We start from the raw sequence: 72,089 nt of genomic DNA on the forward strand, positions 1-72,089 counted from the left end.
TTCTTTGCCTGATTGCAACGAGATTCGCCTAGCCATGCCATGCCGATCTCAGCATTACATCTTAAAACCCTAATTTTTCTCCACAAAGCATGCTTGTATACTGAGAAGCAGATTTTTCCAAGGCATTGCAGTTTCATGCATTCTATTTTTATTTCACTTTTATTTTGAGGCTACCAAGGAGCTTGTTTTAAGTATGGGTGCTTGCAACATGATTTTATGAGTTTTATGATTTTGAAGCACTGGTCTGTATTATATATTCTGAACATATATATTTTGTTTAAATATATTAATATATTTAAATAATATAATATATAATATATTCTGAATTCTCCTGCCCATCCATCAATTACTTCTTTGAATTGAATCTGTTATAATTGGAAATAGGTCCAGTATTACATAGTCACCCTCTAGAGAAAGAAAAAGATAGCATTTGTTTGGTGGGCGTTTTACTGTAAAAGAGAAAGAAGGATAGGGTACATTTACCGTATTAGATTCAACATAGGACTCCAGTCCTAAGCCAATATTACTACAACAATATGAATATATTACCGTGTTTCCCCGAAACGAAGACCTCGCTGGATAATAAGCCAAATCGGGCTTTTCAGCACATGCGTTAAAATAAGCCCCCCAACAAAAAAATAAGCCCCCCCCCATCAATTATTTACATGACTGCACAGCCGGTCCTGCCATTTCCTCTGATTGCTTGCCGCACAACCAAAACAAGTTGAGGAGGCGAGGCCAGAGGGGGGGAAGGGGGGAACATGCCCTCCCCTCCCTGTTCTTCATGCCGGCCAAGCAGCTAGCCGCCGCTGCCCTGACGTATCCCACCACCACTGCTGCCTCGTGGAGCAGGACTCTGCAATGGTTGTTGTGCCATTGTACGCACAAACTGCAGCACCACACGAGCTTTATTATACCGACACAGCTGGCGTCCTGCAGCTCGCAGCTGCACCGGTATGTCAAACCTCACGGCAGCGTTGTCGTTCATGCATGCAAGGATACAAGCCTTGCAGAGTTCTGCTCCACAAGGTGGCGGCGGCGCGATGAGTCTTACAAAGACTCATTTCTGACAGGTGGGGCAGGGGAGAAGCGAGATGCGTGGAGCAAGACGTGGCTCCCCTTGCCGTCTCTTCTCCTCCCCCCCCCCCCACCAGGCATGGCAGGGCTCCTGCCCCTTGCTTAGCCCCCTATAGGGATGCAATTTGGGGGTGGCAAGTGGGGCCTTCCTGTTCCTCCCTAAAGGGGGCAGGTGGCTAAGCAAGGAGCAGGAGCCCTGCCATGGCCAGCGAGGGAGGGGAGAAGAGACGGCAAGGGGAGTCACGTCTCGCACCACACGTCTCACTTCTCAGAGTGAGACCTCTGTCAGAAATGAGTCTTTGTGAAATTGTTTAATTTGGAATACTTATCCTGCCAAGACCACCAGATAAAAGGAAGAGCACAAGTAATTAGAAAAAGTTCTATTATGGCTAATGGTGGTATATTAAGTTAGTGCACCAAAGCCCAGTAAAGATAAATATTCCTCCCTCCCCAGTTTATTATAACATGTATGAAAATTGCTAGACATGTATTGATAATTTAATAATTGCATCGTGCATTCATTTCAGTAAATCCTATTGATCTAGCAGAGTTTACACCTCTAAATACCTAGGATTGTACCGCAAGTTAATTTGGCGTGATTAATAAGAAAACAATTTTTGGAAGCCTTTGGTGTCCTTCGGGGAAACCACTTATTAGGAAGGAAAAAGTAAATCTCTTTAGTGCAGAGAAGAAAAGGCATGCATTTTAGACAATATTTTACAGGTAGTAAAGTTATTACTAAGGAAACAGAATTCAGCCACAAGTCTCTGATGGCTTTGTGTCAAGCATTCATTATACCATTAAGAAGCACTTTGTGCATAGAATTTGACATTTTGTCATAAAACTTGGTCCATTTGGAAAATTATATTCACCAGAAGCCAAAGATTAGTTCCCCTTAAAGCAGTGTTTCTCAACCTTGGAAGCTTGAAGATGGGTGGACTTCAACTCCCAGAATCCCCCAGTCAGCGCTGCTGGCTGGGGGATTCTGGGAGTTGAAGTCCACCAATCTTCAAGTTACCAAGGTTGAGAAACACTGCCTTAAAGCTACATTCCGAGTAATTTCTCAGATCATTGATCTCCTGTGACAAAAACTTAATTTGCACATTCAGCCTGTTTCAATGTGGATCTGGAGAAAAAGATTCACACTCTTTAAAAGGCACTATCAATAAAACCATAGCATCATCATGCCTGTATGGAAACTACTATGGCTTCAACTATGGGGAGATTGTAACAAGTTGTTGTTGTTGTTGCTGTTATGGTTGGAAAGAAACATTATTTTTTTTCTTTAAACTGCAACATTAAAAATGACTCAAGCATTATAGAATATAAACCAAATCCTAATACAGTGAAGTTTACCTTATTTTTTTTAAACCAGCAAAGATGGTTTAAGATAAAGACCAAAATGTACTTTGTTTGTTTGGAAATATATACCAGTAACATATAGAAATATATAATAAAAATGACCACACACTGGGATATTTAGAGGTTTTCAGCCACAATCCTGAGAGTTGAGATCGGAAGATTGGGGGGAGGAGGGGGACGAGGAGAAGGAGGAGAAGATTTCTCCCAGTGGGAAAGCATCCAAAGGTGCTCCCAATGCCCAAAGCCCAAACAAAAGAGGAATTCAATATTCAAGTGGCAGAAGACCAACCTTTATCCATAGCAACTTTAGAAAAGTTCATTTTCCAAAATATTTGTCATTGTTCAAGGACACTAGCTTTCAAATTCTTTAGCATCTTTTCCAAATAGATTTATTGTACCAATGCAATATTGTACCAATTTACTCTCAAAACTATCCACCTCTCCATTTCTCCCTCCTTTAGAAACTTTAGAAACTATAAGTTTGGCTACAATCCCTCCATTTATTTGATTCACTTCTTTTATTTACCATAGGTACTTGCAAGCTGAGGGCCCAGGAAAATTATAATTACGCAGATTTGAATAAGGAAATTGGTGTGACCAATATCTTGATTTTCTTTCTGAGCAACTCCTTTCCCATCCCACCTTGCCTTTTCTTGGCATTCTTCATATTGGAACACAAAACATTTGGTAGGTGTGAGTAACCCTCTGTAAAATGAAATTTTAAAAAGGGGAGCTTCAACTGATGCCCCAAAGAAGGGCTTCCCTAGAAAATTGGAAAAAGGGGGAGAATTAATATAGAGAGACAGGGAACAATTACAAAAATATGTACAATTAACTTCACTGTTTTTTAAAAGTCATTATACACAGGCAATTCTTATGCAACCCTAGTAAGCAACAACATGGCACATGGAAATACAAGAAAACCCATGTTAGTTAGCTAGTGCAACAGTACTACAAAAACCATATCACAAGTATGAGGACCCAAATTGTTGGGGGCAATATACTGACTCTGTAAACTGCTTAGAGAGGGTTGTAAAGCACTGTAAAGTGGTATATAAGTCCAAATGCTATTGCTATTACAAAGTCCATACTCTGTGACCCTTTAAACTCTTCCTGAAAATCAGACAAGGGAATTTCAGATGGAAGATAGTTTTCTCCAAGCCTAAAGATAAGCAAGCCAGAATTATAACCCCTTCTGCCTTCTTCATAAAAGTTCTATTGCTATGATTGGAAGACAAATCTGCACAAGGCGAAAATGAAGGTAAAGGGTGGCTGGTTCTTCCGTCTGACACAATGTTTGCACTGCTTACTCCCTTGCATTTTGTTTTCAATGCAATTTCCTAGAGTTTTTTGTTTTTGTTTTCAAAAAAACCCCAGAGTATCAAATGATGAGAAATGTTTTAAAATCGTTATCCTGCCTTTAGTGTCATTCACAAATAAGTGCATACAGCTTTACCTTGTATGAACACAGCATTCCAAAAACAACCAAACTTCAGACCTACCATGTTTCCCCGAAAATAAGACCCTGTCTTATATTTTTTTGAACCCTGAAATAAGCGCTTGGCCTTATTGCCATGAGCTCAAAAACTCATTTATTATCAGGGGATGTCTTATTTGGGGGGAAACAGGGTACTCATAAACAGTATGTAATTGCACCACATTTTATGTGTCTGAAGACTTTGCTTCCATGCTTAAGATTCTGTTTTTAGTAATAAATTAACTGTCAGATGTAAATGCCTTATTCTCTATTGTGTAAATAATGTATATATGGGACATCAGGGGTTAACTTATTCTTTGGATTTTAATGTATTCATAATTTACCACTCCCATTCCTGGCTCCACCCCTTGTATATATAAGGAGCCACCCTCACCATTTTCCTGGCTTCTATCTTGAATATTCAGCGAATATAGAATGCCTATTATTATTAAAGAGAAATATATTTAAATCTCTAATTCTTATTATCTTTATTGAGTCTGATCCTGAAAATATTGCAACAAGCTGGTAGCAGAGGATGGTTAATTGACTCAATAAATAATTAAAAATGTCTAAGAAAGATAGGCCCAACACCAGGGCCTACAGCAAGGAAATAGAAACTGAACAAGAGATGATCAACGAATCCACTAACGCGATTTCGAGAGAATCCGAAGAATACACCACTGAAGAAGAAGAACTGATAAATGAAAATAATGACCAGGAAGAAATCGAAATAGAAAATAACGAACTCAGGTCAGAGATATTGAAGATACTAAAAAGCCAGAAGAACGATGAAAGCCTCATCGCGAACCTCCAAGAAATACTGAAGAACAACGGAGCAGCGAGAGAGAAAAACGTCGTTAAAGAAAAACCCAAAGATCAAAAAACTGTGAGTGAAATGAATACTGAGAAAGTCGTTGTAAAAAAGAAAAGATGTGATCCCGCGCGAAATTTTGAATGGCAGCCATCTTGGTTTCAACGAACTTCAAAAGAGAATGGAGCAGAGCCAATCAAAACGCTCAGTTCAAAATTTCTGGCGCGAAAAACGCTATCAGACGACGAAAGTGAAAAAGAAGACTCAAACTCTTCAGAAGAACCAGAATCAGAAAGTGAAGACGATTTAACAAAGTCTCAAGTAAAGTCAGCAATGAAAACGCTTTTTGCTGCTTTTGGGCCAAGATTGAAAATTTCCAAGGCACCAACGAAGAAGCAAGAGATCAAACCGACAACTCGAGACCTGCACGATCCCATCCTGACTTCGAAGGCGACGACACCTGAGCCCAGAGAGCCATGCCGATTCCGTCCTACACCGCAGACCGGATCAAGTGCCAACGCACACGAAAGAAAGAGAAGAGCTGTCGCCACCACCAGAACCCCTAAAACCGAACCAGAGACCGACTCATCTGAAGAGGAGCGGAACGAGAGAGCTGAAATGGAGAGAACCTTCCACGACGACGCCAAGGAAGAAATGAGCAACGCGCATGTGCAAAGCTACGTAGACGGCCCCGAAAGACTTGAACTGGCCAGAGAACCGCGCAGACTCGTTGCGAGCATCCCCATGCCGTTCTGTAATTTCCTGCACTTGCGAGACCACGGACTGCCTCAGGTTGTAAGTAATGGACAAAATAATGTGGGGAACTTACCCAGTGACTTCCCAAAACTTAGAATTGATGGCATTAATTTACAAGAGTGGTATCAACAGCTTCAGGTTGTCTTTATGAAAGAAAATTTACTATTCTTTATAACTAGTCCTCCAAGAAGACCTTGGACTTTAAAAATAGATTGTTTACATCATAGAGCATTTTTCATAATAATATCTAGCGTATCTCCTGCAATGTATCATAGCATCAAATCAAACCTAACTGTGTCAGAAATAATTCAATGCATGTTTAATCTATTTCACAGCGATAGCGTAGCTACAACTACAAGAATGTCTAAGGATTTCTTTTCTTCTAGAGTGAAACCAGGGGTTTCTATAAGTGAGCATTTGATATCTCTAAACAAAATAAGAGCTGAGCTGCAATTGAGGGGGGAAGTGATTTCAGATCAAACAATGAAAAGTGTTATTATCAATTCACTTGATCCATCATGGGATAGCTTTATGTCACACTTAGATACTATTAATTTAGGATATTTAACCATAGAAAGTCTATCTAACAAATTGATAGCAGAAGACAATTCAAGAAAAAATCGTTCCAGTAATCAAACAGAACACAAATCTTTTAGGAAAGTAGCTTTCCAAGAAAAATATAATGAAGCCTTTAGATGTCACAATTGTGGGTCCAGGGAACACAGTAGAAGAGACTGTCCCAAAGTCTCAAGGGAGAGACATAGGCCAGAATATAGGAGCAAATACAATTATAGACAGTCTTCCACAGATAGACACAAATATAGAAGCCCACCAAATTACAGAGAAAGTAGAGGGGGTAGAGAAAATTCAAAAGAGAGAAAATCTGGGTCACTAAATGGACTAAACAAACAAGAAAACACCAAAACACAACAAAATGAGAACAATAATTGGCTTATTGATTCTGGTGCAACCAATCACACCACTAACAACAAAAGTATATTATCTTCATTTACAGAAGATAAGTTTGTGATAAAGGTAGCTAATCAAGAAAAGGTTCAAGTATTAGGCAGAGGAAATGTGACCTTGCCTGGTTTAGGTAAAATAGAGGGGGTATTATTAATCCCAGAAATACCTCATAACATACTAAGTGCTATAAAACTAAGCAGAGATTCTGACATCAATATAGTTTTCTCAAAGGGGAAAGCAACTTTAGAGAAGGACAAAACAAATATAGGCACTGTGATGATAAAAGGAGGTCTACCCTATCTGATAACGAAAGAAAGATGGTTACATAACATTGATTCAAATATGGAAGATTGTATTGAAGCAGATGATGAAAATGTTAGTAACAGTGACAATGATGAATGTAAAATATCTCATGATCACAAAAATACACACAATGAGAAGAAACCAAAAATAGGTAAACCAATTCATGATGAGTGTGCTCACATCTTACATAGGAAGTTAGGACATGCAAGCTTTCCTGTAGTTCAAAAAATGACTGAACACGCAGAAGGTGTCAAAATAAAAAATTGTGAAAATTATTTGGAATGCTCAGTATGTAAATCCACCAAACTAAAAACCAGTCCCAGACCAAAAAAATCTAACAGATCAACTAACAATATTTTTGACTTAGTACATATGGATTTAGTTGGTCCATTAACTCCATCAATTACCTATAGAAAACGTTACTTTCTAACAATAGTGGATGATTATAGTCGCTATGGTTTTGTTTACACATTAAAGCACAAGGATGAAACCTTTCAGAAATTTAAGGAATTCTACAAACGCATAGAAACACAACATAATATCAGAATAAAACAAATTATGACAGATAGGGGATGTGAATTCATGTCTAAAGAATTCTCCCAATGGTTAAAGGATAGGGGAATGCTACATTTCACGTCCAATCCATTTTCTGCGTTTCAAAACGGGATTGCAGAGAGAAAGAATTCCACACTACAAACCATGATTAGATGCACATTAGAGGATGCTGGTTTAGGCAAACAATTCTGGTCAGAAGCCCTACATTATTCAAATTACACTCAAAATAGAACCTGGTCCAGTATTGTGAATAAGACACCGTATGAGGTGATGTACAATAGGAAACCTAAATTAGCACACATGCACATATTTGGAGTCACTGCAGATGTGCACATACCTAAGCAGTTGAGGAGAAAGGGAGAAAACGTATCCAGAAGATTAAGATTTATGGGATATGAAACTGGAACCAAAGGGTACAGATTCATTGATAATAATAACAAATTTATAGTCTCCAGAACAGCTGTGTTTCATGAGCAGGCCAATTGGTCTAAACTGCACCTTAATGAAATATTTCCAAATAAATGCAAAGATGCGATATCTTGCGAGGAAGGGACAATAGAAAATCAAAACATTAACAAAAATAAGAACAAAACCAAAACTTGGACAAATAGTCAGCATAAAATAAAGACAGACACATTAACAAAAAAGGAAGCTAGATATTTGCACGACAACCATAGCAAACCTGAAAGAGCTATTAGAAACAATAGAAATCAAATACCAAGTAAATACAAAGATTACATAATGCATATGAATGGAGAACAAATAACACCTAATACATATGAGGAAGTATTAAAACTCCCTCGTGAAGAAAGAGAAAAATGGGAACTAGCTATGAAAAAAGAGATGGAAAGTTTGCAAGGATTAAATGTATTCACTCCTGCGATCGCACCTAAGGATAAAACAATTATAGGTACCAGGTGGATTTATAAAATTAAGAACCTAGAAGGTGGCAATACTTTATACAAGGCTAGACTAGTTGCACAAGGTTATGCACAAAAATATCCAGAAGATTATACTGACACATACTCCCCCACGGTGAGGACAGAGAGTGTTAAAACTGCTCTAGTAGTAGCATCTGCACTCAATCTGGACGTATTTCAATATGACATACAGACTGCGTATTTACACGCAAAACTAGATAAGGAAATATATGTAAGAGCACCACATAGTCAATACACTAATAAGAATGAAATTTGGTTATTAAACAAGAGTCTATACGGATTAAAGCAATCTGGCAAGAGATGGTACGATTGCTTGGTAAAAGTACTAAAGACCATGGATTTCAACGCTACCACTGCTGATAACTGTTTCTTTGTAAAAAAGAGTGATGATCACATTGAATTTGTATTAATTTATGTGGATGATATTTTATATATAGGAAAACACAAAGAGAGCAGGGAAATCTTTGTAAATAAGTTAAACGAACATTTCTCGTTGAAATCTCTAGGTAAACCTTGGTGTACAAATTAACAAAACTAGAAGGGGATTCAAACTTACTCAGAAAGATAAGATCATTGAACTTCTAAACAAATGTAATTTAAACAATGCCAAAACCTGTGACACTCCTATGCAAACTGATTTCCTTAGAAACACTGATGAGTCTTCCCCTGAATTTAAAGATAATACATTTTACAGATCAGTTATAGGCTCACTCCTTTATATATCTAATTGGACCAGACCAGATATTGCATTACCTCTCAATTTATTGTCAAGATATGTTAGCAAACCAACCATGTATCATTGGGAAGCTGTCAAAAGAATTTTAAGATATTTGAAAAGTACATTAGATTTTTGTTTAGTATTAGAACCTAATAATGACAAAGAACCAAAAATTACCTGTTATGCGGATGCAGATTGGGCTGGTGATACATCATGCAGAAAGAGTACTTCTGGTTATATTTTTCTATTGAATGATTGTCCAGTTTACTGGTACACTGGTAAACAAGAACTGGTAGCCACTTCAACCACAGAAGCGGAATATGTTTGTTTATCCAAAGCTGCAAATAACCTTGTATGGTTCAATGACTTGATCTCAGATGTTTGGAAAAAACCTGCATTACCTTTTGTTGTGCATGAAGATAATAAAGCAGCCATTGAAATATCCAGATCCGATGCCATTGGACAAAGGTCCAGGCATATTGATATAAAATTTAAGCACGTGAGACAATTATCTCAAGATGGATTCATCAAAGCAATACATTGTGATACTTCTGAACAATTAGCTGACATATTAACGAAGCCTTTACCTTCTAAACAGCACAAATATTTAACTTCTAAATTGTATGTATTATATTGTCCTGAATCTGAATGTAATTGGTGTTGTATAGCGAACCGGCATTTAGAGGGGGATTTGTCAGATGTAAATGCCTTATTCTCTATTGTGTAAATAATGTATATATGGGACATCAGGGGTTAACTTATTCTTTGGATTTTAATGTATTCATAATTTACCACTCCCATTCCTGGCTCCACCCCTTGTATATATAAGGAGCCACCCTCACCATTTTCCTGGCTTCTATCTTGAATATTCAGCGAATATAGAATGCCTATTATTATTAAAGAGAAATATATTTAAATCTCTAATTCTTATTATCTTTATTGAGTCTGATCCTGAAAATATTGCAACATTAACGTTAAAGGTTCCAGAAGCAAAGTAAATTAAATATTCATCGCACATATTTCTATTTAACAGAGACATCACTATCTGCATTTCTGAATACAATTTCTAACACTATATACAACACATGGGATTTTTATGATTAATATTGTTTCAATAAATTACACAACTAAAATGTTATGTTCTGCTGATGTTATATTAGGAAGTAAATAATAATAACTCAAATACAAAGTTTGAATGAAACTTAATGCATTCACCTCCATTGTTTGTTTAAACAGGGATATTTAAATAAATGAAACAGGAAAATAATCCTTGAAATTAGCTCTTCTGTTCCTTGTATTTACTTCTCTACATTATCAACATCATTCACTATTCACTTCTCTCAGTGATAGACAAGCTTCTAAGAGCGGTCAAGAAAGAACCCCAGACTTGGCTTCTTCACCAGTTCCTTAGTCTTTTTCACCTTTTCATGAGTCAAGCAGATGCCCACAAAGGTGCACCTTAAGTTGTGGAGAAAGATAGAAGTTCCCTGGCATGTTTGGTTTCTATGGTACATGGGATAGCACAGGCATCTCTTGGGGGAATCATGAGGTATGAGGCACAATGTTATTAACACAGCTGCCTGCAATTACTGCTGGTTCGAATCTCTCCAAGGCTCAAGATTGACTCAGCCTTCCATCCTTTCTAAGGTAGATGAAATGAGGACCCAGTTTGTGGGGGCAATAAGCTGACTTTGTATAAATATACAAAAGTATGAAGGCTATTGCTTAATGCATTGTAAGCCACCCTGAGTCTCCGGAGAAGGGCGGCATATAAATCAAATTTAAAAAAAAAAAAATGTCATGTTGCAGCAAAATGTCTTTCTTGCACTTCCAAATTCTGCTTAACTGCGTTTCAAATGTTTGAGTGTTGTAATGATAGGGCTGCTACACTTAATCCATGTCAATAATCCTGCATCGGTATCACCTCCAAGCTGTAACCATGATGTTGAAAAAAATTCCTCTGCTTTATCCTTGTGGCAGGGCGGCAATTGATAGCAAATTTCAACTCTTGACACTTTGATACCTACTATCAGTATGCAATGAACCCATCTTGTACAAACCTTCCAATACTGAAAAACATCAATAATGCGAACCATGTGTTCTTGTGAAATGCCAAGCTTGATGGCAATTTCCCTTTGAGTGAGCTACCAATTGTCCTTAAATGTGAAACTCATCAGTTGCTGTCATAGGTCATCCACTTCATTCTTGATCACACAAATCAGTTCTGCTCATTCACCATCATTATCCATTTGGGCCCATTACGGTACAATATTCACATCAGCAGACTCATCACTATAAACAATCTGTTTGGCAATTAATTTCACTTGGAAGGACTTTTTCAGCAGTCAAAAATTTAATGCATTGCTTGAAGTGCATTAATGAGAAGTCTTTGCAGAGTTCCATTTTCACAAACAACAACAGTACAACTGTTTCTCATAGCAACTTTCTACCAACTAAATAGAAAAACAGATTCTTAAAACTATGCCAACTTCTTGCACAGTTTAGAACATTGAAGACATTACTTTTCATTCAGCCCTCCTATTTAAAATTAACAATTATGTTATGGCAACCTAACATGGCAACTATGACAACACAGGTAGAGAACAGTTGAATAAGTTCTGAAAAACAGATTGCATCTTCCAATCTTCATCCTTATAGTGTCAGAAAAAGACCCTATTTGTAATTGGAGACAATACACAAGAAAGGTAAGTGTAGTTGATGTAAAGGCTGAACCCCAAAAGTAGCAAACTCACTGCAAAAACAGAAAATAAAATAACAGGATTTTTTCTAGGACAATTAGGAATTAGGTTTCCCTCTAAGTTAACAGCAAATACTTTGCTAACCTAGTAGTGCCTCAAATAATAATTCTTATAGTAATTATTGACCAGGACTCTGCAATCATGACTTGCAATGATTGTAACAAGTTTATGATCCTTCCCAGTGTATATTTGCAGCAAATTTGAATTTATAGCAAACTTACAATAAAAGTCAATAGTACTTTTATAAGAGTATAGCAGTCATAGTTCATCTGCTGTGTTAAGCTAATTTTATTGGGTTGATTTGTAATTATTTTGGTGGATTGTTGTTTTGTAATACAACAAAATGCATAATAAAAAAATGGAAGACTTATCAGATAAAAGGTGCTGATAGAAGAGAATTTTGTTGCTCTGGACTGAACTGTGTGATCCTGGGTCATTTGCTTACAGACGTTTCAAAACCAAACTAGGTAACAATATCGATGCTAGAAGGGAGCAGGATTTGCTCTTTTTATATACTAGTGGCTTGACCTGTCAGTCTTGGTGGAAGTGTTCTTGGGAGTTCTTTGATTAGGCTGTTTACTGTTAGCTTGTTTTTCTGAGTTGGTAGTTGCTTGATTGAGGTATTATTGACTTCTTGATTGTTGGTCTAGTGTTAATCATGGTGTTAAATATTAAAGGTGGTACTACAAGAATAGCTTAACAGAGGAAGCAACTTTCCATAATGAAAACAAAGCAGCAAATCCTATGGACAATAACAACCAGAAAACAGACACATGAGCAATATTATTCTATAATGCCAGAACTCAGAAACATCTTTCAGTTACCCTCAAAAGAAACATTCCAAGGCTTCAGGGGAATACAGAACTACAGAAAATGAGACAAGGCAGTACACAGAAGGAATGTTGTGTCCAGTAAAAAGACAGTCATTAGATTTGGTGATTTACAGATTGAAAAAAGATCTCCTGAATGAGCCCATCAGCTTGTGAATATCAGCAGTGAGTGTGAGAGAATGTCCAATGCTTACCATGTTCTTTTATAATTACAACCTTCTGCTAAATCAGAACAAGCAATACTGCAAAGAACAGTTACACCATCCATGATGAACTCTGAAGCTTCAAGAAGAAAGCTGAAGAACCTGATGGTTCAAATGGTCTTTTTCAGCCATGGAAGAAGACCAAAAAGGAAAAGAGAGAAGTTGTAAGCCAGGAGTGGGGAACCATGGCTCTTTTATGACTTGTGCACTTCAACTCCCAGAATTCCTGGCTCAGTCCACAAATCATAAAAGGCTATCCAAATGATGTTAACAAGATTTGATTTCTGGGACCATAACATGAATTTAGTGATTGATGCAGGGGTGAAATCTAAAATTTTTCCCTACCGGTTCTGTGGACGTGGCTTTGTGGGGAGGGGGGGTCCTGTGACTGAGTGGGTGTGGCCAACTTGATGTCACTCACAGCCACGCCCACTCAGTCACAAGACCCCCTTCCACCAAGCCATGCCCACAGAACTCGGTAGGAAAACTTTTTAAATTTCTTTCTCCCGCGGCTCCGCCCACCTGCCCCATTCCCCGGATTCCTACTGCTCACCTTTCTCCCGCAGCGGGCTGTCAGAGAAGGCAAGCGTCCGAAAGGTACCAGAGTTGCTCGCTCTCCTTCTTGAATGAGCCGCTCTGGTCCACGTGCCGGCTGCGCAAGCACAGTTTATTTAATTCAGCAGCAGGTTGGATGTGCGCTTGCACAGCCGGCGTGTGGACCAGAGCGGCTAATTCAAGAAGAAGAGTGAGTGACTCCGGTACCTTTCGGGCTCTTGCTTTCCCTGAGCCAGCCAGGGGAGAAAGGTGAGCAGTAGGAGTCGGAGAATGCACCATTCCTCAACTCCGGCCTTGCCGCAGAGCCGCTGCCTGCTCGCCCTTCGCCACGCAGCTCCGCCCACCCACCCCATTCCCCGAACTCGGGGAATGTACCATTCCCAGACTCCTACTGCTCACCTTTCTCCCGCGGCTGGCTGTCAGGGAAGGCAAGCGCCCGAAAGGTACCGGAATCGCTCACTCTCCTTGAATGAGCCGTTCTGGTCCACGCGCCGGCTGCGCAAGCGCACACCCAATCTGCCGCTGAATTAAATAAACGATGTGCGCTTGTGCAGCCAGCGCATGGACCAGAGCGGCTCATTCAAGAAGGAGAGTGAGCAACTCCAGTACCTTTCAGGTGCTTGCCTTCCCTGACAGCCAGCCACGGGAGAAAGGTGAGCAGTAGGAGTCCAGGGAATGGGGCGGGTGGGTGGGTGGGCGGAGCCTCCAGCTGCCATTGCTACTGGTTCTCCGAACCACCGGCCATCATCGCTACCTACTCGCCCGACCCGGTCTGAACCGGGAGCATTTCACCCCTGGATTGATGGATTGCAAACATAGGATGGGTTGCACCCAGGGGTGAAATGCTCCCGGTTCGGACCGGCTCGGGTGAGTAGGTAGCGATGGCGACGGGCAGTTCAGAGAACCGGTAGCAAAAATCCCTGCCCCTGCCCCCAATGCCCAGCTGAGTCGCGCGATCATCAGAGCCTTTTTTTTCTTTTAAATGGCTCTGACCAGCCAAGCTCTGACGATCCCAGCTGAGTTGCCTGCTAATCAGACAACTCAGCTTGGATCGCTAGAGCCATGTAAAAGAAAAAAACTTTTTTTCCTTTTAAATGGCTCTGACGATCCCTCCCCCGCCCCCCCCCCCCCCCCCGCCCCACCTCAGCTTGCTTACCTTAGCTGCTGGTCGCAACGCCTTGCTGTAATCCGTGCAATTGATTGCATAAGCAAGCAACTGAATCTCCCTGCCTGCAATCAACTTCTGGGAGTTGTGGACTTCAACTCCCAGAATTGATCAGCCGGCAAAGCAAAGCTGGCTGAGGAATTCTGGGAGTTGAAGTGTACAAGTCTTAACGTTGCCAAGGTTGGAGACCCCTGTTCTATTGGGTAAGTTTTTTTCCTCTTTGGGAGCTTTAAAAAAAATAGTTAATTGGGGTTTTTTTAGATGTTCTTTTTTTAGACCTAGCCATTTAAAGTTTAGGAAGTTTTAAATTTAGCTGCTTTTATATAAAAATAAAAATAAATTAAAATAAAATAATATTTGTGCAGCTTTCTGAGATTTAGTGTGTTTCTGTAGTGTTTCACTCTAACTACACAAAGACACAAAATCTCACAAAGCTGTATGTGGAATTTTGTGTGTGTAAAGTGTGAAAGTTGGTTTTTTGGACTTTTTGTGGCTGTGTGAGGTTCCTGCTTGTTGCAGGGGCCATTTTGGGTCTAGCACAGCTGCTTTTACATTGTGGGTGAGCCAGTTGTGTTGTGTTGTGTTGAGTGTGTGTAAAGTGTGAAAGTTTTTTGGGGGGGCTTTTTGTGGCTGTGTGAGGTTCCTGCTTGTTGCAGGGGCCATTTTGGGTCTAGCACAGCTGCTTTTATATTGTGGGTGAGCCAGTTGTGTTGTGTTTTGTAGGTTAAAAAAGGGCAAAGAAGTGACATTGACTTGGCCACGCCCATCTGACTAACAAACCACGCACTCCCAGTCACCTTACCACCAAGCCACGTCCACTAATTAAGCCACGCCCACAGAACCTGCAGCAAAAAAAATTAGATTTCACCCCTGGTTGCACCTCAAAGACAAACAAGCATACATACATACATACACACACATACACATACATACATACATACATAAACTCCTAAAGAAACATTACAGATAATTCAGTAATGCAACTTGTTACCACTGGATATTATTTCAGAAATAACAGTGGCTAATTAACAACACCCAAATTTTTGGAAACAAATTACCTTCAACTCTTAGAACAAGAAAATAAATATGATTTAAGAGGTAAAGCAGATATTGGCAAGATGATTCAGGTTATTGGAATGTAACAATCAAAGATGAACTGTGACAGAAAGGCAAGTTGAAGATTTGCATTTAAAATATCCACACTGGCTCAGAAATCCAAATGAATAAACTTTGCAATACCTCAGAGAGCATCTAGCTTAAAGTTAATTAATTAAAGTAAAGCCTGCCCAACCCATAATAAAATACTGGGATGAGGGGGGAGGGGGGGAGTTGGATGATTGAAAACTAAGCTATAGATTTTTTTCAAAGAAGCATTGAGTAGCTGTGATGGAAGACTTTACCTTAATTACCAATTTAGGGTAGACAAACTCTGTCAAACGGCCCTTCCTGAAAATGCTTAGCTTGTGTTGTTTCACAACTTGCCCCTTCAGGGTGACAGAAGCTGTCCTTCATATTAACCAATAACAAAAGCTTACTTGAAAAGGGGAAGTAACCTTGGGAGAAGTGATCATCTAATTCTGTAGGCCTTGATTGTAAGGAAAACTTAAACCAAAGGTAGCCTAATAACATTTTTCGGATTCAAGAAAAATTATAAAAGTATCACAATAATGGTGACTAGGATTCCACAGTAGAAGCAGCAGTGGGAAAAAAGAATTCACAGTGAAGGCAAATTCCTAAAAAAAAAGTAGATCCTGAAAGTATAACAAGCAATTCCAGCAAATGGGGGGAAATGGACAAAATCAGACAATTGCCTACAGATAGTCCCTGACTTACAGCCACAATTGGAACCAGAATTTCCATTGCTAAGCAAGATTGTTAAGTGAGGATTCCCAATTTAATGAACCTTTTTGCCAGAGTTGTTAACTGCAGTTTTTAAATGAATCAGATTACAGTAACACGTTTCCATCATGAAAAAAATTATTTTATATCTGTGCCTGTTTGGCACATAGATTGGTCAGCTCCGAATGTCACTTGGTGACCTGTCATTTAGAATAGGATCATATAATCATTCTCAACTAAACAAGCCATTTCTATATCCCAGAACAGGATTGTTAGATTTGGGAGATTGAAATTAGAATTTCAATTATGTAATGCAATTTCTTTGCCAGAATAGCAACGGCAATAAAAGGAATGTTGTGGTGTTGAGTTCAGCTCGACAACAATTAAACCTAGTTTCATTGCCCAGATGTTTAAATTAGCAAACTTCAGAATTATATATAAATTAAAACTGCACTGTGTTCATACAACATACTAACTCCTGCTTCACTGAATGAATTTATCTGCCTAGGCTCACACTAAGCATTTGTAACAAAGGGGCGGGAGGGGGAATTTGCATACAACTCTCAACAACAAACTACTGTAGTCGATCACATTTTAGCCTAGTATGTTGTACAAATCCAGTCTAGAAGTTTGGGTTGACACAAAACGTTGCAGCCACTCTTTCCGCTAATCATGTCTGTAATATTAAATATGTTCAAGTGCATACATTTGCATATTTTATCAGGCCAGCAGGCAAGATAAAAAGCACATACATATTATTCTTACCCAATAGGAAAAGTGTTTTGTTCCCAAATTATTACCTGTAAATATGATAGGAGAAATCCTCTTATGTTTGCTGAAGGCAGAAGATATTAAAGTAAAAGGGGAAATGGACAATTGGCTGCAAACACTGCTGCTGAAAAACAGATTTGTTTGGTGTTTGCTTTTTATGTTCTCCTTTGTGGGGTTCATCTTAAACTCAGAATTGTCTTTCTTTGGGGTAAAAATGGTAAATAAATAATTTCATTATATGAAATTCTTTTCCCCAAATCTACCAGTAGTTCAAACAAGATAAGAGTTACAACTACAAATACTTACAACTACAAGTTCTTTATTATAACATTGAAACATATAAATCAAATTTAAAAAAAAAAACAAGTTACAACATTGTTCAAAATACAACTTTAAAATATAGCTTGTTTACTTGTTACAAGGGAGGGGGAAGATCAATTACTATTTCATCCAGAGTGGCCAGAAAATCCTTAGTTGACTGCAGACAATCTAAAAATAAATAAAAATAAAAGATTATAATATCTCGAGTCAGTTATATTCTCTGATTTAGCTCTAACTAAGTATTTTTCTAAAGTGACTAAAAAGTGTGTTTACTTAATCATTCTTAAAGTAGGTGTTATTGAATAATTCCTAAACAGTTGTTACCCTTTTTCTTTCTACTACCTCTAGCCCTAGCCAATTACCTTAGGACTTCAGTTTGCAAAACTATTAACCCACATGACTAAGAAATACCGGTAGCTAGTAAAACTAGAAATTATGGTTTCAGTACATCTTGAAGACCCCAGATTGAACAAGGCAGTTAAAGAAAAAACATCACAGCTGCTAGGTTTTCAGAATACAGTCTAACTACTTACCATAGTCCCATGAAATTAAAGGTTGTTTTGCAGGCAGAGGGATGCTGCTTGCAAATCTATCAGGCCCACTATCAAATGTCATAAGAGGAACTCCAGTCAAAGACATATGGCTCAGCCGGTGCTCTTCAGGAACATCAAAACTCTCAAAATCTATTAATGGAAAACAGTAGAACAAAATACAATGAAATGCAACTTGGTTAAAACCATGCTTAAATTTAGTCAATATAACACTTCTAACTTTTCATTAACTTTATTAACCTGGACCAAGAAGATTATATACTTCACTATATACAGGATGACATGCCAGTGATATCACATCTTATTGTCCAGATGTTTATTTATGAAACCTGATTCTTCAATAATGAGTCTCCTGTTGCCAAAAAAGCTGAAGCTCTTTCCTTTTGGGGCATTACCTAGAGCCGTGATGGCGAACCTGTGGCACGCGTGCCACAGGTGGCACACGGAGCCATGTCGCCATGTCGCCTGGCATGCCAGCTCAGCTAGGGCGCGCATGCATGCGCCGGCCAGCTAATTTTTGGGCCTTCTGGGCCCATCAGAAGTAAGAAAACAAGCTGTTTCCTGGCTCCGGAGGGCCTGTGGGTGGGGTGGGGTGGGGAAGGCTGTTTTTTGCCCTCCCCAGATGCATAGAGAGGATCTGGAACCAGGTGAGACAGAAAAACGGGCCTACTGGGACATCACGTGCCAGGAGCGTGGGTAAGGGGGATCACGAGCGCGGGGTGGGGCGTATAGAATTATGGGTGTGGGCACGCTCGCTCGCGAACCTCCCCCACCCACCCCTTCTTGGCACGTGATGGCAAAAAGGTTAGCCATAACTGACCTAGAGGATTATAAGAAAAAAGATTCTCTTTCTCTGGACATTCTTCAGGAACCATGCTGTTGTCTTCAATTCTGCTTGTATTTTCATTTACCTAAGTAAGAATAATAATAAAAAAGTTACAACACCCTCTCAAGACATTAGAGATTGTAGCACATGAATATCTGGGGTATATAAGAGGCTGTTTTATTCCAGAGTTACTAGCCTAGGTTATTAGCCCACAATGCCCCATTATAGTCAAGATTCATACTGTAAGCAGCAGCTCCAATCTTCCAAGTAGAAGTTTTATTCCTCTACATCAGGGGTTCCCAACCTTTTCTATAACCTACACCCAGTGGTTGGTTGCTACTGGTTCTCCTCAGTTCAGACGAGCCGGTAGTGGTGGAGGTGAGGTAAGAGCGAACCGGTTCCCTCCGATCGTCAGCTGGGCCCTCCAGCCTGCCCCTGCGCTATACCTACCTATATTCATTCATTTTTAGCCCAGCTGATAGGCGCAGCAGAGCGGATTGCCGTGCCTCAGGTGTTGTGAAATGCAATGCGCTTGCACGAAGCAAATCGCACGCAAAGCACATGTGTGAAGTGAACCAGTGGTAACACCGGTTGAAACCTACCACTGCCTGCACCCCAAGAACACTTGATATATTCTCGCACCACTTAAAAAATTATTATTATATGCATATAATTATAATTATACATATACACTATAATTTTGAAGCTTCTAAACCCAAGTTTTCACACTCCCTGTGAGCACCCCCAGTTCAGAACCAAGTCTACATGAAGATGCCAGAGATTAAATTCAGGACTCAAGTGCTTTTTTATCGAGTCACTTCACCTCCGTGATCAAAGGCTAATAAAATGTATACAGAATTACTGTCCTTATCAAGAATTCCCTCACATTGCCTATGGGTGTAAACTACCCATTTCAAGTCTTAAATCACTGCTTAATGATGTGAAATAGTAGCAATTGCATTTAATATTGTTAGCAATAATTTATATGTTTTCATTAAATATGAAATCTGACAGAGACCTGGTGCAGAACATGTTTGTTAGGATGAGTTAATCCCCAAATGATGATATGCAAAAGAAAGCATTCTGGCCCTCATTTCCTGGACCTAAAATGTATAAAACTGACACCTAGATAACTTTGTTATCAAAAAGTTAAGAGGGGGAAGAGCTGGTTAGGACATGGATAAGCAACTACCAAGAGTAGGCTATCAAAACATCAATAACAAAATAGCAAACTATTCCTATTTTGTTAAGAATAAACTATATGGATGTTCCTGAATAGTCATCAGGCATCTAGCCTGACCTGGAGACTTTGCATCAAAACAAAACCTTGCTTTTAATTAATTAATTTTAATTAGAAAAATTAGTTCTTTCTGCATTAGAAGAATGCACCAAGAAGAACTGATAAGGATGAAGTAATCTGAACATTGCAGAAATCTTTATTACTTGGAATATTTCCTTGGAAATCCCATAATACTATCCTGATTTGTTGAGTCTCTAAATTATAATTAGTTTAGAACCTACCTACATAGGGATCTCTGTTCTCCTATGCCTACTATAACTTTTGTTAGGCTTAATCCAGCTTCTTGAATTGTAGGGCAAGCAATTTCTCTGACCAGATCATTCCTCTAAAATTGGTTTGTGCTTCCCTTCACACAATTCAGATTACTAAAGCCCTTCCCCTCTTTTTAGTTTCAAATATCACCTTTGTCCTGGTCTATTTGTTTTATCTTTCCTTTCACCACCACCCCCCCAAATTAATCATGTAGATATCAATTTCATTTCCCTTCCAATGGAATGGCATGGAAGCACTGTTGTATTGCTTTTCTGGCTGTCCATCAGCTTCCAAGATATTATTTCTTTCTTTTTCCAAGATATTATTTCTCTATAGCTTGAATGCTATACATGGCAGATTAGGAGACACCTCTAAAGCTTTATGTTCAACTTCTATAAATTGGGATTCATGCTTTCTATTCATTCTTTGGTTTAAAATTATTCTAAGTTATTTAACACAAACACTGTTAGTTTCTTCTGTCTGAGCATCACAATGGCATCCAACAGAAAATTAGCTTTACTAACCTTTTTCAACAAGAACTTTTTTCCTTTAGGGAACTGACTCTTTGCTAGAGGTCTGTTCAAACTTCCCAGAGCCTTCTTGACTGATTGAGATTCTGTTAGATTCACATTAGCTGTCCTTCCAACAAGAGGGGTTTTAGGATGAGACCTTTCTACAAACACTTTTGCTGTAGAGGGGAAAAGTCCTGTTATACAATGCAATTTAGGTCCTATATTCCAACATTTCTTTATTAAAGTAGGTTTTCTCTAATACAGGTTTAGCATCCCCAAAGGCACTAAAAGCATACAACTGGACAATTCAGAATAGGGCTATGGAGGAATCAGTACAACCACATTGGCCTTTATATCCATTAGATAATAATTTTAATAAAAATTGCTTGTCTAGTAAACTAAGACAATATCCTGCAGTTTAGTTCAGCTTTTTCCATTCACGACAGAATTCACACAGTGGTCCTTTCTACAAAGCAAAAAGATGGCCACTTTTCATTTCTCTTTCTTCCCAACCAACAAGAGTTACATCACCAAATTACACCTATAGTCTCAAGACTGGCTGTTTTGTCAGGTTTTCAATTATACAAAAGCCACATTGATATCATATTTAGGTAGCTATTCATCTTCCATCCTCTTAAAATAAGAAATCATTCTGATTAGACGGCATCTAAATCAATTAATATGTTGAGTGAGCCTTTTTAGAGACAGATTTTTTTTGCTCATTTAGACTACAGCTTTTTATATAAATGCAAACTCACAAGGTGCCAATAGCTGTTTTAGTCGATCCTTAGTAGCAGTAGTGGTGACAGTTTCTCCATTCTCTTTGTCTATGAAGATATGTGTTGCCATTTCTATGGCATCAAATGATTCCTAAAACAGATACTTACAATATTATAGCACATCTAAGTTTATTCTCTAAACCTCTCACATCAATACAAGACTGCAATTGTACTCTTCTCCTAGAACAGGGCGGTCAAATTCCCAGATGAGTCACATGCTGGCCATGCCCACGCCCCGTTTAGCGAAGGGGGAAAAAGTCCTGATACGTCACATGACGCCACCATGACACCGTGAGTTTGACATCCCGGTCCTAGAATATTACATAGCTAGGGCAGCAACTTCTAGCTCAGAATCTTTCAGAACCAAGGCAGTTATCCTACTTCAAACTGTCTTAAATTGACCCAGGTGAGAAGACTGTGAATTCCATACAAGATTCACCTGTTCTTTTTACAGAAAACATATTTTTGGCTTAAACAATTTGAAAATGTGACTTTATAATCATGTCTTCCCAATTTGGAAAAACAGAGTTTCCCATCTACTACTTGCAATATTATTATTATTATTATTAGTCATATTTCTATGCCGCCCACTCTCCAAGCACCTCTCTCTCTCTCTCTCTCTCTATCTATCTATCTATCTATATATATATATAATTCCTTGATTTGACAATGGAAACAAGTAAATAAAATTGTATTGTCTTAATTTCAACAGAGCTATAGAATTTGATTGGTCTGTAAAAATGCCATCTGTGGATAATTATGCCTCAGCAAATGGACTTAGCTGACTTTGGGCTCAAAACTGAGAAAAATCAGATCAAGTTTACACTAATATAAAAACTATCAGTATTGTTAGATAGGCTGAGATCTCAAAAGTAGACAGTTACAATCCACTTCCATTTTGGTTTCATAAACATTTTGATGAAGTAACTGGGCTTCAAGCTCATTAACAGGAGACTTATTTACACCAAATCAGGAGTTACAGTTGAATAAGTAAGATTCAAAATTTATAGGTCAGACTAAATATAGTACAGTATATAGCCATTAATTTGATCTCCAAATGCTACTTGTCTCAATTCATAGTTTTCCCAACATCTAGTATTCAAGGATCTAAAGTTTCTTACCATACTTCGAATTAAACACTTTGTAGGTTAAACAACTAGCCTTTTAATAAAAAACAGTTCTCCCTCATCCCCTAGTTTGGAATATCATGCCTCATGAAGTTCTAAACCGACATTTTTCTTAGTTCTACAACAAGGATATTATTCCATATGAATTTGTGATGTGCAGGTACTATAGAAGTCAGCATATCTTGCTTTCTGCTGCTACCTGTAAACAGAACTGAACCCTTTATTTTTCAATTATTTCAATTTAATAATCATAGAGCCGGCATTTGTATGTTCATTAATAGAGCTTCTTCCAGAATTAGTTTTATAAGGCTATCAAACAGAAAAATAGCATTGCGGTACAAGTCCAGTATACACGACTTTAAAACAAAAACAAGTTTCAGCAATTATGACAAAAGATAGACCATCCCGCTTCTCCCTAAACTACGGCTTGCAGTTTTAATATTTCAACAGAGCTAGCTTTTAAAACCTAATACGTAGGAACAAACAGAAACGAAAATTAAACTAACTGTCATGGGAAAAAAAGTTCTGCATCCATCATCCCCTTATCGATTCATTACCTCGGCAAATACTTTGGGTAAAACCTACAACTCGGCTTTCTCTACCGGATTCTTTTAAATCATTAGCTTGCTTCCTGATTGGCTGTTGCGCTTCAGTTAAAACCACTGATTGGCTCCCTTTCTAAAACCAATGTTGGCGGGAGGGGGAGAAGTGGAGGCTACACTGCTTTGCCTTGAATCTCATTTGCAGGCAACGCGGGATATTTAAGAGCCGAGGATCGTGATGTCGATTTGTGAACTACGAAAGCGATACTGACTTGATCCCATAATCTTCAAGTTCGGGGGGGAAGCGGGGGGAGGGAACTTCAAGCTCCAGGATAAATTTAATTTTTAAAAAATATATACATCAGAGGGATGGCTGTGTTAATCTATAGCAACATAATCAGCATGGGATCGTGGTATTTTACTGTGATGCTATGAACATCTAAATCAGATCAAAGTCCCATGAAACTCACTGGGAATTGCCAAGTAAGTTTAGCTAGTAGTGCCCGATTAATTTTATCTGGGTTGGGAAGGCAAGGAGGGTTGGCGGTGGCTAAGACTTTGATAGGAGACTGCCGTCCTGGGGATACCACGACCGTCGGCTACACTGGTCGAGAAAGTCCCGGAAGAAGATAATACAACCCACTTCTAAATCGTTGCCAAGATAACGGTATTTATTTATTTATTTATTTATTTATTTATTTATTTATTTATTTATTTATTTATTTAATAAAATGTATATGCCGCCCTATCTCCGAGGACTCAGGGCGGCTCACAACAATAAAACAGGAGTATGCTGTCCCTATCAATCATATTAATGATTGATTGCATTAGTCCTATGTTATGATTGCATGCCAACAACATTAAGTGTTGTACCTTATGATTCTTGACGAATGTATCTTTTATGTACACTGAGAGCATATGCCCCAAGACAAATTCCTTGTGTGTCCAATCACACTTGGCCAATAAAGAATTCTATTCTATTTAAGTCATCCTGTCTAGCAACTACATCGCTAAGAGTTTCTTCGTGAAGAAATAAAAACCTTTGTAAATTACACGTTTCACCTTGTCAGATTTTTCTTTTTTCTTTTAAACAAGGCAAAGATCCATGGATACTTAGACCATAATAAATAATAGATCCTCTCGCAGCAACATTAAGATTCTAGTAGCGGCTGGTATGAAAGAAAATGCATTTCCACCAAGTCTTGGGTTTCACATCCTCGGAGCTTTATAAATGTAACAAAATTTATTTGGGAATAAACTCCCACCGACATTTGAAAGACCGACTCTGAAGAGCTTTAAGCTTAGGTCCGCAAAAAAGGGTTACTGAAAGCCAAAGCCCGGGAATGAGGATGTCATTGGGAGAAAGCGGAGCGTTTTTTAAACTAAGAGTGCGGTTCCTTTAAGGGGTAGCAGGAAGGCGACCGCGCTGCATTGTGGGAAGCGGAAAGACACCGGAAGTGAGAGAGCGTCGTAGGCCCTGTGGCGTAGGAAGGCTGCTCTGCGGCTTGGGTGAATGGCGGGTGTTCTCCTTTGGGTCGGTGAGACTTATCGGGGCTGATTAGCTTTTTCCCGGGTGAAACCTACAACAGGTGTGTATTGTACACGTGGAACTTAATCCGGGTTAAGTTACTTCGTAGGTAGTTAAATTCCGGGTCTCTTCGTTTAATGAGACACGGGAAGTTCAGAAGTCTCCTTTTTTAAGTTTCATAAAACGGGAGTGAATTCCAGTTATGCCTCTACTTCTGCTGCTGCCGCTGCTAAACTCAAGGCAACTAAAGCTGACCGGGAGCTTGGATTATCGGTTTCATAGTCCTGGTGTTATTGGGCAGGTCGACTGGGGCTGATGGGAGTTAGAGTCCAAAACGCTTGGAGCCGACTAGGGCAGGGGTCTCCAACCTTGGCAACTTTAAGGTTGGCGGACTTCAACTCCCAATTCTGGGAGTTGAAGTCCGCCAGGCTTAAAGTTCCCAAGGTGGAGACCTCTGGACTAGGGTCTCTGCCCCAATTTAGCAAAGCAGCATATTAACTAATTGAACTTTCTGGAAGGTATGTATCAAAGGGAATGCTTTCAATGATACTTTACACAGTATGTGCAAATGTACTTTAGAATTTATATGGCTACCTGTCTCACATACTGATCCTAGACTATTCACAACCACCAACAAAAACCAGAGTAATAACAGAACAACCCTTCCCCATCAGATGCCATGGTAACGGCACCATTAATTTCCTGACTCAACCCGCATCCAAGCCCATTGTTTGGTGTAAGAGCCAAATGGTCTTCATAGCCTTCTGGAAGGCTAAAAGCCTTCCAATGGTCAGGACCAGCTGTAGAGAAGGAGTGTCTCCAAAGCCCCAACAGATGACAGCCTTTAAAGGAAGGGAACTGGAACTCACCCAGGTCAGATTATGGGATGGCATATGCCCTCGGAGAGAGGCAGTCCCATAAGTAACTCATCCTGTGCCATGTATTTCTTTAAAGGTAATAAGCAGCACCTATAAAGCAACTGGGAGCCAGTCCAGTTCACACTGTCACAGTCACACTTTAACCTGGGGGAAGCACAGGGCACCCATTCTGGACTAGTTGCAGTGAAGGATCCCCAAATTGCACAACAGTTCTGTCTGGAGGGGGAGGTTACCTTGTCCAAACAACAGAGGACAATGACCCACAAACATTGTGTCTTGGTAGAGTTGTCTTAGCCAATTTCTACCCAGCCATGCCCATAGAGCATCCCAGGGCTGACCAAACTCCTGAACAGTATAACCTACCCAGCATAGGTAGAGATGTATGATTGGATATAATCAGCACCCACAATGGGTATAACAAGCCCACAATTGGGACGTAAATTGTGATGGTCATAAAGCAGGTCACAACATGCCCATACCCAGTTTTATGACCTGTTTTGTGGCAGTTGTAAAACAAACGTCATGGTCATTAAGTGAACCCATTGATCACTATAGAGTGGTTTTTGCCAGAATCTGGAATAAACACTAGTTTCAGTCATGTCATTGCAGGGTGCTGCATAAATACAAACTGGTTGCTAATGTCCCAAATGTGGTCATGTGACTGGACATGGGGGTTGTCACAAGACATCAGAACTTTGAATTCGGGTTGTAAGTTCCATTTTTGTGATAAGTTGAAAATGCCTGTACAAATGATGGCAAAATCCATACCATTAAAGTTCATATTCCCATATTCCCATTATATATAGGTTTGTAAAAAAAAAGTTTGTAATATGTCCAGAAGGCAAAGAAAAATGGAAGATATTTTTAAATAATAAAAATGGCAATAAAATATCATAAATTAAAAGTCTTGACTGAACTCATAAAATTGGTATAAAATTATAATAAGAAAACACTTAAGTATTTGAATGAAGCACTAGTTCTCACAACTAAAAATAGCATGAAAGCTCAGTTCTTGATCCATGGATTGCTGTCAAAGAAAAAAATTGGTCTTCTACACACATCCACATCTTGGTACCCATGGGAGAGAATTTGCTTTTCAGGCTAGATTAATTAATCAAAAATGGTAAGGACTTTTTTAGCATTTATTAAAATAATTTGAAAAACTAAAAACAATTAAAATAGTTTGAAAACCTATTAACAAATACAAACATGTATTTGTTAATAGGCCAAAGAACAGAATCTGGGAGCATGGAAACTATAGCTGCTAATCCTCCTGGAGGATCAAATGGCTTGGAAGAACCGAAGAAGATGACGAGAGAAGATTGGAGAAAGAAGAAGGAATTGGAAGAACAACGAAAACTGGGAAATGCACCAGCTGAAGTCGATGAAGAAGGAAAGTAAGTATTGTTTAATACAACTGAACCAATATAACTCTTTAGTTTTTTTAGCATATTATAACAAAACTAAGTGTGGGACTTCTTCTGAAAGATTAGTAGATATTGATCCCAATTATGAAGTTAATTGATTTCCATCTTTGATCTATGCTGCATTCTCCTAACCTTTTCTAGACTAGGGCAGGCAATTGGGAGTACTTAAATTTGGAATGTCAAATCTAATGTGGCTAGAATCAAAAGAGATTACAATACATTCTCTAGTTCAGAATTTTAAAAATCTTGGAACTCCAAGAGTATTGTAGACACTTCTGATTCTATTAGGTTAGGACCAAGACCCCATTGATTTAAGTGGGAGGAGTCTTAGTCCTAACCTAATAATAAGACAGCATTTTGGTGTTGGCATTGAGGATCTTAGTCTTGGCCAGAATGCTCTCTTGGTTTCTTTGCCAGTCACTGGGAGACAAAGAACAAGAAAGCCAATCAGAGACAGAATCCATGTACAGAAAGCTTGTGATAATGTAAGTGAAGATATTTTATTATTATAAGGTGTATTGTTGAGCCACATGAGCATCTGTGAAAATCTTGCTCCATCCCCCATATCATACAAATAAAGTTCCAGTTAAGATCTTAAAAGTATGGTATAATAGAAGTGGTTCCTGAATTTTTAAAAAATATTGGAAAATAAGTGCCGTGTTCAGTGATTCCTACATAATGACTGGAGCCTAAATTCTCATCTAATTGTAACACTACTTATTACAGAGACATCAATCCTCATATTCCCCAGTATATTTCCTCAGTACCATGGTACATAGATCCTTCAAAAAGGCCTACACTGAAACATCAGAGACCTCAACCAGAGAAACAAGAAGAATTTACAACACTAGGAGAATGGTATAAGCGAGGAGTTAAAGAGGTAGGTATCTATATGTAAAAGTGATACTGTTGTGCAAGACTATTAATAAACGTTAGCGAATTTGTTGGACTTTTTTATTATGACTGGTCTTCAAAAAGTCAAATTCAGTGATGGTGAATTTATATTCAAATGTGAAGGGGCATAGTTTGTTAGCTATTTTTGGCTAAAAATTCCCTGCAATAAGCATTTCAGAGTAATTTATATAGTTAGATAATTTCTTTGTAAAGTTAGAATGGGGCTGCCATATTCTATATTCTCATACAGGAGAAAATAAACTAAATACTCTATTGCTACAAATGACTTGGTATTTCTTTTTGTCTTTAGAATGCCTTTGCAACCAAATATCGTAAAGGTGCTTGTGAGAACTGTGGTGCATTGACCCATAAGAAGAAAGATTGCCTAGAGGTAAATAACATTCCATAAAAGCAATATAACCCTATGTCTCAGGTAAAATGTTGTAGTCTGTGTGGATTTAAAAAATTAATATCTAATAGAGTTGTATGGAACTCAAGAGTTACATGGAACATAAGTACAAAAGTGAAACACTCCATAATAAGTTTCTTCTTGTTTTGCTGTCTTGGATTTTTTTCAAAATATGTTTTTAGAGTACATTTAATTAGAGAGAGGGGGGGGATATATAGATAGATAGATAGATAGATAGATAGATAGATAGATAGATAGATAGATAGATAGATAGATATATGTACAGGTAATCCTCAAGGTACAGTTCATTTAATGACCATTACAACAGACAACAGACCCCCCTCCCCCCAAATATTTACCACCTTATTTCAAAGTTACAAATTCTACAAAACTCACACGGTCATTCGCCCTTCTGGCCAACCACAAAGATGCAACATGTCCTCCTATCTATTCCCCCCCCCCCAACGCGCCCTGCCAGGTCCCCAATTGTGGAATTCCACATGGCCCTCCTCCAGCTGTCACAATGCTTGCTTACCTTATGAAGATCTACAGAGCTCAGGAGATGGGGGAAAGGAAACAGAGAAAGCCTCTTGCTGGGCCACATGGAAGAATTCCAGTGGCATTTTTTTCCTTTTTCCATCCTCAGCACATGCATTTTGAAACAGTTGCTGTAATTCTCAGCAAACAAGGCCTGCCCCCTCCCTCTGCATCACTTTTTCTTAATTCTTCATTGTATGTTCTCCATACAGGCAGAGGCAGTTCAAGCTTGCTTTTTGAAATCTGAACTGCCTCTGCCTGAGGCGTGCCTCATCAACAGCAGAAGGAAAAAGGTGGTGAAGGTCAGCTGGGAGTGGCAGGGACTTTGCAAAAGAAGCAGCAGCACCAGGCCTGAAGTAGAGGCTTGGGGACAGCAGTCAGCTGATGCTGCTAAAGGCTCCAGGCCTCTACTTCAGCCCAAGAACTGCTGCCGAGGAATGCCGCTGCGCAGGGTAGCAGAAAGGGCAAAGATATTGGGGAGATAGGCAGGTGGGTGGAGTTGTAGTATCCCTGTAGTTGTAAGTGGACTGCCAAATGCCTAAATTCTGATCACGTAACCACGGAGGTACTTATCACAGATATAACTTTATGGGCCGGGCATAAATCCCATTTGTTCAATGCTGCTGTAATTTTGAATGGTCACTGAACAAATGGTCCTTAAGAAAGGACTGCCTGTATGAGGAAGAGGTTGATCAGATGACAAACAGGAACCACTTTTCCAAAAGGTAACAATTCAGTAAAATAGCAAGAGAATCGTGTATGTTGTTAAATATAGGTAAATCAAGGCTATTTGCAATTGTTAAGCTGGCTTTCCCATATTTTTCAATCACAAAGAACTGGGAAACTTTGGATGTCAGAAAATTCAAGTTTCCAGTCCACCCCATGACAGAGAATAAGGCATATTCTTATGCAGCTATTGCAGTGAGGTTACCATGGGATATGGTGATCCAGGCCACAATGGATGGGCCAATAGGATTTTAGTTTATCATTCCAAATTTTAGGTCTTTGAAGCTCCTGTTTATTTATTTATAACATTTTAGTAGTGTTTTCATTTAAAAGAAATCAAAGCAGTTACTTTTTTTGTAAGGAGTTATATTAATTTGTCCCTCGTGGTCCTTGGTTTCAGTGTTAACAGTAGAGCTGTAGTTCAGTCACATAAATATAGTAGCTCATTACATCTGGAAAAACCTAATGCCACTAGGGAACAGTCTGCAGGAAGGAAAAGGTAGGAAAAAGCATCAGTGCTATGTGAAGATGGAGGGGCTCTGATTCCCTAATGTCTGCTAAGAAACAGGAATAATTGTGGCAGTTTTCTTGCTGAGAAGCAAAGATTTCATTGCATATTGTTCCCTGCAGAGACCTAGAAAAGTTGGAGCAAAATTTACAGGAACTAACATTGCAGCAGATGAGCACATGCAGCCTCAATTGATGTTTGACTATGATGGGAAAAGAGACCGTTGGAATGGTTATAACCCAGAAGAGCATATGAAGATTGTAGAAGAATATTCCAAGGTTGATCTAGTAAGTAGAATGTTTTTTTTTCCCCTCTTTGGATATAACATCCACAGTACCTTTGTGTAATTGTGTCATGTTGGTATAAAAAATAAATAACATATTATTCAGAATTGACCCTTGTGCTAATATAAACATATAGACGTGTTTCTAAAATAGTGTCAGAAGCTGTTATTGATTCATTTACTTTCATTTTCCAAGTGTTCAGATTTTTCCTCTTCCATGCTTGGAGACCCTGGGGATATACTGTACCTGTTCATGTTTGCATGTAAACTAAGTACTCTTTCATCAAGCAGCACCTTTCTCTAATAATCTCCAAACTTAGTCAACAATTAACCACAAAGTAATTACATTACTAAAAAAGGGGACAAGAGGAAGGTGCATCTCCCTACACACCATTCATAGTTTGAAGGGAACCATGGTGAATCTTTGGCTGCCTTTACTTTTTATTCCATTGCTATTTTCTCGTTGGCTGCCTCTGAATTAAGACACCAAAGAGGCTAAATATTCTTAAGTATTGAGAAAGTCATTAAAGAAAGGAGGAACAGATTTCAGACAGAGTTTAGCAAACGAGTAAAGATGGGGGGGGGGAAACTGAGTTAGACATAAGTCCATTTTCTGTCTAAATTGCTTACACTTCTGTATTGTTGACTCTAAATTATGCCTTGCTCATCAAAACCAAAAAGAACATTTATTATTTCATGATAAGTATGGAATGGTTAGGAAATCTTTTAAGAGATATACTAACCCTGTTTTTCCTTTAATGTACAGGCTAAACGCACACTCAAAGCTCAGAAACTGCAGGAAGAACTGGCTTCAGGAAAACTGACGGAGCAAGTGGTAAGTCGGGGAAAAGGACATCTAAATCAGAAGAATAAGGCAGTGTTATCCTGTTTTTTAAACATATTTTTCTAGCTAGTATGTTGACACAAAAGCACTGAATATGGCTAAAATCTGTAAGGTAAAGCTTTATCCGGTACCTGAGTTAAAGGAATGCATGGGCTGCTTTCACTTTGCTGTAAATTCTTAATTGCTTCACTAGATGGCAGTGCAAACTTTATATAATTCTTCTGAATGTGAGGAATCAAAGCTTTTCAGGATGAAAAGATATTTTCATTGTTTGGAATTTATTTTCCTTTGCCTGGAAACCTAATTATTTATTCAGATAGCTAAACATTTCTTATTCTGGTTTGCAGCAACTCCCCAAGTTTGGCAAGAGTTTTTTTTTTTTTTTGCATCACTGGCTACCTGATCTTTTGAACTGGAAATTTCAGAGATTAACATTGCACACAGAATGGACTCATTTCTCTCTATATATGAGCATGTGTTCTTTTTAGTAATGATGAAGTCCTATTTCATACTGTGTCTTTACATAACCAACACAAGGATGCCATCATAAGCGCTATGATCCATTTTGATTTCTTATCTCCTTTTAACAACTACTTTTAAAATCTAAATTGGAAGCCAATTTAATTTAAATTGTTGCATTGAAATTAGTTTAACACTTATTCTATATTATAAAAATATTAAGGTCTCAGTTCTTGATTTTAAGAGTGGGTATGAAATTTAAGAAATATTTTAGAGATTTGTTTTGTGACTAAGAAAGCATGAAAGAACGATCTGTCAAAAGCTATTTTGAGGAAAGTGTTAGATAAATAAAATGGCTTCAAGCTAATAATCAGCCTGGGGTCTAGCTTGAGACAAGTGGAGGCCTTTCTTTTCAGAATGCCTTTTCTCAAACAATTTATCATTTCTTCTGATAACTTCACTGTATAGTTACTGTGATTGTGCTGATTTTGAGAGATTGTTTTTGTTTATTTTCTCCAGAACTCCCCACGTCATCGATGGGGAGAAGAGGAACTAAATTCACAAACGGTGAGTGTTGTTTGTTAAAAAAATACATAACAAAATGCAAAGGTTTTTTTATATATAAATATGTCTTTCACATAAAGAATTTGATATTCTGTGTGGCATTCCTTGATTTTTAAGTAGCCTTTATCATTTTGCTTTCTTATACGGAAATATATAGATTCATCTCTCATTACAGTGCAGTTTTTCAGGCAAGTGATATAATGAAACTTTGGCCCAAAGCAGAATTTAAATACCTAGCAACCTCAGGCTTTATATAATTGCAAACTACTTAGCCAACTAATTCAGTCCTTCACTAATAGAATCATATTAGTATTAGTATTTTTTTAAAAAAAAATCTCCTAAAATTCGGTATATGTATTTTGTTACTGATGCAAATTTAATCACACCAGTTAGTTAATGCCACACTCTCTCTTTTTAGGAAAGAGATCATAACAGTGAAGATGAAGACGAAGACAAATATGCAGATGACATTGATATGCCTGGACAGAATTTTGACTCCAAAAGACGCATTACAGTCCGAAACTTGCGAATTCGAGAGGACATTGCTAAAGTAAGCTGGACAACATCAAGAACTGTCATTGTGACACTAATATTCTCCATATTATTCTCAAAGGCACAACTTTCTTCTGCTTATCTTCCTGTCACATCAGTAGTATCATCAGGTAGTAACTAAGTATGCCTCTCTATGGCTTAGGATACTGTGTGAATTCAGCGTATGCAACATAATAATGTAAATACAGGGTAAATCATTCAGTACTGTGTAAAATGATCAAAATAATCCAAGATACAGAATTTCAGCTATCCTCTCTTTCTGCAGAATGGCATTCCTTCCTTATAGGGATAAAGGAGAACTGGTTATGGAAATAGTGATGGGTGATAGCTGTAATGCATCCTAACTTTGGGTTGGCCTAATTCATATTATTGATTATCTGATTTTATTGGTAGCTTTACATGATAATCTCGGAATAGCTACATTAAATTGATAATGTTATTGTATCAGAATTTCAAGTTGATATTTTTATGTTCTTGCTCTTTAGTACCTGCGGAATCTAGACCCCAATTCTGCCTACTATGATCCTAAAACCAGAGCAATGAGGGAGAATCCTTATGCCAATGCAGGAAAGAATCCAGACGAGTAAGTTAGTTTCAAATTGCTTCAGCAAATACATGGTCTTAAATACTGCCGTAGAACTGATATATGGGAAGGTCTCTCCTGATTGATCTTCAGTTTCAAGAAAGTTAAAATAGAACCACGAGCTAAACACTTACAGAATAAACTATTTTTGCTTACAGAGTCAGTTATGCAGGAGATAACTTTGTTCGTTACACGGGGGCCACCATTTCCATGGCCCAAACTCAGTGTAAGTACTAAATCTGAGATGTATCTTTTAATGCTGCTCACTTGTTTTTAAGTTACATTTGTTTAGATAAGATTATTCTTTAAGGAAGAATATTTATATATCATACTTCTTAACTGCCCATCTCCCTCATAGATGCCCAGTTTATATCATATTTGGTACTATATTTCCCAAATAAAGGTGGAGGGGCACTTACTAGAGGCAAAGTCCTCTAGCAGTGCCTCTCCCAAAGTATATTAAAACCAGTGCTTTTTTGAAAGGTATGCATATACCTTTGAAAGGTATGTATATACCCTTCCAGACACTTGAAGGACTGTACGTGCATGCTTCCTTGTAGTGTCAAAGGGCCACTGACTACAGAAAAAAAATACGCACTTTTATGAATTCTTAGGGGGCGTGCTGGCTCAGTGATTAAAGACACTGAGCTTGTCAGATAGAAAGCTAACAGACTGAGTTCGAGACCCAAGTGCGGTGCGACGGGGTGAGCTCCCATTACTTGCCCCAGTTTCTGCCCACCTAGCAGTTTGAAAGCATGCAAATGCAAGTAGATAAATAGGTACCACTTTAGTGGGAAGAGAACAGTGTTCTGTGAGTCTTTGGTGTGTAGCCATGCTGATCACATGACCACCAAAAGTGTCTTCAGACAACTCTGGCTCCCTCAGCTAAGAAATGGACATGAGCACTGCCCCTTAGAATCAGGCATGACTAGACAGGGAATAACTTTACCTTTTATCTTTACCTTTATGAATTCTTAGCAGATTGGAGCTGGAAATAGATTAACTTATGATATCAAGGGAGGGAGGGAGGGAGGGATGGGATGATACCAAGTAAAATGTCCTCCAGTCCCCATTACCTCTCTCAGGTCCTTGGTCTAAAAATGGACCTGGCAGGTATAAGTGTTTATCCTCCACACTGATTCTCCTCCCTTTGTCTCTTGAAGTATCCCAGAGGATGGGAAAGAGTAAGAATCCTCTTTTCCAGGGTTTCCTTCACAGAGAATTTTTTCACAATATTTTCTAAGTGCCTATTAAATAAAAGCTAGTTAATAGTTCAACGTTCATGTATTTCAAAAAACCTGAAAATATTTTCCTTTCTTTAATTTTCAAAGTATTCGCCTGGGAGGCCTATGAAAAAGGCTCTGAAGTTCATCTTCAAGCAGATCCTACAAAACTTGAACTCTTGTACAAATCTTTCAAAGTGAAAAAAGAAGACTTTAAACATGAGCAGAAAGAAAGCATCTTAGAGAAGGTAAATTAACAGGCATTCAGTCTCTTTCAGAATGCCCTTTTAAAAGTTTTTTACCATTTTACTCGAAAAAAAAAAATGTTTGCAGCACTATGGCATCATTTCGCATTTCTAAATTAATTAAAACTTTATAAAGTAAAGTAATTAGATGTCAAATTATCAGAAACTTTACCAGATCAGTATTACTAAAGAATAAATCAATTAAAAATGGAAATAATCTCACATATCACCAGAAAAAGCTAAAATCTTTACAATTATAAACATAGCTAACTTCAAAGTCAGAGTAAACTTATGCAACTCTTGGCTTTTGATATTTTTTGTATGGTACCTTAAATTCAAATGATTTTGAGACAGTTTTTTTAAACATGTTGACCGAAGGGGGGGGTCTGAACTTCAGAAACAGGTTGTAAGGATGTTTGGGGGGAGTCCATTGTAACTCTGAACAGTCATTAAGTGACTTATCATAACTTTGTCAGTACTCTCTCCATTATGGGAATCTCATGGCATAAATGCAAACACTGTGTATAAAATGCTACAAAAAAAATTTTTTATTTGAAAAATATATATGGTCACTCATACCACAACTCTGGATGGCTTACAATAACAATAAAGACAAAAGTGATCAAAACAATAAAACCAAAACCTGGCAGCTGAACTATCTTTCATGCTGCATCCAAAAAAGTCATCCTCAGGCCACAACCTCATCCTGTTCGAACCTTTGGGGGGAAGAGTCAGCACTTTACCATTGTCCAGAAGGCTGAAAGGGTGAGGGCCTACCAGGTCCTAGCGGTAGGCTGTTCCACAAGGCAGGGCCTACTATGGAAGAGGCACATTTCCTTTTTTTTTTTTTTTTTTTTTTTTTTTTTTTTATTAGATTTTATTATAACATATAGTAATACAATCGGTACATTTTCGGTTCATTGGTGCAGTTATATACATATATACATCTGCATACATTATTGCTTGTCTTTTGTTGATATTGTTTCTTGGAGCTAGATTTAATTTCAAACACTTAAAAATAATAGTGCTCAGCTCCCTCAGACTAAATCTAATACTATTCATATAGATTTTGTTAATTAGTTAAAATTTAATCTCTATTACCTTCTTTATTTCTTTCCCCCATCCATTCGTACCACATGTCCCACACGCTATAAAATTCTGAATCTTCTCTGTCATTAATTTCTGAAGTCAATTTGTTCATTTCGGCGCACTCCAATATTTTTCCAATAACATGTTCTTGAGGTGGTATTTGTTTTTCTTTCCAATACTGGGCAAAGGAAATTCTAGCGGCTGTCAGAATATGTATAATTAAATACTTTTTCTTTTTTGCATATTCAGTTTTCAAAATTCCCAGGAGAAAAGCTTTTGGGTCAAAATCAAAATTTTCTTTTATTATTTCTCTAATCCACACCCATATCATCCTCCAGAATTTTTGTGCCTGATTACATGTCCACCAGCAATGATAAAAAGTACCCTGCTGATGGTCACATTTCCAACATTTAGGGCTCGAATTGGGGTAGATCTTCGCTATCCTGGCTGGGGCCATATGCCATCTATAAAACAGCTTGTATTGGTTTTCCTTATAAGCCGTCGCCTTTGTCATTTTAAGGTTATTATTCCATATTGAATCCCATTCATTCAAATTTATATTCTGTCCTATATTTTTGGCCCATGCTAACATCGGTTCTTTAACTACTTCCTCTGCCATATCATACTCCAATAAATAATTATATAATTTAGCTAAAATTTTGTCGTCCGTACCCATCCATATCTTATCAAATCCATTTATGCTCATTTCAATGCCGAATTCCTCCTTATCTTTTTTATATCTGGATTTAATTTGGTTATATGGCCACCAGTCTATAGAAATACCTTGTTCCATCAATTCTTCCCTTGTTTTAAGGTTCCCTCCCCCATCTAATAATTCATTGTATCTGAACGTTTTACCCATTTCTAATACATTTGGATATATTATAGCCTCCATGGTGGAAAGCCATCTCGGAATTTTCCTATAGTGCTTCTGTCTCATCTCTCCCCATATTTGTATCAAGATCTCCCTTATTTTATGTCTATGGAAGTAAGTTTTTATCTTCTTCCCAGTATCCCAGAGATATGCATGCCAACCCTTCTGGAGATCATACCCTTCTAGAGTTAACAGTCTTTTATTTCTTAGGGTTGCCCATTCTTTCAGCCATACTAGGTTTGCAGCTTTTTGATATAACTCCCATTTAGGTAATCCGAAACCCCCTCTTTCCTTCTTGTCCTGTAAATTCCTAATTGCTATCCTTGGTTTCTTTCCCTCCCAAATAAATTTCCTGATGATGCTATTGAGCTCCAGAAAGAATTTTTTATCTAATTTAACAGGGACCGTTCGGAATAGATACAATAACTTGGGTAATATGCTCATTTTTATTGCCGCGATTCTGCCTAATAATGATATCTGTAGTCTTCCCCACTTTTCCAGATCCTGTTTAATATTTCTAATCAATGGTAAATAATTATCCTCTCTAAGGGCCGAGCACCTTGATGAAATCCAGACCCCCAGGTATTTTACCTTCTTGGCGATTTGGATCTCCATTGATTCTTCCAGTACTTTTTTCCTTGCCTCCGTCATATTTTTTGTTAATAATTTAGTTTTGGATTTATTTAATTTAAGGCCTGCTACCTCCCCGTAATTGCCCAATTCTTCCAGAATTTTAGTGCCTGATTCTAATGGTTCTTCCATGATTAATACCACATCATCTGCAAATGCCTGTGTCTTATATATCTCTTTTCTAATTGTCAGACCCTTTATTTCATTATTGTTCCTAATCTTTCTCAAGAATACTTCTAGTGCTAAGATAAATAGAAGTGGGGATAGAGGGCACCCTTGTCGGACCCCTTTTCTAATTTGAAAAGCCTTAGTTAGTTCTCCATTCAGTAATATATTAGCCTTTTGTTTTTGATAGATTGTGGATATCGTATTGACAAAATTTGATCCGAATTCCATTTGGATAATTTGTTGTTTCATAAATTGCCAATTAAGATTGTCAAATGCCTTTTGGGCGTCGACAAAGACCAATGCCATTTCTTTGTTCGGGTGTTCCTCATAGTATTCCAATATGTCTATTATCATCCTTGTATTATTCCTGATTTGCCTCCCAGGGAGGAATCCATTTTGGTCGCTGTGTATAATTAAATAGAATTTAATTATAATTTTAGGCACTGCCAATAACAAAATGAAAGGATATTTATCCTGGACTGCCTTACATGTTGGATGGAATGGATAGTAAATCCTGCCTCATGTTTAATTTATTCAGACTTAAGGTCTTCAGGATACATATCTACATGAAAACTATAAACAAACTTTTAGAATCCACTAATTTGACTTGTTTAACTCTCAATAACATTGGAATTTAAAGCGCCTTAAAGTGTACATTTTTCCTTTGGGGAAGCATTATTGTTATTATTATTAATTCTTTAATTCATTTCCTATATTGTCCCCCTCTTTTGTGTTCTCAAGATTGAGACTGTTCTCAGTTCTAGAAACGTTTGCTAGCTGAATACAAAAATCCTCCTCTGTATCCTTGCTATAATTCCTATAAATAGACATTTTAATTATGAGCTAATTTTTTATTGTCTGAGTTTGAATAGAAAGGTACTGTTTATAAGATGGGAGGATGGGAAGGCAAGTTCCTAAAGATGTAAACATTTTCATTTAAGAAATTATTTTAGTAATCATTTTTGCCAAGCAAGCAAAAGTACTGTAACATAAAATGAAAATGTGAACACAATTAAATAAAGATCTAAAACAACTAAAAAAAAAAAAAAAAAAAAAAAAAAGGAAGAGGCACATTTCCTAGGACTTGCTAGATAACAACATTTAAGGGAAGGGATCTGGAGCCTCTCCACCCTATCCAATCTGGTGAATGGACAGATATCTTCAGGGAACGGGAGTCCTTGCAAATGAATTTTTCAAAATTCTTTTTTTTTCTTGTAGTATGGAGGTCAAGAACATCTGGATGCCCCACCATCTGAATTGTTACTTGCTCAGACAGAAGACTATGTGGAGTATTCTAGACATGGAACAGTTATTAAAGGTCAAGAGAAGGCTGTCGCTCGCTCTAAATATGAGGAGGATGTAATGATCAACAACCACACAGTAAGCACCTCAAACAGGACTTGGCAATTTGTGGTTCTTGAACTAATTTCAAATACTTTCTGCATAGAGTAAGTGTAACTAGCCTTTGCATTGCTTAGCGATGGCAATCCCTGCAATCCCAATTGCCACTATTAACCAAATCCCACAGTCATGAGGAAAGGTAACTTCTTACTGGTTTCCCACAAACAAAATCGTTGGGGAAACCACAGCAAGTTCCAGGTTGCAGGGAAGTAAGTGGCTGCTACTGGATGGGAGCAAAGGGGACTCTAGGGGGTACACAAAGAAGCATGGACGGGTGCGTAAGAGTTGTGTGAGTCTGGGAGTGGGTGCAAGAGTGCAGGTTGAGAAGGGGTTGCAGGAGGAGGGCACACGGTGCATGGGGCTAGCATAAGCACAGAGGAGCCGTGAGAGGCTGTACAGGTTGGGGAGACTTATCCTAATGACTTCCAACCTTCTCTGCCAGCTTCCCCATTGACTATGGGGAAACCAGCAGGGAAGGTCACAAATGGGAATCGTGATCATGGCTGCTGCAACTGATTGTAAATGTGAACCAGTTGCCAAGCACTCAGATCACAATCACATGACTGTAGGGTGCTGGGATGGCTGGAACTCTGAGGATCGATTATAACCATTCTTTCAACACCATCATAACATCAGTCACTGAAAGAATGCTCATACGTCAAGGACTTGCTATGCTGATAACTTAATCCCTGTCCTGTTGTGTGCTCTCCTCAATAGGCCATTCTCAGTGAATTGCTGTCATTGATTTAAAAATTGCCTGGTCTGACCTAAAATAAAAAAAAAACCTCTGTTTCTATTAGAAATAAGTCTTTTCAAGTAATGAACAGTTAGTAAGGATTCTATGCTTAGAATTATTCTGAGATTTACCATTGTAAAAATTCAGCAAAAATCTGGAAGACAATATAATTTTTGGCTTCTGTGATTTTTTTAAAATTACTTTTTAGAATTGCTTTATTTAGGAAAATATATACTGTACAGTATTTTTCCTTTTCCTCCACATTCTTGTCTTAATAGTCTTGTTCTGTTAAAGTTAGTTAACTGGCATGTGATCCATTAGGGAGTTTTCATGGCAGAATTAAGATGAAGCCAACAGATTGAATTGGGGCTGGTTACTAACTTTACTCAGAATCAGATTTAAAACATGAAAAATCAGTTTGTAATGTTCAGTCAGTTTATAATCTAAACATTAAGACTCTAATTTTTGTTAGTCATTCCTAACACTGTGGTGTTAGTCATCACAAAGTGTTTGATGTTAGTCATGAATAGGTTCATAAGAGAGTATTGTGAAACATTTGTCGAGGAGATTTTAGCAGAATTGAAACTGAAGATACTCTAGATGCAACTTGTTTCTTTTGACAGAGCATTGATCTTTTCACTGAGCCACCAGTTTGTTTTCCTTATTTATTTCAAAATATTCTATGAGGAAAGTATTTAATATTTACCGTATTTTTCTGAGTATAAGACACACCAGAGTATAAGACTCACCTTAATTTTTGGGGAGGAAAATAGGAAAAAAAATTTTTGCCTACCAGGTATTCATCTGGCTAGCGACCTCAATCTGGTCAACTTCAGCACATTAATTTTGAGCGTGCACGCACGTTTTTTATCCCCTGGTTGGAGATAAAAAAAACAGCTTCTAAAGCACAGCTGATTGTCGGAGAGAGAAGCAATGAGAAAAGCAGGCAAAGGGAGGAAATTAAGGCTGAAAAAAAGCTTCAAAAAAGCTACATTCTGAGTGTAAGATGCATTCAAAATTTCAGCCTCTTTTTGGGGGGAAAAAATGTGTCTTACACTCCAAAAAATACGGCACTGGGTAAGGTTAAATGCAAAGAGAAAATTCATTGATAAAATGTGAAAAATATTGCAAGTGAAATCTATCCCATACTTTTTAGATTCCATTAATTTCATTAGTAGAATTAAGCAAATGCTAAATCTTTCAAATAAAGCAGTATAATAGAATAGGGATTTGGTTCTTGATACAAAGGAATTATCACATTACACGCAACTCAACTGATTAGTGCATGTTTCATTGTGTCTGCTCATTTTTCTGCTGTAGAATGTTGTACCAAACCTGTATAGAAATTTAAATAATACATTCTTCAGGAATAGAGTATTTCTTAAATTTTATCACAATCTCTTTGGGAATCAAAAAACCTTTAAGAAATGTATTACATGAAATTTCAAGCCATTATTATAAGCAGTTAATACCTTTGTTTTCCTTGCAGTGTATTTGGGGTTCTTACTGGAAAGAAGGAAGATGGGGATATAAATGCTGCTACTCATTTGTCAAGTTTTCATATTGTACAGGAGAAGCTGGAAAGGAAATTGCTGTAAGATACAGTTTATTTATTGGAACTATAAATTAACATTTTTGAAACAAACCTAATACTTAACTTTCTTTGTGAAATTGGATTTTTCTCATTCTTTTTCCTACACACAGAATGCCAGTGAAGAATTGCCAAGTGAGGTGCATGAGGAAGAGCAGTTAACCAAACCCAAAACTCTAATGGAGGTGGGCCTCTTTTGTTCTCTTTCTAATGGATAGCTTTCTAACAAACCTATTGCCAGTCAAGGACAAGAGAAGCTATTTTGGTATACAGAGTGTGTTTATAATTTTTTTTTCCAGTAGCCAGAAAGGCCCCAGAAGGGATACCAGTGGTATAATTATGTCACATGATGTGGCAGCTCCAATATTTTTTTCCTGTTTTAGAGGGCAGAAGATTAAGTGAAATATATAAGACTTGAGAGGGTGCCACACATTTTACTGCTTAATTTATCATCTGCCATTATTCAGTGGCATGATCTTAAGGCAAAAGAAAAGTAGGTTGCAAAGTGTGGATGGCCTTCTGTTTACTTGTTTCTGCCTTATATGAAATCCTGAAAACATGACAACTATTACAGCACTTTCTAGGCAGTTTTAATACAACTATTGTACAACGGCAATTATGCATCTTTTGCAGTTGTTTGAAACTTTCAGGTAGGACAGGACTCTGCCAGGTAAGTGATATAGATACATGCATCTGCCGCTAAGAGGAAATTTCTAGGTCGTCGTGTGTCACTCCCTTAAGTACCTATTGCCTATAACTTAGAATACCCACATTCATGTCAATCTGCATTTATGTTTATCCTCTTTCCCATTGCCACAGATACACCAACAAAAACAAAAAGAAAAGAAGAAGAAAAAGAAAAAGCATAAGAAGAGTACAAGTTCTGATAGTGAGGGAGAAGACAGAAAGAAACAAGAAAAATTGAAAAAGGTATGCATAAAACCACTGTCAACTGTATTATCTGCAAATTCTCTTGAGGTGCACTGACTATCTGGCATACCAAGTTCCAACATGACAATCTTTCCCATCAGCTATCTTTCCAGCAACAGATCTTCAGACATCCGTATTTATTTTCAGAAACCCATATTGAATTTAAGGGAGAGAGATTGCCTTTTCCAATCAGAACACATTGGCCTAATGAACCAAGTTCTGGTTTTCTTGGATTTAAAAGAGAATCAGAGATTCCTGTTCTGTCTTCTGATACCACTGTGAAATTACATTCTCAGTCTATGGAATAGCAAACTGTATTCTCACAACTATGTGAGAGCAAGTTCCTGTTGATTATTGAAAGAGTCAGTGGATGATGAAGCTTTTATATTTAGCATTAATTATTAGTAGTCTGTGAAATTTGAATAGTTTTGCAGCGTAATACCATTTATACACTATTAGCTTAAGACAAATATATAATGTTTCACTTCTGTGTTCATAATGAGATGATTTTTTATTCTGTTCTGATATATAACTCTTGAAGATTTTATATTGGCCATTCGCTGGAATCCTTTGGATCAAATCTGACTTTCACGTGACCTATGTGACCTATTACGGATTGCAGCTTTTTCCAGCTTTCTCATTACTTTTCCCGAGTATCTTTTAGCACAGCTTCACTCTTTGTACCCTATTGAATGTTACCATCTGCTTACTAGATAGTTGTAATTCCAGGGACAACTGTAATACAGCGGTGAATTTGTATTTTCAGGCACTGAATGCAGAAGAAGCCCGTCTCCTTCATGTGAAAGAAATCCTGCAATTAGATGAGAGAAAGAGACCATATAATAGCATGTATGAAAACCGAGAACCAACAGAGGAGGAAATGGAAGCTTACCAAATGAAGCGCCAGCGACCAGATGACCCCATGGCCTCTTTTCTGGGGCAGTAGTTTTGGGCAAAAGAATTGCAAGCACATAGGACTTGTATATAGGCATCTAAACAGATCAATGTTGTATGTGGGTCACTTTCCCTAAGCAAGTTGTCAGCTGATGTCCTGTTCTTTTGCATTACATTTACGCATGGCCCACCCAGCCTAGAACTCTGATTTAAAAAAAAAAAAAGTGAGCCAGTGTTTTTTGTTGAGCAGCTTTGCTCAAATCCTTAGAAATTATACTGCTGAATGAATTTCTGAATTTTTTTTTAAAAAAACTATTGATTAGAAGAGTCAGTAGATACTGCAAATATCAAAACAGCACACAATTGGTAGGGTATGTTTCAAAAATACATAATTGTTTACTTCCCTGAATAGATTAAATATGACTTTGAGGGAAACTATCTGAATCTAATAGAATTCCACATTTCTGAAATGGTTTTCAGTTTCTCAGCAGAATTTATTTTAGCATTCCAGTTATTAAAAGTGGCTCTAATATTTCACTTCTAATAGGGTACATTATTCTGTCACAGTTAAAGATTCTGTTTTCCTATAGATTGTGAATCATATTGGCCTGGGATTTTGGGAGTGGTTGTGTCGCAACATCAGAATGGCATAACGTTGAAGGAATCTCTTCTGCATTCTTTTAAAAGCATTGTGATTTTGAATAATTTTCAATTTAGTAATTATTTTTTTGGAATTCAAGAATGAGGAATTCAAATTCTTATCAATTTGGAAATGCTCTAATTCTAACTAATGTTTTAACAACATTGAATCTTGTGGTACCAAAGGCTAGTTCATTAATTGTAACATACGCCTAGATTGACTATGCCTAGTCAAACTGAGGAGCTCAAATTGGAGGGAGGTTTTGCCACGTCGACATGGCAAGCCAGAAGTTAATGAAATGCAGAGTACCGTCCAACATTAATATGTAATGCTCAATGAGAAGTAAAATGGATATTTATATTAGTTGATGTGTAATTGCTAAACTTCCTGGCTTTAGTATTTAATTGTAAAAGAAAAAAGTCATTTTGAAGTCATTCTAAATGAATAGAAACAACTTGGCAGTATACATTAGATTAATAATTTTTCCCTGCATAGTGGGAAATTCCTAATGGTGCTTATTGCTGTTTTTTATATGGCTGTCCTTTGGCCAAAGTTATCCCTCTGGTTATAATAGAAAAGCATTGCTGACAAGTGATGGGATATCTTTTATATACAGATAAAAATGCAATTGGACCCTCAAAAAGAAGATGCAAAAAATAGTAGAGAATATTTTGACATTTGTAATTGTAGCATGGACAAAAAGATATCCCATTTTGAAATGTATTATTCCAAAAATGTGTATATATATATATATTTACATAAGCTTTTTATTGCCTCAGTTTTAATAAATTAATAATCTGTTTAGGTCCAAGTATTGCTTTCTAGTATTGTGCAAGATCTTACTAAAATCTGCAAGATCCATACTATCTTGTTTGAGGATTTTATCTGCAAAAGGAAAATGTTTGCATTTCACACATTTCAAGTGCTTTGTTTTTGTCATCTATTCTGAACTGACACATTGAAAACCTCAGCAAAATACTTTTTAAGTGTTTTAGTTGCCACTAAGACTTGCAATACTGAACCAGGTTTTATACAAGAGAAAAAATGGGAAGAATAATAATTTTGCATGGTAACCTTTACGGTAAAGTGGGTTTTCACTTTAAACTGAGTTGGATTCTAGAAAAGCTATTGTTTTCTAGATCTGTCCAATTTTTGCATATCCAATGCAACCCAAGAAAGGTTTTTCATTTCCTGTCATATTTGGTTTTTTTCCTAGTTCAGCTCTCATCCCATGTGTTTCCACATAATCTTTTTTATATCTTTATTTTATACTGAAAGCATTATAATTGCTAACAGCAGGAGAACCTACCCAGAGTCTACATCTACTTTTCCTTCTCTTTATCGAGTGGTAGGAGGCTGATATCCAAAACAGAATATCACCATCTGTAATTTTCCTAATACAAATCACACTGGGGTTTCTTTATTTACCATATAAATATTGGACTATGTTCTGACATATTATGTTAATTGTAAAAGAGGTAGTGCTAATTTTAAATATGAGCCCTGCTTTAGCCTAAACTAAATCGTAATGCTGTTCTGCTTTGCATCTGTGAACATTTCATTTTAACAGCTTTTAGTTATACAAACAGAGCAGTTAAAACCTGGCTTGCCTCATAAAAGCCTAATATAGACTAAGCTAAGCATTTTGTTTTGCTGTTAGAACAGTTTATAAGATCTCTCTTGGGACAAACTCTCCCAGATTTCATAAGAAGCAAGAGCATACCATGTTCCAGCAAAGAATATAGCTGTAATATTGCAGTTTGCCAATGCTGGAACAAAGCCGGCTAAAGCTGGGAAACAGCAACTAAAAAGAAGTACAATAAGGCACAGTCAAAGCGTCCTGGTGATGAGTAATGACTGATTTACATCAAGGATCAACAAGCAAACAGATCACCAACGTATGCTTTTGTCAGTTTTATTGTGGCATTTAATATCACACTTGGAAAAGGTAGCAAGAACTGGGATTATAGGAAGTCTTCAAATCACAACCATTCATTTAGTGACTGTTGAAGTTACAATGGTACTTTAAAAAATGATATGACTTTTTCACAACGGTTGCAGCATCCTGTGGTCACATGATCAAAATTTGGACACTTCACAACTGACATGTATTTATGAAGGTAGCAGTATTCCTTGCATTTCTTTAAACGAAGCATTCAAGATGGCTAAAGTCTTTTGCTAAATGTATTTTATAAATGAAAACTTTGTTTAAAGAAAACTCCAAGATTTATGCATTAGGTTTCAAATCTTGCCACAGAAACATACTGGGAAGATTTCCTTAGTATATGTACAATATTTGTTTCCCTGAGCATATGCACACTTTTTTGTTTCACTACAGTATATCACTGATCTTAAAATAAATACATGATGCCTGCACCTGTTGAAATTTGGCAAAAATTGTAAGGAACAGAGTTAGAAATACTTGTGAGCTAGATTAAAGGCTACCTGCTGACCAGCAATGAGTAATGGTCCTCCACCTTAGAGACTTTAAGACATGTGGACTGTCCAAGGAATTCTGGGAGTTGAAGTCCACATATCTTAGTTGCTAAGTTTGAGAAACATTGTTTAGCATCACTAGGTGGCATGTTGAAGACTAGTAGTAGCTCCTGATCCTTAGAACTCTTTGCCTAAAACACAGGGGGATAAGGGATTTCTCCAAGTATTTAGCCACATGTGTGGAGGGTTTTCTTCCCTGTCTCACGTGACTCAAGGCAGCCGCTCAAACACATTACACAATAATCAAAAAATGCCTCTGGCAAAGCTGAGCCAAAAAAACAAGCTGCTGGAAGAAACGGATGCAAATGCAAGGCAGCCACTTCAGCAAACTATATCTGAGAAGGCACGCTTCATTTAAAGGAAGTGCTTTGTGCCAGTAATTCCCAACAAAAGTGGACAACAAGGTCCGGCTGAAGAACATTTGTTTTAAGATTCAGCAGATTTCCGACTGGATGTCAGGCGCTGCTTGAAGAAAGTGGTGCTGGTAAGTAGTATTTTATTTTTGACTTCGTTAGAGCGTTTTTTTAAGTAGGGCTTTCAGCCAGAGGCTATGCAAGCAAAAAGTATGGGCAATTTACTGCTAAAGTAAGCGTGCCACCTTAAAACGGTTGATTTCTTGAGGTTTGTATGGCACTGACGGGACATGGGGAGATAAAAGTGCAGTGCAAAAATGCTGAGTTTTAAAGTTGCAGTTGTCTGTTGTGCAAAAAAATAAATAGTGTGCCAAAGAATCGCTGGAATTGTGGCAAGGTCACACATGATCAATGACAAAGGGTGAAATTCTGATGAGCTGAGTTTTGAAATTGGAAAAAAAAAAAAAAGTCAGGCGGCCACAATAGTCCTTAATTTGCACATTTCTCTCATTGAACTCCACCGATTATTTGTCTTGGATTCTGCGCTCTCATAAACCACCCATTAGATGTCAACCGAGAAGCTGTTTTTAAAATAAAAGATATTAACACCAAAAAATAAAGAAAACCACCAAATCTTTGCTTTTCTAGGGAAGAGGTAAAATTAATCCGGAACTAAAATATTCATTTTAAGTAACTAAATAGTAAAACTAAGAGAACAATTGTCACACACACAAAAATAGCCAGAGGGATGTTTGACGTGGCTTTTTTGATACAAATGAAGGGGAGCTTCCTTTCCAATAAGATCCATCTGTTCCCCTTTAGCTGCTAAAAGAAATTTTAAGAGAAGGTTAAAAAATAACAGATAGGTTCGCCTTTCACAACTAATCAAACTATACTCCATTTTAAAACTGTGAGTTTATCTTTTCCCATGCCTTCGGCCAACAAATTTGATACGCTTTTCCCTCCATATACTCACCATTCAACTGGTCAATCTCTTAGACTTTCTAACTGCTCTTGGGCATATCCTGTCTCTTTCTCCTTCCCTCCCCATCTCAAGGAAGAGGGAGGGGTTAAACTGGAGACTAGTAAAATACAGTCCAGCCCATTTCCCCCCTCCTTCCCCTGCAAAAAAAGAATTGGCAGGGTTGAAGTTTCCCCCAAAACTGGTGCCAATCTTATTACCGTAGTAATTTCTAAGATTTATGTAGCAATGTATGCTTACCTGTTCAAATGTGCCTTGCATTTTTTCCCCTACTGCTTTCTACATTTAAATTTTAGGAAACCAAAACAACATTGTGTGTGAGAGTGCTGTCTAAAGTTAGTACCATGACACATATTACTACATTCTTCCCAGTAAAAAAATCACCCCAAAATTTACACATTGTTCAGTGGGTAGCTTATGAAACTTTAAAATACAATGATAATCTAAGAGAATATAAAAATTGGTGTCACCAGGTAAGACTACATGATAAATTACTTTTTCATAAGAAAATCTGTAAAACTATTCTTCCCATTCTCTATTAATGCAGAACCAATTTGTGGGTATAATCTTCTAGTGTGATATAGCTATGTCTGTTATAAGAAGAGTACTCTGTGCAATCTCACAGTTCTTTTGTTCATGAACCAGCCTCCATGCATAAGGAAAACAAATTCCACTCCTTACTAGGACTGCTGATGTTACCTAGTTTGGGTATTTAACCTTCTGCAAGAAAACAACCAAGCTCAAAGAGCACCAAGGACCTCTCATTTCAACCCTGAGCTACAAAAATTCTCCTTTATTGAAAATAAGTCCCAGAGGGAGACTTTAGGCATGGAAGCCAGATAAGTGACCTTGGACCGGTTCTTCTATCTCAGCCCTTGGAAAAAGGCAGGAGTAAATCACTGCCAAGAAAACTGTGTGGACTTGTCTATATACAGATAGTTCTCCACTTACAACACTTTACTTAGTGACCGTTCAAAGTTACAATGGCACTGAAAAAAAGTGACTTATGACCATTTTTCACACTTATGATCGTGGCAGCATCTCCATGGTCACCTGATCAAAATTCAGATGTTTGGTAACTGACTCATATTTATGACGGTTGCAGTGTCCCGGGGTCATGTGACCACTTTTTGCGACCTGATAAAGTCAATGGGGAAACCAGATTCATTTAACAACCGTTTTACTAATTTAACAACTGCAGTGATTCACTTAACAAATGAGGCCAGAAAGGTCGTAAAATGGGGCAAAATTCACTTAACAAATTTCTCAGTTAGCAACATAAATGTTGGGCTCAATTGTGGTCGTAAGTTGAAAACTATCTGTAGTTGACAGGAGTCAAAGTTGAGTTGCAGGAACAAATATGTAAGGATGAGATTAGTAATTGGCACTAAGCATGAAGGATTGATTGCCTAAAACCAGAGCCGGTTTTGTCCGGTTCAGGTGAACCAGTAGTGGCAACAGCAGGAGACTCCGCCCGCCCACCCACACGTAATGCGCGAGCACAGAGCATGCACGGAAGGCCGTGCACATGTGCAGAGGAGGACATGCGCGCTTACATTTGCAAACCGGTAGGGAAGGTAAGTGAATCCCACCTCTGCCTGAAACATGTATACTATACAGTATATAGTATTTCCTAAGCAAACAATTCAAAAGAACTCTGATTTCCCTTTCTACAAATAGAAAGGCCCCTAAACTGGATCCAATCAAACTTCCTGTGGAGCTGAAGATTTTTTATTTATTTATTTTTTTTTTGCCCCATCCCCATCCCCCAAGTATCAGCTTCCTCTGGGTTCCAGAGACATTCCCCTTCCTGGGAGGGGCCAATATAGAAAATTCTCCAGGTCAAGCTTTTGGTTTATTGTTTGTATGTCTCTTTTAATTATTAAAACATCCATCAGATTCTTTTGTATGTCCAGTTTAGCATCTTTTCCATGTCATTCTTGTAGCCTCTTATCCGTAAGTCCACTTTCAATTCAGTTTGTCTTGTCAAATAAAATTTGTTCCTTTGAAGACATTCTATCCACAGAGGAAGATATTTCTGTTGTCATTGTAGTAACTTCTGACTCCATTATTCAACAATATCCTTCAATATTTCCAATATTTCAATATTCTGCATCATTTTGTATCTGTTAGTCAAATTTATATGTTCTTCTTTAGTTGAAAGCTTTAGTTCTTTCTAGGGTTCAATATTTAATCCTATTATGTTTTTTACCTTATTATCTTGTACCATTATGTTTGATAATTGAGACATCAAAAGGACATTGCATCTAAAAGCAATTAGCACCCTTTTTTTTTCCCTGACTATGGTGCTTTAGAATAAAAACAGTAAGCTGTTAATGCTGTACTCTGTAAGTTGTTTGTTCTCCTTTCCCTGCTCAGGGTATAAACATTGGTTATAATTCTTTGGCAGCCATGGGAAAAACAGATGTTTTCTTTCTTATTCTAAGTTGTAGCTAGCAAGTTTTGTGTTTGAAGTCTAGTGGTTTACTGATGTTTATTTCAACTCTCTGATTGATTCTGAGAGCATCCAAGAGAGGCCTGATACTTTAGAACAGAATGGGGGAGGGGGCTTGGGATCCCCCTGTACTATTTTTCATGATTTCAGTGTGTACAACATGGAATAGAGGAAAATATTGGAGACTAATCTAAAAACAAAAATCATTTTCAGGGCTCAACTAAACATTCTCTTTCAGTTTCCCACTCTCCTGTGTGGTCTTAACTATGCATATTTTTAAATAGTGAAATTCTGTACATAAAAATAATTCATAACACATTTTTCCAGCAAGCAATTTGCAGTGAAGAAACACATCAGAAACTGTGCTTAATCTCCATTTCTCCCTTTCCCTGAAGACATACAAACTGTTTTATCATTCCTAGTTCCTAATCATTAAGCTATTCTAGGCAGTGATTATACTCTGATTTTATATTGTGTGATTTAAACTTAAACCTCCTCCCTTTAACTTGGAGTCAGAAAATTACATTCAAGTGCATCATTTTTTTAAAATACGGTTTCTCTTTTTCTCTTGTCACATACACACATTTATATATCTGTGTCTCTTTCTACATGATCTGAACTCTGTCTGATGGTCATTAGTTTGCCAGCCCCAGTTGTAAGCAATTTTTTCATGTCCTAAAAAAATGTTTTCACCCTTCCGATGGTCAATACTCCCTCTCGATGACTCAAGGGAAATGTTCTCTGCTCTTCCTCTCTAGGGTGTCATTTCACAGCCATGAAAATAATTCTCTCTGCAACTGAAAGAAGGAAATCCAGGCTTAAAAAGGGCAGAAGCTCCTACCCAGGGGTGCTATTCGGCAGGTTCTGACAGGTTCTGGAGAACCGGTAGCGGAAATTTTGAGTAGTTTGGAGAACCGGCAAATATCACCTCTGGCTGGCCCCAGAGTGGGTTGGGAATGGAGATTTTGCAATATCCTTCCCCCAGGAGTGGGGAGGGAATGGGGATTTTGCGGTATCCTTTCCCTGCCATGCCCACCAAGCCACACCCACAGAACTGGTAGTAAAAAAAATTGGAATTCCACAACTGCTCCTACCAGTGGGGATTCATATTTCTCTGCCACTCCAGAGAAACTCTGTCTCTGCAGTTTTACCCTGGAGCCAACCAATAGTTTCCCCACCTCCACAGAAGTCACACAAGTTGTGGGAACACACACTGGATGGCTCCACTCAGAGCACCCAGTCTTCATGTGTTATGAAGGCCCAGAGTTATAAACCTTCTACTCTCTCTTCTTTTCAAACTGTATTTCCTTACCTACAGGAAATTCAGAGTAGATGCCTACAGAAATATGGTACAAAGCTCCCAACATTTGAAATATACAATGGAGGGAAAAATCAATCCTTTTGCTACAAGGGGATACAATAATTTTAAGACATTCTCGCTGAAGATCTCTACCATAAGACAGTAGTTAAAGAGGGAAAGCATTTCCCCAAGCCCAACCAAGCCTTAGCATCCTTGCAATATGTACATATCAGTCATGGTTGGAATAACATAGAAGTAACTGTTCTGAATGTAAACTGCCCCTGCAATTACCTTTTCCTCAATCCCACTGTGGATTTTTTGCTCTGCCTTCTGTATCTCAGTCCAACAACTTCTTCTGTAATCATCTCATCATCTTTCTTGATTCTCTTAGAAGATTCCTTTGAAGCAGTGGCACTTACTGTAGTTCCTAGGAAACTTCTACAAAGGCAGGTTCTGCTGGATTAAATCTGTTTCCTCGATGATCCACTCTTTCAGAATTGGAAGTGTTAATTCCAGGAAAAAAAGCAGATTTTATCTCACTGTCATACATTTTCAGACACTGATACATACTTTACAATCTTTTGCCTCCTGAGAACATTCCACAAAAACTTTTGTTGACAATAACATGGTCTAATATACCTGAGTTATCAGGCTGCAGTACTTACTAGAAAAAGGAGGGGGGGGAAATGGTGTAGGATTAACAACCAGGAATAATCCTTCTATAGTATATACCAGTGATGGCTAACCTTTTTGCCATCACGTGCCAAAAGCGGGGGGAGTGCAGGGGGTTGCGCATGCGTGTGCCCACACCCATAATTCAATGCGCCCCTCCCCCCACGCATGCACCTGCGCCGCCCCCTGCGTTCCCCTTGCTTTCGGCACACAATGCCACAGTGGGCCTGGTAGGCACATTTTTGGCCCTCCCCAGGCTCCAGGGGCTTTCTTGGAGCCTGGGGAGGGTGAAAACAGCCTTCCCCACTCCCCTGGAGGCCAGAAACAGCCCATTTCCCGTCTTCTGGTGGGCCCGGAAGGCTAGAAAATCAGCTGGCTGGCACGTGCATGTGTGCTGGAGCTGATCTAGGGCAATGCTCGTGTGCCCACAGATATGGCTCCATGTGCCACCTGTGGCACGCGTACCATAGGTTCGCCATCACGGGTATATACCTTTAGTTATCTACTGTTCCCATCTAAAACTATCCAAACACATTCTGATGATCACTCCCAGGCCAATGCAATTTTTTTTCTTGCTTGCATAAAGCTATATATTTTGTTACAGATAATTGCCCAATCTAAAATAGAAATAACAACAAAGGAAGTAGAGCCTGTGTTGGGTGCCAGTTCTGCTGCTCCCCCTTCCCCATATCTAGTCTGACAACCTCATTTCAGGACCTAATAATATTCAAACCTTTACAAATTGATGTATTTACTTATCTTCCAATATGATACACACTATTACTTTCTATCAGTGCCCCACTATTTTCTGCATGTATTATTTCATTCATTTGTTTATTAATTTACATCCTCATTTTTGAAGAGGCCACAAAGCATACTTGGGATCTCCCCTACTTTTATATGTTCATCATGACACAATGAGGTTGGACACTGAGAAAGAGTGAAGGGCCCCAAATCATCCATGAACTCTGTGGTTGAGAAGGGACTTGAACCTAGATTTCCACATAACTTTGGCCACTGCATTATGCTGGGGTAGTCTCAATATACCAGTCAGGTAGGTTAGTCTACAAATTCTACAAAGGAAAGAAAAAAAGAAAGATATTGGTGCAAATCTGAAATAAGTGAGGAAGCATTTCAGCCTTTCAGAGAAGCAGACACTGTTATTACCCATTTAAAGAAGGCAACTATAAAAACAAATTTCAATAAGAGCTCTTCAAAACTTTCCATTTTGTATCTTGTGGCTTGCAAAAACAGACTTGCTAAAGAAAAATCCCACTATTTGCATAAATCAGCTATCCAATAGAGAGAGAGAATTTGTATGTTACTACTTAACAATTGCCTGGGAAATGACCATTATTAATAACATAATCCACTTCCTTTAATTTCTTCATTTTATATTAATGCTTATAATTCCATCAGCTATCAATTAGATCTGTGCTTCTAACGCAGGTAACATTGCATATGTCGGATTATGTGGGCTCTAGTGCTGTATTTAAAAGCTGCTGCCAGAATAGATAGTCCTGAAATACCAAAAGTGTCCTTCTTGGGGGGAGGGGTGCTTTCTGCAGCAATTTATCAAAACCACACTTCTGAAAAGATTTTAGGATGCATTCCTAATTCCTCTGAGCCCCAACCTTATTATGTAACATGTTCCACTCCTGTAATGCTCCTGCCAGCCCTAGCTGCTTCTTGCAACACGCACCCATAATTGCTTCTGATTCATTTCCTGCAGGTATCACCATGATCTTCCTTTTTCTGGTTGCCTGGATTGCTCCCTGTATAGTTAATCAATTTCTCAGTAGCTTTGCCAAAGCAGACATTCAGAAAAATTCCAAGGAAATAATTTGCAGTGTGCTAGGACCACAAGGCCCTCCAGGTGCTCCCGGAGCTCCGGGTGCTCCTGGGAATATAGGGAGGATGGGTTTTCCAGGAAAAGATGGACGAGATGGAGAAGACGGACAGAAAGGAGAGCCAGGGGATGAAGGTAAGATATTCTTTTTCAAGATACTTTTCTACCTCAGAAGGAATCCCAAAAAGAATGGGGAAATCTAAATCGGCCATTACAGTACTAAATCCATTTTCTTTCATAAGACCAGTGGTGGGATTCAGCCAATTTACACCACTTCGGGAGAACCGGTAGTTAACTTTCTGAGCAGTTTGGCAAACTGGTTGTTGGAAGAAATCATTAGGGCAGAGAACCGGTTGTTAAATTACTTGAATCCCACCACTGCATAAGACCTTCCTACATAGTAGCTCTCTCCAAAATCAAATTAAGGAAGAATGCCATTTTTTAATATATTTGAACAACCAAAGTGTTAGTTGTGGCATCTTAATGCAGTTTATTATTTCAGAAGACCATAATCATAACTTATGATAGAAGTGCAACAAATGTCATTTAGAGGCTTCAGGCAGCCCACCAGCTTTACTCTTTTATGGAATCACAAAACTTCCCAGAGCAGCTGGGGCTGAAACTTTAGACCTTTAGGGAGTGGAGTTTAAATAGCAAAATGTTTTTTTCCCCAGATTTATAGCCGTTTAAAGCAAGGGTCCCCAACTGCCAGGCCATGGCCCGGAATCAGGCCATGCGAACAAAGCTCCACTTGCACACGCGGCAGGCAAGCACGTGCACACGTGAAGCTCCATTTGCACAAATGAAGTGGACTGCCACCAGTCCACAAAGCCAGAAAGTTTGGGAACCGCTGGTTTAAGGCATATATCATGTCTTTTAAAAAAAAACAAAACAACCAAAACTCTTTCCCAAAGCAGGTTTTGAACCTGTTCATTTTGGGAACAATGTGACATATTATGAAAAGTGTGATATGGTCTGCCACATGACAGATGTTACATTCATCAATTATTGTTGTTGTTAGTTGCGAAGTCGTGTCCAACCCATCGCGATCCCATGGACAACATTCCTCCAGGCCTTTCTGTCCTCTACCATCCTCTAGAGTCCATTTAAGGTCACACCTACTGCTTCAGTGACTCCATCCAGCCACCTCATTCTCTGTCGTCCCCTTCTTCTTTTGCCCTCAATCTTTCCCAGCATTAGGCTCTTCTCCAGTGAGTCCTTCCTTCTCATTAGGTGGCCAAAGTATTTGATTTCATCTTCAGGATCTGGCCTTCTAAAGGGCAGCCAGGGTTGATCTCCTATAGGACTGACCGTTTTGATCGCCTTGCAGTCCAAGGAACTCGCAGGAGTCTTCTCCAGCACCATAGTTCAAAGGCCTCAATTCTTTGGCGCTCAGCCTTTCTTATGGTCCAACTTTCACAGCCATACATTGCAACTGGGAAAACCATAGCCTTGACTATATATGCACTTTTGTTGGCAGGATGATGTCTCTGCTTTTTAGTATGCTGTCTAGATTTACCATAGCTTTCCTCCCCGGGAGCAAGCGTCTTTTAATTTCTTGGCTGTGGTCCCCATTTGCGGTGATCTTGGAGCCCAGGAAAATAAAATCAATTATAGGTTGCACAATTAACTATTGGCTTGAATTGGCATGTTAATTAACATTACCATGCTAATTCAAGCAGGGGTTAACCCTGTTTACAAACCATAATGGCTTGTTTACATGAGTTTGCACTTCATATTCAGCACATTGTGGGACCCCAGACAATAAAACATAGATATCATTGTCAAATAGTCTATTCTATATCTCCATCAGAAATGAGATGAATGGTAGGAGATGACTCCTTACCTTTAAATAGCAAGTAAAAACAGTCTACCCAGGTATATGCTTGAAGGAGGGAGACAAAATGACCAAAGAAGGATTTTGGGGTGCTCTGTATTTTTAATTTTAACTGAGCTTTTTATCAGCTGGACATGTTTGGGCAGGCTTTAGATGGTTCAGTTCACGTTTTGTTAAATAAATAAAAAAATACAGTATAAATTAAATGAAACTGAAAAGACATATATTAATATTCTGTCTAGCTCCTAGGCCTGCTCAGGGATGATATAGAGGAGAAGGTTTGTGTCTGGAATTATGAGGCCAAATTGGGCTGTAATTGTATTGTCTGGCTGACTTTGTTTATAAATAGAAATTATCTAACTCTTAGTTAGATGAAGCATAAACTTCCTGCCAACAGAACTCCTAACCATTAACAAAAGGAGCAGCCTTTTTGCAGCTTTTCGGACTATCAAATGTTCTAATGCCTATGTTTTTGTGAGCTGTAGTTATCAGATACACAGAGCAGCTGGACTGATAAAGGGTTTAAACTGGATTTTTTTTTTCATCCTAGTGTTTTTCTGTAAGTGCAGGGTCCACTTTTTTCAAATCAACCAAGCATCAGTCTTTTGATTGCAACAGAAATTAACCTACTGGTTTACCACCAGAGCTGACGTCATGGGCTAAGAGAGAGTGATTGGCCCAAAGTCATTCAGCCAGCTTTCATGCCTGTGGCAGGACTAGAACTCACAGTCTGTCAGTTTCTAGCCAGGTGCCTTAACCACCACTTAAACTGGCTCTCAAATGATTTATTATAGGATTTAAATAAGGACGAGATGGGGAAAACAGGATGTTTATGGAAATACAACTTACATGCAGGACAAATTACAGCTCATTTACCAATGAACACGTGTAATGTGTTAGAAATATTTTTGTTGAGACCTTCTGAGATAACTTTAAACCTTTTGATGTAAATTCAGCAATCTGTCACTCAATTATGTTGGCAAAATTTGTTTGTTTCCAAAATGGCCACATGTAATCTTTATTAAAAGTGTACACTTTTTAATTAAAAAAATTGTTTCATGGAAAAATCAGACTCCTCCCAATTTTCAGCTTTCTTAGATTAACATGGTGCTCCTTCTACAAGCTCCTCACTTAGAGGGGACTTTGAAATCCATTGAGTTTTGTACTGTTAGTAGAAAGAGGATTTTCACCAATTACATTCTTCCTCCTAAAAAATATTCTCCAGAAGGTTGACAGAGCTTTCAATACAATAAGGGTGTGGAAAGCAAAAGAATTGGCAAGAAGAATTTCCCAGCCCACCCACTTTCAGAGAGTGGAAATTGTTGAATGCAATTTCACTTGGGATCCTTCCATTTGCACCAAAACTCTAATCCAAACCCTAATTAATATACAATTACAGTAATAACTGCAAATATGAACAATAATTCAACTGGGAGTTTTAGCATACTGTTAACTGTTTCTTATGTTGTATCTTTCTGCTAGAAAGATTCTACTTTTAATATTTTTTTATTAATTTTCATTATAAAATCAAAGGAAAAAACAAAAGTACAAAGAGAGAAGAAAAAAGTAATGACTTCTGGCTTTGTTTGATGCAGTAGATTACCAAAAAAAGTTTGTATTAGAGATATTGATTCCAATCCCACAGAACAATAAGCCAGAATTTTAAAACCATGGTTTGTTCATCAAGCTGCAGTGGTTTCATTTATACATTCAGTAATAGGTTAGATATCATGACAAACCCAAAACAAAATAAACTCTATTGTAACTTTGCAGGATGCGAGAATCCTTCCCCTACCCCCCTTTTTTTTATGTCAGCTACCTATCTAGAAGAGAATATATTTTCTCCACATTTTCTAATGGAATGACCAGGACGAAAGAGATGGGGATACAGTTCCCATAAAATAATGCAGTTCAAAACTTCCCAATAGACAGCCCTTTTTTTATGCTTCCTGGGTTGCAGAACCAGTTTTGGCCCTCTGGTTGCTGCTTCCAAAAGATCCATGAGTCCCTTGTATGATTACTCATTGAGGTTTTGTTTTCTCGTAGGTACCCAAGGCAGGATGGGAAATCCAGGCCAGCCAGGATCAAAAGGGAAACCAGGAGCCATTGGCAAAGCTGGTCTCCGTGGTTTAAAAGGCCCCAAGGGCCCCACTGGAAAAAGCGGGGGCCCTGGAAAGAAAGGTCCCCGAGGAGGCCAAGGAGACCTTGGGATGTCTGGCCCTTGCAAATGCAATGTCAAGAAAGCCAAATCAGCTTTCTCTGTTGCTGTGACCAAAAGTTACCCAAAAGAGAGACTGCCCATCAAATTTGATAGGATCCTCATGAATGAAGGTGGAAATTACAACGCTTCCAGTGGGAAATTTATATGCAACATCCCCGGCGTCTATTATTTCACTTATGATATCACACTGGCCAATAAACACTTGGCTATTGGGTTGGTGTATAATGGTCAGTACAAGATAAAGACATTTGATGCCAATACCGGGAATCATGACATTGCTTCTGGATCGACAATCCTTTCCCTAAAGCAGAAGGATGAGGTGTGGCTGCAAATATTTTACTCAGAACAGAATGGGCTGTTCTATGATCCCTACTGGACAGATAGCATTTTTACTGGCTTTATGATATACGCTGATCAGGATTATCTCAATGATCTATAAAGGGGGCTGCCAATCTCAACCAACTTAATGAGAGACAAGAAGCACGGGAAATTATGTACATTTACCTTTGAAAAAGTCCTTCAGCCACAAAAGCAGGCCTAAGAGGACAATGGCCTACAACTCCTCCAATATTTATATAATTAATCTAAACCTTGGGGTTTCTTTGTCTCAGATGGTACAGACGCTTTATTCTTTTTCATAGACATGCATTCACAAATGATTTCCAAATGAGAAGGAAGGGGAGAAAAAGAGATAACTTTTTATTGGTGGATATGACTCCACGATCTGGTTGGGAAGCCGCCTGTGGTCCTCAGTATACGAGATGCTTCTTATCAATGCCCTTTTTCTGCAAAACACAAAAGAAAGGAATTTTAACTTATACTAACCAATACTGATGCTCCTTCTCTAAAGCAGAAAGAGATACCGGTACATATCCTGTACTGTAAATGATGGTCAGACATTACTGAAACTAGAGCTGAATTTATCTGCCTATTTTCTGATTGCCTGCATAGAAGGACAATTGCCGTTGAGCGTTTCAGGAATGTGCCTTTCAACAATGCTTTCTTTAATCAGGGAACCCATAGATGCATCTGGAGTTCTTCTGTTGGTAAATCATGTGTTCCATTGCTAGAAGTTATGGCTACTCCCCTAAATTTCCCCATCACTACAGCAAGCCTCTCTTTATCACCCTACATGTTTTTAATAACACCAAAAGGATCTGATGTGCTAAAAAAAAATAGTGCTACTATTAAAAAGTTACAAATATTAACAAATATTCCATTTTCCCTGAAAAATCTCCTTTCTTCTATGAGCAAATACAAATGGTATTTGGTTGTCAAACCAAATAAATAAGTCAGTAGAGAATTAGCTTTAAAATGTTTAAAGAATCAAATGTGCCATTGATTATTCTACACATGATTCTGTTTCATTAGGAACTAATTATATGTTGGTTAACAAAGCATTAGAGGGTGGTATAATTGGAATCCTGTAATAATGGCTTGATCTAAAGCTCTCCTGAGAAGGGGATACTAGATTTACACTCCATTATTGCCTGTTCATGATGCCAGTACTCACGGGCAAAATAGAATTAATTGGACAATTTTATACTGCAATAGCATGTTAGTGCTGCAGACTACAATAGTACAATAGCAAGAAAGTTAAAACGGGGAAAGGCTACCTTAATCTAGAATCTAAATTTTTCTGATTTTTTAAATATTTAATTTCTTAATCTCCCTATTCTCTTTCTAAGCATTGAGAATTTATTTTCAATTTGCCTTAAACCATTTCATTTGGAAATACCCAAAGCTAAGGGATAGCCAAATACTTGCAATTGCTCTTGACTTGGATTGACCAGGAGAAAGGGTTTGTTTGCTTAACAGTTCATTAACAAAGCATTGTTTTGAAAGCTCTAGAAGACCATATCCCCAGATGGTTTCTTATAACACACAATTTTTTATTTGTTCATTTTTCTACTTTAAGTCTCTGTGGTTGGTAGATATTCTCATGAATGGCTCTATGGAAGCAATGTACACGAAAAGTCAGTATTTTACAGCACTTCGGGATCAGACCCAAGCCAGACTAATTTCAAGATTTCAATACAATTTGGGAGTTTTCTGCTCTTTCCTCTCCTCTCTTTTGCTATCCTGCCAGGTACCCAAAGGATCTGCCTGGGTACGTAGGACATAGCCATCTCCTCCTGCCCATCTCTCATTTACAAGGAAGAAAGGAGAACCTTCTGCTAGTCTTAAGACCAGAGTGTGACTATTTAACATGCTCCTGAAACAGCAGAAAATCTCATCCAAGAGCTGAGGGCTTATCTTGGCTAATTCATAATGTTTTCTATGGCTTCTCAGCTGCAGGTTTTTCATTCATGCCTTAAGTTATGCTTCAGACATTAGATAATGATATATGTGGCCAGATTTTCTAAGTCAGGGTTCCTGATTTCCCAAAACCTAAGGGATAGCCAAATAATTGCAATTGCTCTTGACTTGACAGAGGCTTCACCAGGATTTTCAATAAACTAAAATTATTCAGGAAGTTATAGTCATGTTGTGAAGCCCTTCATAAATGTTTAAGAACATTTAATGAATCAAAGCAAACTAGAATCAAACTACAAGCATTTCATTTTTTTCAGAGATCTCTCTGACCACAAATCTTTAAATAAACCAGTAGGCCAATTTAAATCAGGCTCTGTTAATATCGTGCTGTGGACTACGGGATAAAAACTGCTGTTAAAACAAGGAATACTATATGTTATGATAAAAATTAAAAGAATTTAATTAAAAGCTATTGAAAAGCCATTTATAAAGTATACTAACAGGGAGTACAGACCACAATAATTTATTTTCCTGTTAATAGCACGATTGATTTTACGCATTTCCCATGCTAAGGAAGCCAGTAGTAGCTTTTCAGCTAGCATTTAACACCAATGTAAGAATTGAATTCAAGATCATGGGAACAGAACACCTAACAAATGGGACATTCAAATTTCAAATATTTGAATAAAAATCCCCTATATCACCACAAAGTAACCCTATCAGCACAACCTGCATTTTTATAGATGAAGCAACATTTAAGAAGCCTAGGACTGAACAAGGCATTTAGCTACCATAATATGCTTTGAAATCGTGTTTCAAAATTGCCATAATGTAACTTCCTATTAGATCACCATATAGTCATTTAGGGACCTTCCAGACATCTAATATTTTTCCCATTACAAAATGTGATGTTATATGGTTTGTAGAGTGAATATCTCCAACGTATGGGATATGCTACCTAAATATTGCATTGATTTAACAATGTTAAGTAATCAATAATTACAAGCAAGAACCAATTTCAGACTACCTAGTCCAACATAATGAATTCAGTTTGTGCAAAGAGGCCTTAAGCCCTATATTGAGTGCAGGTAGCGGGGGAATTTAAGTGGATTCTAAATCTTGGGCTTGATTTTTGACAACCTATTGGGAGCTCTGTGTTCTGATCTAATGGAAACCATAAACAGTTGATCTCTACAGTTCTGCAGACCTTCTTACTAGTCTATTTTTCCATTGATGGCAATGCTTGCCTCACCCTTTCTCCTGGATCCAGCTAGCCATTATTCTCTTCCCCTCCCCTTCCCTCTCCCCTTCCCCTCCCTTCAGGATCCTGTTCCTGAGTCATGTCTCTTCCTGTATGCATTGTTTAAACATATCTGCCTTTCCTCATCCCATCGATACAATTATAAGTAAAAGCACTTAATTGAAAAATTATCAGAATGCTAGCATTTTACCTTCCCACTCAAATGAATAGAGGAATAGTGTTATGTGGCTAGGAAACCTTTACAAGGTTTCTTTCCTCTTCAAGCTTCTCCTGTGTTTGCATACGACCAGAAACATACACACCAATGCTGTACTTATACCAAAAGACATTGATGGGTCCAGGCCAATGGTGGGTTGCTACCGGTTCGCCCTGGATCAGGCGAACGGGTAGCAGTGGCGGGAGGCTCTGCCCACCCGCCTGGACATCTCTGCGCATGCGCAGAAGCGTCACGCGCACCCATGAACAAACCGGTAGTAAACAAAATTTAAACCCACTACTGGTGCAGGCTGTAGGAATTTATCTTATTTCCTTTTTCTGTGGGGTTGGATATTGTTTCTATATCTGGCAGTAACTCTGGGTTGGGATAAAGTGCTGTGGAAGTGCCCAGATGAAGTTAATCAGAAGGGAAAAAACAATAAACGATAGTTGGTAACTTTGAGCCTTTGCCAAAACAATTAAAATGTCACATAGCTAAGGACAATGTTCCAAATTCCACAGGGTTTTCACCAGGCTGAATTATTGATCAAAACCAAGGAAGCAGGAGAAAACTAACAGAAAAATTATAAAGTAGAGGAAAATAATTTTCTATTTTTGGAAGAAATGTCCATCTGGGTTCAGTTCCAAGTGGAGAAAAAGACACTGGATTCAATGGAAGTTTCTTGGAAAGAAGGTGTATTGATGAACAGGATCACATGGCTTGAGTTCCTGAACAGAAAAGGGCAGAGATGTTGAGAGTGCCTTGGTTTTATGCCCTCTGTTGGGCTTTGAATTTGAGGTTGTATTCTGATTGGTGGTCAGACTCCCATGGGGCCATGCAGGGGCAACTCTGTAGGCTGTGTTTTGAGTCCAAGTTTGGTTGAGCCTTGCTGAGTGATGTAATCTTTCCAGGTCCCATGTGGTGAGATGGGTAGAGGGCTAATCCTACCTTTGTTGAATCTTGGGTTAGGGCATTTGCCTATGAATAGACCTAGCTATCTCTTTATCTCTTAAGTGTGGATATCTGCTGTGGGCTATTGAGGATGGTGGGGGCTATTAAAAGTGAGTCTCTTTCCTGCCTAAAAACATGTTTCTCCATTTCTCATCCAGCAGATAACAGAAATGAAATTTGCCTATGGCTTTGCAAAATTTTATAATAAAATATTGCTACCGTGTTTCCCCGAAAATAAGACCCTGTCTTATATTTTTTTGAACCCTGAAATAAGTGCTTGGCCTTATTGCCATGCGGTCAAAAGCCTGATTGGGCTTATTATCAGGGGATGTCTTATTTTGGGGGAAATAAGGTAGATATGACTTTCTTACTGAAGAAATACATTGGCATGTTCTTGCTTCCTTGCTTCAGCTGACCCAAAAGCCGTTTGTCAGGCAGAAGATGTTTATGTATCTCTATACACCAGAAGCAGAAAAATAAGAAATCCTCCCAAGTAAATAATGCATATGTCCACCCAAAGTAATTATACAGCTGGAGGAGGGTGACTGTGTAAAAAGGTACAAATGTTTTATGATTTCAGCTCAAAACTGTGTCTTCTTTAAAAGATGAACCATTTCATTCAGACACAAAATAAATATATATTTTGGTAGCTTTTTATATGTACTACTGATGTTTTATCCTGATAGTTCTTGCAAATCTAAATTGAATTTACTTGGTAAGGGAGGAAAAGAAAAGCAGAAACTCAGCAAAGTATTGGCCAAATAACCTACCACCGTTCTGAAGCTTCACAACAGTGCTCACTGCACAAGGCAATTCAGAAACTAAACAAGTAGTGGCTTCTTTACTTTCCTTTGTGCAAAATGCTGACCCAGAAATATGATTTTGAATTAGTAATTAAAGCTGTTTTTAAAACAGAACTAGAGGAGTGTTTTAGCCCATGTTCTTAATGCACACTTGCAAATAACTGAAACATCAGATGGTTTTCCATTTGCACGTCTATGTTCTGGAAATTTGTATCTTCTGTAAACATAAAAAGCTTGTTGCCTCTCTCATATTTCCTGGGGCTCTTTGAAGTGTGCCACTAATGATACATTCCAGATGAATCGAGATTGAGGCAGGGGAATGTTGTCCCCCACACACTAGAGGTGGCATATTAACTTTTACAGTGGAAAGATTCCCATACATACACATGATATGTGGGTGACAAAGCTACAACTACCTCTTAAAAATGGTCTGATGTTTTTCAATTTTTTAGCTACATCAGTACGTCCTTTTGGAGACTGCGGACTTCTACAAGAAGCATTTAAATTCAAAGTAAGGAACTCTGTATCTGTTACCCGTAGTATTCATATTCTTTATATGAAGTGCTCTGACCGCAGGAAAAGAGATGTTTCATATTTTCTTCTTTGATGTGAGCTCTATTCTCTTCCTACAATCTACAAGCACATTGAAAAGATTTCACTATTACTTGTAAGCATATGAACAAAGATAAGCATGTTTTGGCTAGATATCTCTGCTATTGGCATGCAAGGTGACTTACCTTTAAGCAACCTAGAAGGCTTCTCCTGGGTATTCCAAGATTCTGTTGTTTTGACAGTTGGGCAGTTGTGAGATGTTCTCAAGAGATCAACTTAGAAGGAGTTTGCCTTTTTTACTGATCTCATGTTTGGTAACTATTTCAGTTATTTTCTCTCTCTCACATACACACACTCACTATTCTTTTAAAAGTCATAGGCAATGATGCTTTTATGTTGCTTAGTAGTACCGGTATGTATATATTAATATTAAGTACTACTGTTTACGTTTGGTGAGTTACTAAGTCTAGCTATAATCTCTTCTCTACATTGTTATGAATTAACCTTACAAATTTACAAGAGAAGCTATGTGCAAGTCAGCACTATAGTGAAACTCTAGAACAGTGTTGGTGAACCTTTTTGGCACCAAGTGTGCGCACATGCGCAGGAGCACTGGAAACCGGAAGAGCAGTTCCCAGGAAGCTGGCCTTCCGGTTTCCAGCGTGCGCATGCGTGCTGGTCACCTGGTCTTCCAGCTTCTGATGTGCATGCACACATGAAGATCAGCTAGCCGGCATGCATGTGTGCGCTGGAACCCAGAAGAGCAACGGGCAATGGCTGGCATGCCCAGAGAGATGGCTCTGTGTGCCACTTCCGGCACGTGTGCCATAGGTTCGCCATCGCGGCTCTAGAAGGTAAAGTATAATGTATCCAACACCAGGTTTGTCAATCCTGGAGCTTTTAACTGCATAGTCTTTGTAGAAAAATAATTTTAAAAGCTGTATTCTGATGAAGATCTTGAGAAAGGTAGATCCTATCAATCTCCATATCATAAAGTGATTTGTACCCTCAGCAACTATATAGGTCTTCAGATAATCTGTCTCCAGGTTGACCCTTCAGTTTTGTTAATGGTTCATCCTTCAGTAATTGAGACCATCTACCTTGTTGTTGGTCATCTCTTATTTCCCATCCATCTTTCCACGCAATGAAGACTTTTCAAGAGATCCAAGTCTATGTATAATATCGGTGATATTGTTTAGAGAGTTTAGATTGGTGATAAGATTACAGCTAAGAGTTTTGGCTTCTTGCAACTACTAATTAGAATATTCTGCCTCTCATGTTATGATAGATGAAAATCTAGCAGTATTTGGGATCTATAAATTTTCTTCATTTATATACTTTCAGGGCGGATTGCTGTGCAATAAGGCCAAAATGAAAAAAGAGTAGGATGTTACTCATTTTTTTCTGATACCTTCATGATATTGTGCTTGAACTCTATATTTAGATGTGAAGAAACTAATAGATGTGGATATACTCTATGTTTAAGCATGAATAAACTGCCTTATAGGTATTTTTATTCCTGCATGTTTTGTTATCTACACATTTTGCTGTAAAATACACATACCTGTACTTTGATTTTTCTCAGCCAGTGCTATTGGACAAAAAAACCCTGAAGTATAACTTTCTCTCATCTAATATCCTCCAGGACTACACTCCGATTTTCCTCAGTCAATGTGCCAGATTGGCTGCAGACAATGAGAGATGTAGTCCAACACATCTGACTGGCACATGTTGAGAAAGACTGTTCTATACCTCATTATTTCTGAGAGTTTAGGAATATATAAAAAGAATATTGGTTCTTCCTCTGTTAACTCACTTTCAGGTCTTGATTCTTATTCAAACTATTCAAAGATATATTCAAGGCTTTCACAATATATCTCATTTTCATCTGTATATAGAAGTACTATGATTGTGGAAAGAAAAAAGTCATATATTAGCTGTCCATTTTTTTGCAAAAAATGAGAATACATTGATTTAGTGTGAAAATATTTGATTTTCTTGGAAAAATTGAAAATGTTATTTGGGAATATCTCATGAATAGCTCAGAAGTAAATGTACATATGCTGTCATTTCATTCATTGTTGACATTATTTTCTTTACCTAATTTTATATATGTTTTCATGTGTGATTAAAAAAACCACTGATGAGAAAAAGTAGGAAAGAATCAGTTCATTGGTGTTATAATTCAAACTTGCTCTATATTTTATCCTTCTATCCTGCCTTAGAATGTATGAAACTGGTAGTTGTGGAGGTAAATTAGAACGTCTGATCCAAAACATAAATCATGAAATAGTTTATCAACTCATACATATAATCCCAGTAACAAAGTTACTTTCTATGAATAAGTCAGTATTCCTCACTAAAAAGAATATTTTCCATTTGGGTGAGTCTTCCTAAATCTCTCTCATTGACCTTCTATAGGTAGTCCTTGACTTATAACAACAATTGGGACCAGAATTTCCATTGCTAAGCAAAGCAGTTGTTAAGTAAGTCATGCCTGATTTTATGACATTTTTGCCATAGTTAAGTGAATCTGCAGTCGTTAAATGAATCCAGCTTCCCCCATTGACTTTGCTTTTGGGAACCTTTTGGGAAGGTTGCAAATGGCAATCACTTGACCCCAGAACACTGCATCTATTGTAAAATACATGCCATGCACTCAAATTTTGATTGTAACAATGGGGATGCCATAATAGACATAAGTGTGAGGACCAGTCATAAGTCACTTCTTGCACTACTGTTGTAACTTTGAATGGAAACAAAATGAATGGTTGTAAAGTTGAGGACTGCCTGTATTTCTCAGCAATAACCTATCCATTCTATCCTTTTGTCTGTCCAATGATTGGCAAACGAATTAGACTGCCAAATAAAGGACAACAGCTACCCAAATCTAAAGTCTTTCCCTGCTTGCACCCATTCATAGTATAAACATGCCCTGGCTATCTATAACTATTTATTTTTCCATTCCTGTCCCTAGACTATAAGAGGGGCAACTTGAAAGTAGCATTATATCTCCTCCTAGATCCTTCAAAGTAGCATTATATCTCATTTATTTCAATATCATCCAGGAGCGGTTTCAGGGTGTATAAAATTATTAGGCTTTTGCACTCATCCTGTAGGGAAGTCAAGTGACTGGACATTGACTGAGAAGAGAAGCAATAGGTAGGTTAGAAATCATCAATATTTTTATTTATTATTTTATTTTTTATTTTATTTTATTTATATACCGCCCTTCTCCCGAAGGACTCAGGGTGGTGAACAGCCATTATAAAAACAATGTACAAAAATAGAATTTAAAAGCAGATTAAAATAATTAAATCATAGGCTGAATTTAAAACTCTCATTTTAAAACCAATTTTTAAACAATAGCCAGGTTCATGTCAGTATAGTTTGCTGCAGATTCAAATATGGTAGAAATAGCACTTAACAATGAGAAAAAGCCTCTAGGAGTATTAACTATAAGGACTCTTCTCAGTCGAATTTATAGACATCAACATCAGTAAGTACTGCCCCTAACTTGCCCATTCCAAGTTGGCTATCTGCAATAAGATTCCAACCTTAAGTCTGAACTAATTTACTGCATTGTCATTAGATTAGACTGAGATAAATCCTTAAAAACTCAATATCTAAGAATTTGTTGTTGGTCATATTGAAAGCTAGTTTGATGTAACTTTTAAGGGTTAAGACAGTAGGCTACAGAAACAAAGAGAAGTTCAAATCCCACCTTAGACACAAAGCCAGCTGAGTAATTCTGCACCAGTTGCTTTCGGCTCTAGGAAGTAGACAAGAGCATTCCCAAAAATCCTTGCCAAGAAAACCGCAGTCACCAGGAGTGAAAATTGACTTGAAGGCAGAGTGGGCTGCTGCCAGTTTGGACTGGTTCAGGCGAACCAGTAGTTCTGACCAGCAGCTGAGCCCACCCACCTGCCCTGGCGCTATCCCGTCCTATATAATTGTCATTTTTTCACACACATGCTCACATTTTCCGTTCTGGGCAAACTGGTTGTTACAGTATGTGACGACCACCTCTGCTTGAAGGCACCTCTTCCCAAATGGCCATATTGAGTATCGCTGTACATCTGAGCCCTCAGTATTGCAAAATGCCCGGATGTTAAGCATGTTTTTGCAGCCCTTGGAAGAGAAGCCAAGTCAGAAAACAGACTCCACAAGGATGATTGCAACTCTATTTTATTGATATTAGCTATAGTAACAGAATGTTGAAAGCCTGTCTTTTCTCTACCCTCCTCCTCAACTCAAGACAGTTAAGGCAGAACTAGTTTGAGTTTTCTAATCGTCCTACACTAAAATAATGATTTTTAAATGGATGTCAAGCAGTTTCTCCAAGAACCTAATATCAGGTAACCTCCTATAATCTGGCACTCTTTCTCTGGGGGAGTGTGGCTCAAAGATCTCTGTTAGCAAATTAGCAATCTGAATCTCCTGCTTGAGGGGGTGAGGGAGTTGGACTAGAAGACCTCCAATGTCCCTTCCAGCTCTATTCTGATTGATTGCTCATTAAACTATAAGTCCTAAGATACACTGTGTGAAGTCAGATTTCAGATTTGTTTAAAAAGTGACTATTCCCTTGAGTTGAGTTTGACTTGTTCACAGAATTCTCCTGAGAAAGTATGAAAGTATTTTGACAGATTTTTTTTCCTACTGTTTAGTCTACCCTACAACCTAGGAATTTCCAAGTCACTGCTGAGGCCACTGTCTGGAACCAAACAAATTTAACAATGAGAGATACTATAGATTGCCTTTATTCTCCTTAAGCACTGGATGCCACCAGCTTTGGCAATTAGCAAGAATTTAATAGACTGAGTTTTTATAAATATATTTATCTTTGTGCTGAGCACACTTGCTTAATAATTCAGTTGCCTCTCAGATTTCTGTCCTTAAAAACAAAATGCTGTAACAATGCAGCATCAAACCAACAATACAGCACTGCATCTCTCAGGTGGTTTCCAAATACTCTCTAAAGAAAAATAGTACTGTTTTGCTGCTCACAATTAATGTGAAGAAAGCAACAATAAAGCACTTTGGGAACAACTGCTAATTTTTTTTTCAGGCTAAATTGTATGAAGTTTCCACAAGTTTGTCCATATTCTGGAATTTTTAAAAGCACTTTGCTCCAGTTGTTTACACAATAACTCATGTTAATTGGCCAAATCGATTCCCATAAAAATCCTTCTTTATCATAGGCAGCTTGTTTCAGCAAACGTGCATATTGTAAATCCTTATTAATTTAATATCCCCGAGTGCTGTCACACCTGTTAAGATAAAGGGGCGTCAAAACCAATGTTATGCAATGAAATGCCAAAGCAGAGCTGATCAAAGCAAAGGCAAAACTCAGAGTGGGGATAACGAAACTCAGCAAGCATCCCCTGTAGTTAAAAGGAGCGATAATTCCATTATCCTCCCACTACTCAATGAATAGCAGCTGAGAGGGGCAGGAGGAGCCATTATTCTTATTCAAGCTCAAGAGGGCAGGACTCAATGTTTTGATAACGCTCTATCTAAATCCCTTAGAAATGGAGAATGGCGCCAACAATGGGCTGAGGTAGAGCGACAGAACCGCCCAGGCGGCTTCAGGGCACATATGAAACAGGCAGCCGCGAGCAAATGAGCCCCTCGGGCGCGCATACAGCGAGCCAATCCAGCGCTCGCCCGAAGCCCAGCAATAAAAAGTGTGGGGGGGGAGAGTAGGCAAAGGAAGCGGGGAAGGACTACAACGTCCAGAGGCCCAGTGAGCGGTAGGTGTGCGCGTGCGTAATATAGAAAGCCGGTGTGTATGTAACCTCTCCACTGAATTAGGTCGTTTCTTCAAATCGAAGCCGAGATTTGGGGGGCGAGGTGGTCTGGGGGCGGGGAGACATCCTCTTTCCCTCCGCCTTGCACCCTTGGGACATGCAACCAATTGCTGATCTTCCCTGCTGGGATTAGCACAGGGGGGAGCACAGGGGTGCAGTTTTGATTCTCCCTTCCCTTTCTCGGGGCTGCAGGATTAGGATTATTTTTCCTTGCAAGAAGAAGTCGTCGGATTCAGGAAAAGGACAAAGGCTGTCGCTTTGCGGGCCATCGGCAAAGGTAACGCTAACACGGGGTGGGTTTGTGGGCACCTTGTCAGAAGTTTCAGTCCGCGGAGTTCTGAAAAGTTTCGTGCCATTTGCACTTGTTAAAGAGAGGGAGGGAGGGAGAGTGAAATGAGCCCGGGAAAATGCTGTCTTGATTCTCGGCGATCTCAAATCAGATGGGGTGGAGGGAAGCGAGTTGGATCTGAAATTCGCCGTTTGTAGTCAGGTATCGGAGGATCTCGGATTCGGAAAGTCGGTACCGTCTTCCCACCACAGGCCGAAAGGAAAGTGGGCGTGAGTCGGAGATCGATGACTTGTATTCCCATCAGTACCTCTTCTTTGCTCTTGTTTTGAACAAGAACAGAGCGACAGGTAACGTGCTGAGAAGATGACTTGATATTGGCCAAGACGGGTTGAACTCTTTTGCACAGATTCAAATCTGAAAGGGGCATCCAGGTGTAGAGAACGTTTAAAGGGCTAAATTATTTTCATGCTGGGGGAGCGGAATTCTATAGCTAAATTTGCAGCCATCAACTGTATCTGGTTAAGGTGGACCTACCTATCCCTAATTTTACACCCCAATATGTTTTTAGGCGCTCTTTTTTTTTTTTTTACAAAGGAGTAGGTGGGATTGTTGAAAAACAGTGGATGAAGTTTAAATGTGTCCATATTTCATTTGTTAATTTACTTTGATTTCTGCCTACCTTGCAGGGGCTGCCTGTTTCACTAGACGCTTTTCCTTGGATGAGAAGTCTAAGGATGGAACAGCCGTGGTGGAAAGGAGACCTTGCAGCTGACGTTCATCAGACACTAAGACTGAAGGTTAGATTAGAAAGCTGCTTACTTTTTTTTCTCTATCCTTTACTGTTGCTGTTGCTACAATTCAAAACAGGTACAACCAGCTGTTTAGTTGTCCATCCAAAGTAACTTCCAAATAAAAACTCAAGCAACTGGAAGTATTTTTTTTTTTTAAATGACTGAAATTAAACTAAGCTTTCAGATTTGAAGTTACTGAGAGCCGGACACACATGGCAACTACTTTACTTAGGAAAGATCTGTTTGGAACAAATAGGTAATAAATTGTTCTTATATATTTAATGTAGTAAGGAAGATGACCTTGACAGAGAGATGCAAGAGGCAAGGAAGAGGCTGGGGCAGCAGGGAAGGAGAAGGTTGATTCCGTTTATAGTTTATAAGGCTGTTGTGTTACCTTCCCCACCTCCGCATCACACTTGGATCAAGCCTTGCATATCTTTATCAAGGACACCTTATGTTCTACACATTTCTCAGCTGCAATCCAGCTGGATGGATCTGCTATGGATATAGCTGAAAAAATAAACCTGATAAAATGGAGACTACTCTCCTCCCCCCTCCCCCTTTTGAATATGGCCAAGGTCAAACCCACTTCCTCTTTTTGCCTAATCCCATCAGCCAAATTGACCCTCCCTGCCTCCTGAAAGCCTATTTGCCTAACAATAGGATTAATTCCTAGGACAGTGCAGAGACGTGGGCAACTTCCCCAAACCGGCCAACCAATCAGATCCCCAGGGTTTCCTGTTTTGTATCCATTAAAATCTTTGGAAATTTTGTCTATTGTTCAGGGTTCATCTTTCTTCTAAAGCAGGCACCCAATGATCATTGTAGTAGATGTGGCTCTTCAGAGCTGTGCTTCTTCCTTTGGCAAAACTCCACAGCAGTTATATAATTGCCATTACCATGACATCCATGCGCCTTGAAGTTGCTAGTATAACTATTTCAAAGAATGTGATAAGCATGCATCTGAAGTTTTATTTATCTAACAAGGCCACCCATCTTACGTTCCTCAACTAGGGGATACATGGATGAATTTAAGCACATTTACGTTTTCTTCTGAGTAAATATGGAAAGAATTGATTTCCATGGGGAAATGATACATTTTAG

General features: G+C 38.4%; 4 protein-coding genes across 6 annotated transcripts in view; 3 read left to right on the forward strand and 1 right to left on the reverse strand.

Annotated features, from left to right (window-relative positions):
• Positions 1-17,489: 17,489 nt before the first annotated feature.
• On the reverse strand, positions 17,490-24,195 carry PTTG1 (PTTG1 regulator of sister chromatid separation, securin). Of its 2 annotated transcripts, none has more exons than XM_070934312.1 (6): positions 24,172-24,195; positions 21,609-21,720; positions 20,863-21,026; positions 18,781-18,871; positions 17,943-18,092; positions 17,490-17,577 (listed from the first exon to the last, which is right to left on the reverse strand). In XM_070934312.1, exons 2-6 carry the CDS (start codon positions 21,697-21,699, stop codon positions 17,504-17,506), a joined length of 570 nt encoding a protein of 189 aa, XP_070790413.1. In that variant the 5' UTR covers positions 21,700-21,720; positions 24,172-24,195; the 3' UTR covers positions 17,490-17,503. The 2 variants fall into 2 exon arrangements, with proteins under 2 accessions (XP_070790413.1, XP_070790412.1); XM_070934311.1 differs by lacking the exon at positions 24,172-24,195 and adding an exon at positions 23,314-23,358.
• Positions 24,196-24,797: 602 nt separating this feature from the next.
• Positions 24,798-44,774, forward strand: SLU7 (SLU7 homolog, splicing factor). 2 transcript variants are annotated; one of them, XM_070937375.1, is made up of 16 exons: positions 24,798-24,887; positions 26,930-27,101; positions 27,858-28,011; positions 28,336-28,416; positions 30,328-30,492; positions 31,255-31,323; positions 32,311-32,358; positions 32,774-32,905; positions 33,393-33,490; positions 33,649-33,716; positions 34,822-34,961; positions 38,938-39,099; positions 41,346-41,450; positions 41,561-41,632; positions 42,267-42,377; positions 43,144-44,774. In XM_070937375.1, exons 2-16 carry the CDS (start codon positions 26,953-26,955, stop codon positions 43,321-43,323), a joined length of 1,734 nt encoding a protein of 577 aa, XP_070793476.1. In that variant the 5' UTR covers positions 24,798-24,887; positions 26,930-26,952; the 3' UTR covers positions 43,324-44,774. The 2 variants fall into 2 exon arrangements, with proteins under 2 accessions (XP_070793476.1, XP_070793477.1); XM_070937376.1 differs by lacking the exon at positions 24,798-24,887 and adding an exon at positions 24,940-26,412.
• A 9,135-nt stretch (positions 44,775-53,909) lies between these two features.
• Positions 53,910-58,574, forward strand: C1QTNF2 (C1q and TNF related 2). The gene is made up of 2 exons (XM_070934318.1): positions 53,910-54,153; positions 57,902-58,574. The coding sequence occupies exons 1-2, from the start codon at positions 53,910-53,912 to the stop codon at positions 58,513-58,515; spliced, it is 858 nt and encodes a 285-aa protein (XP_070790419.1). The 3' UTR covers positions 58,516-58,574.
• A 12,339-nt stretch (positions 58,575-70,913) lies between these two features.
• CCNJL (cyclin J like) overlaps positions 70,914-72,089 on the forward strand; it is a 15,625-nt gene continuing 14,449 nt past the window's right edge. The window contains exon 1 of the mRNA XM_070934319.1: positions 70,914-70,991. Within this exon, the coding sequence (XP_070790420.1) occupies positions 70,914-70,991 (78 nt within the window). The remainder of the gene's footprint in view (positions 70,992-72,089) is intronic.

The sequence above is a fragment of the Pituophis catenifer genome, unplaced genomic scaffold (genome assembly GCF_029215685.1).
Source record: "Pituophis catenifer annectens isolate HBS135680 unplaced genomic scaffold, rPitCat1.0.hap2 SCAF_2, whole genome shotgun sequence".
Classification (NCBI taxonomy): Eukaryota; Metazoa; Chordata; class Lepidosauria; order Squamata; family Colubridae; genus Pituophis; species Pituophis catenifer.

Bases quoted from the DNA above. Each gene is read 5' to 3' on its own strand.
- PTTG1 (XM_070934312.1), bottom strand. From the start codon at position 21,699: ATGGCAACACATATCTTCATAGACAAAGAGAATGGAGAAACTGTCACC. The intron at 21,027-21,608 runs GTGAGTTTGCAT...TCCCCTCTACAG, and splicing joins AAAACAGCTATTGGCACCTT to CAAAAGTGTTTGTAGAAAGG. The intron at 17,578-17,942 runs GTAAGTAGTTAG...ATTTATTTTTAG, and splicing joins TTTAATTTCATGGGACTATG to ATTGTCTGCAGTCAACTAAG.
- SLU7 (XM_070937376.1), top strand. From the start codon at position 26,343: ATGTCCCAAATGTGGTCATGTGACTGGACATGGGGGTTGTCACAAGAC. The intron at 27,102-27,857 runs GTAAGTATTGTT...TACTTATTACAG, and splicing joins GAAGTCGATGAAGAAGGAAA to AGACATCAATCCTCATATTC. The intron at 41,451-41,560 runs GTAAGATACAGT...TCCTACACACAG, and splicing joins AAGCTGGAAAGGAAATTGCT to AATGCCAGTGAAGAATTGCC.
- C1QTNF2 (XM_070934318.1), top strand. From the start codon at position 53,910: ATGATCTTCCTTTTTCTGGTTGCCTGGATTGCTCCCTGTATAGTTAAT. The intron at 54,154-57,901 runs GTAAGATATTCT...GTTTTCTCGTAG, and splicing joins AGGAGAGCCAGGGGATGAAG to GTACCCAAGGCAGGATGGGA.